Source organism: Benincasa hispida, chromosome 12, assembly GCF_009727055.1.
Source record: "Benincasa hispida cultivar B227 chromosome 12, ASM972705v1, whole genome shotgun sequence".
NCBI classification, from domain to species: domain Eukaryota; kingdom Viridiplantae; phylum Streptophyta; class Magnoliopsida; order Cucurbitales; family Cucurbitaceae; genus Benincasa; species Benincasa hispida.
The window spans coordinates 63,991,443-64,063,531 of record NC_052360.1 but is presented as its reverse complement, the minus strand read 5'-3'; the positions used below and the strand labels follow the sequence as shown (position 1 = coordinate 64,063,531).

Genomic DNA, 72,089 nt, shown 5'->3' with positions numbered 1-72,089 from the left:
TACAGACAACCAGGGATTTTATGTTTATTGGTTTGTGGTAAAGCAAATAAAACAATCAACTGAGAAAAATACAAGATATGAAGTAAATATCGTATATTATACAACACAAGCGTTCGTACAAACTGGTTACAAACTACAGGACATGAGACTTTAGGGCATCAACCCCAACATGTTCGACATGAAGCCATTAAGTATGTATACGTTTCTCACATGAAAGATTGAACCAACGTTAGAGAACATGTTCTCGATATGATGGTCCATTTTAATGTTGCTGAGGCTCATGGGGCGATGATAAATAAAACAACTCAAGTAAGTATGATATTGGAATCTCTCTTAGAGAGTTATCTGCCATTCAGAATCAATGCTATTATGAACAAAATTACTTATAATCTAACCACGTTGTTGAACGAGTTACAGACATATTACTCTATGATGAAACTAAAGGAGAAATAAATAAATTTTATTTCTAAACTTAAGAAGTTTTTTAAGGGGTCAACATCTTGAACAAAACCCACTGATAACAAGAAGTTTATTCCTTCTTCTTCGAAAGACAAATCCGTACAAATGAAGAAGAAAGAAAAAGGGAAAAAGATAACCACTACTAAGAAAAACAAAAACAAAAACAAAACTCCCAAAGGAAAATGTTTCCATTGCGGAGAAGATGGGCACTAGAAGTGTAATTGCCCAAAGTATTTCGCTGAAAAGAAAGCGGAAAAGGTGAAACAAGGTAAATCTGATTTACTAATGGTTGAAACATGTCTAGTGGAGAATACTCACCTTACCTGGATATTGGATTCAGGCGTCGCTAATCATGTTTGTACTTTTTTACAGGAAACTAATTCTTGGAGTGAACTTTTTGAACAAGAAATGACTTTCAAGGTAGGAACAGGTGAAGTCATTTCAGCTCATGCAGTGGGAGATGTCAAGCTATTTTTTGGAGAGTCTTTTATCTTACTTAAGAATGTATATTATGTACCTAAGATGAAAAGAAACTTGATCTCCATTTCCTGTCTGCTAGAAAATATGTAATAATATCTTTTGAATCTAATGAAGTGTTTGTTTATTCAAGAGGTGTTCATATTTGTTCTGCAACACTCAAAAATAACTTGTACATTTTAAAACCAACTAAAGCGAAGGCCATTCTAAATATAGAGATGTTTAAAACGGCTGAGACTTAAAATAAGGAATGAAAATTTTCTCCTAACGCCTATCCTTGGCACCTCAGAATTGGTCACATTAATCTCAACAAGATCGATAGATTAGTAAAAAACGGTCATCTAAATCAGTTAGAAGATAGTTCTTTACCTCCATGTGAATCATGTCTTGAGGGAAAATGACAAAAAGATCTTTTTCTGACAAAGGTCTTCGTGCCAAAGAGCCTTTTGAACTTATACATTCATACCTATATGGTTCGATGAATATAAAAGCACGAGGAGGCTATCAGTATTTCGTCAGTTTTATTGATGGTTACTCTAGATATAGCTACATTTACTTAATCAGTCATAAGTCTAAAACTCTTGAAAAGTTCAAAGAATTTAAGAATGAGACAAAAAAATTGTTAAGTAAAAGAATTAAAACATTTTGATCTGATCGAAGTGGTGAGTATATGAATTTACAATTCCATAACTATCTAGTAGATCATGGAATCCAATCCCAACTCACAGCACTTGGAACACCACAACAAAATGGTATTATAGAAAGGAGAAATCGAACATTGTTAGATATGGTCCAATCAATGATGTGTTATGCTCAGTTACCTCAATCCTTTTGGGGGTATACAGTACAGATTGCAGTATTTATTATAAACGTTGTTCTTTCAAAAAGTGTTTCAGAAATACCGTATGAATTATGGAAATGACGCAAAACTAATTTACGTCATTTTCGTATCTGGGGTTGTCCAGCATATGTGTTGGTACAAAATCCTAAGAAATTGGAAACACGTTCGAAATTATGCCTTTTTGTAGGATACCCCAAAGAAACAAAAGGAGGATTGTTTTATGATCCGCAAGAAGACAAAGTATTTGTATCGACAAACGTTACATTCTTGGAAGAAGATCATAGGATGCCTCGATGTAGTGGAAGGGTTATTCAACAACCTAAAAGCTATATGGGTTTAACTGAAACCCAAAAACATCATACAAGATGATGGTTTAGAGGATCCATGAACCTTTAAAAAGGCAATGGAAGATGTTGATAGGGAACAATAGATAAAAGCATGGACATTGAAATGGAGTCTATGTACTTCAACTCTATTTGGGAACTTGTAGATCAATCACATGGGGTTACACCTATAGGTTGCAAATGGATCTACAAGAGGAAATCAGACCAAACTAGCAAGGTGCAAACCTATAAAGCAAGACTCGTGGCAAAAGGTTTTACCCAAAGAGAAGGAGTTGATTATGAAGAAACCTTTTCTCCTGTTGCCATGATAAAGTCAATAAGAATACTTCTTTCCATTGCCACATATTATGACTATGAAATATGGCAAATGGATGTCAAGACAACTTTCCTAAACGACTATCTTGATGAAAGTATTTTTATGTCTCAACCAGAAGGTTCATGAAAAAGGACAAGAACAGAAAGTCTGTAGGCTTAAACGATCGTTTTATGGATTGAAACAAGCATCAAGATCCTAGAATATAAGATTTGATACTGCGATCAAATTTTATGGCTTTGAATAGAATGTTGACGAACCTTGTGTATACTATTGGAAGGTACCAATGCGCAGTAGAAGAAACCAGGATCCATAAGCACTCTAATTCATTAATTTTGGCAGAAAAGAAAACATGCTTCAACAGAAATAAATGGGTTTCATGACACACCTTTGAAGAACTTCCTCTAAGCTTTGAAACCAGCTGAAAATCTCCTCTCAATCTTGTTGTAGACCACCCCAAGATCTTCCCTATAATCCTCTTGGTGCTTTAGATTGAGTGGTGGGACTCAAAATAAGCTGGAATTAAGGGAATTTGGAGAATCTCACAGAGCAACCTAGCAAAAGAACAACTTCTTCTCTCGAATTTTTCTAAAAAATTTGTTCGATTGCATTACCTTCAAAACACTCCAATCTCTTCAATATATTGCAGACATTCATGCAAAGAGATTTGCTGCATGAGATGCAACTCATGCTTGGAGTTAATGAAGACTTAAAGTGGGTAGTTGGTGAGCTAGTACATGAAGCCAATGGAAAATCAATTTTCCAACTTTGTATTTTTCTTTTCTTTTTCAATTTTATCAAAATTGATTTCATAAATCAATTTTATTTTAATAGAACTAAAAATATTTCATAAATTAATTTCTTAATAAAATTAATAAATAATTATTTAAACAATTTAAATAATTCTAATTAACTTGATATCAAATATTAAATTAATTTTTACACAATTCTATCTTCAAATATTTAATCATATTTAAATATTATTTCTCCAAATTCATTTAATTCTAATTTGATCACTTCAAATTGACTTATCACGCTATTCTAGAGCTAATCCATTTACAAGCTAGTAGGGGAACCTCGCGGACCTACAAATCATGGGCTCCAACGATCCGAGATTAATCAACTAAACTCATTAGACTGATCTAACCCCCATTCGTTAACTAATGGTGATTCCACTAAAGCCTATAGCTAAACTCCCCTCACTGTAGATATATTATGTCCACTCGATATAACCATGATTAGTAAGTTAAACCTTCACAGGTTGCTCGTAATAACGGTTGGGTCGAATCTCTGTTTTACCCCCGAAATTACCTCTTGTTCCTTAAGTCCCACTGGTCCCCTAATAAATAATTGATTTGTGATCCAATTAACAAATCGAATCTCTTTCAAGCCAATGAGAGGGTAAGGCCTCTTGTTCAAGACCCAGAATTAGCACTTGAAGGGAACAACCTCTCTACTAACCCTAATCGGGTAGGAGTGAATTTCGTCTTGTACCCTATGATCCCAGCTATTCATCCGATCTTATCCTCAAAATGGTAAGCTTATTGAGCAGAGTCAATTGGTCTATTCTCACCGTTTGCAGATCAAAAGATAATCCTGAACAAACAGGAGTTCATAGTTAGCTCAGGATTAAGATCAAGTTACCTAGGTCATCGTTTTGAAATAGTCAGTCTTAAATAGTAAACAGTGTTATAAAGTAAGAGTGACTGGTTTCGTGGTCCGATCTTGTACAAAACTCATTTGCACAGGACACCCCCGCTCCTCATATTCCAACACGCAGGAATTAGGATCACTTCATATATAGCACTTTACAACTCTTTGTAATAACTATAGAGTAGGCCGACCCCAATAGTATTACCAGAATAAGGTACCCAACCTTATTCATATACTATAGATCATTTTGACTATTTACTTGAACCTGATCCACTTGTATGTCTCCACATAAAGTTCAAGTACTTATGTAATAGTCAAGGGACTTAGGTTTATTGGATTCCTAAAAAAACAATATATTCAATAACAACTTTATTGAATTTTCAGAATAAGTTCTACTATTTACAAACCACGAGTTTTAGGACATAAAACCCAACATATACAAGAATATAGTCAATAAGACTGTAGAATTCTTAGTTCTTTATTTTGATGATATCTTGCTCATTAGGAATGAGACAAGTTTCCTTGCTGACGTAAAGAGATGGTTAGCAACAAAATTCCAAATGAAATATTTGGGTGATGCTCAATACGTTCTAGGAATACAGATCTTTCGGAATCGAAAGAATAAAACTCTAGCACTATCTCAGGCATCTTATATTGACAAAATGTTGTCAAAATATAATATGCAAAATTCCAAAAAAAAGATGTTACATTTTAGATATGGAATTCATTTGTCAAAGGAACAGTGTCCTAAGACACCTCAAGATGTTGAGGAAATGACAAGAATTCCATACGCATGTACAGTTGGGAGTTTGATGTACGCAATGTTATGTACATGTCCTAACATATGCTTTGCAGTTGAAATCGTCAACAGGTTCCAATCCAATCCAGGACACAGTCATTGGATTGCTGTAAAAAACATCCTCAAGTATCTAAGGAGAACGAGGGACTATATGCTTGTGTATGGACCTAAGGATTTGATCCTTACAGGATACACTGATTCTTATTTCCAGACTGACATAGATTCCAGGAAATCTACTCCAGGATCAATTTTCACTCTCAATGGAGGAGTATAGTTTGGAAAAGCATTAAGAAAAGTTGTATCGCTGACTCCACAATAGAAGCAGAATACGTGGCTGCATGTGAAGTTGCTAAAGAAGAAGTATGGCTATGCAAATTCTTGGCTAATTTGGAAGTAGTTCCAGATATGCACCTACCTATCACACTATATTGTGACAACGGTGGAGTTTTTGCCAACTCGAAAGAACCAAGGAGTCACAAACGTGGAAAACATATTGAGAGAAAGTACCATCTCATCAGAGAGATCGTATGAGGAGATGTAATCGTCACAAAGATAGCCTCTGAAGACAACCTTGCTGATCCATTTACAAAGGTCCTCTCAGCTAAAGTGTTCAAGGGACACTTGGTTCGACTAGGACTCCAAGTAGTGTAATCTAGGGCAAGTGGAAGAATATCTATGGTATTAAAGATGCCCTAGTTTATTGTATTTTTCTTTTATGTTTCTCAACATTGTATTGTATATATTTGTTCTCACTGGAGTTTTAGTCCAAGTGGGAGATTGTTGGGAATGTCCTAGAACTTGTTGTTTGTGTTAAACATTTTATTCATTAATAAAATATTATTGAGTATTTTATTCAATAAAGTTGTTGATTTTGCATTCTATTATGAAAATCTAATAAACATATCCATGACTATAGTGTGAATACTTTAACTTTATGTGGTGACATAAACAGGATCAAGTTAATAGTATATAACCTAAATGGTCTAATAAGTATATAGATGAAATTGGGTATCTCATCCTGATAACACTATTGATGCGGCCCATTTTGTAGGTAATACAAATGATGTGATCCACAAATCCTTCATGTGGAAATATGTGAGTGGGGGCATCCTATGTAATGAGTTTGCATATAGACTGGACCACGAAAATAGTCACTTTTCTTTATAACGGTCGTTTACTGTTAAAACTAACTATTTCATTATTAAGTAACCTAGGATAACTGGATCTTAATAATGAGCTAGCTATGAACTCCTATTTGTTCAGGATTATCCTTTGATCTGCATGGGTGAGAGTAGTCCAACAACACTGCTCAATAAGCCTTCCATTTTGGGGATAAGACCAGATGAATAGCTAGGGACATAGCCCTACAAGATGGAATTCTCTCCTACCTAGGGTTAGCAGATAGGTTGTTTTCTTAAGTACTGATTACAGGTCTTGAACAATCAGGGCCTCACCTTTTCATGATAGAGAAAGAACTTGATTCATAAGTATTATGAATCAAAATTGTTCATTAGAAGGTCAGTAGGAACATTAGGAATGAGATGTATTCAAGGGTAAAACGGTGATCTTGACCCAACTGTGATTACGAACGACTTATGAAGGATCAACTTACTGATTATGGTTATATCAAGTGGACATAATATATCTTAGTGAGGGGAGTTCAACTATGGGCTTTAGTGGAGTGACCCATTAGTTGACGAATGGGGGTTAATTCGGTATAGTGAGTTTAGCCAATTAAACTTGGATTGTTGGAGCCCATGATCTGTAGGTCCGCGAGGTCCCCCTATTAGCTCGTAAATGGATTAGCAATAAATAAAGAATATTGGAGTGGAATTGAGACATGCATTCAAAGAGTTTTTATAGAAAAATTTGGGCTGAAGAAATTGTTCTTCAAGTGGGTTGTAGTAGTGAGCTTCTCTCCAAGTTTCTTTTCGTTCAAGTTGTTCTTAAGTCCTACAACTCATTCTAAAGCTCCAAGAGTATAGTGGGGAAGATTTTGAGGTGGTTCACAACAAATATCGGAGAAGATCACAGCTAAGAATCAAGTTCTAAAGGAGTTCTATAAAGGTATGACTTCAAACCCTCTTATGTTAGATGAGCATGTTGTAGTTACTGCCAAAATTAATGAATTAGTGTGCTTATTGATCCTTGTTACTTCCACTACATGTTGATATACTCTTACATATAGTTGTGTTCCCAACTCTCTAACTAGACAATCTTCAAAATGGCAAGCATATTAAGTCGGCGAAACTGACCATTCTCACTCATGCAAATCAAAGGACCACCTTCAAAGGCATAAGTTCAAAACTCATTTAGGATTCAGGTCAAGTCACATATGGTCATCTTGGTGAAATGTAAGTCTTTTCTAAAAACGGTGTTATATAGAGTGACTATTCATTTTGTGGTCCGATCTTATAAAAACTGATGAAAACAAAAATCTTGAATCAAATATTTGAGAGAAATTTTATTATTTGTGAATGAGAAGTGGAAACAAGCTTCCCTTAAATAGACTCAATGGATAAAGGTCTATCCACACCTAACTTCCTAACTAACTAAACCTATGCCCCTTAAATAGACCCAAGAGGGAAGGGTTGGATTACACCTAGACTAAAATTAATTCATGATATTAAAAGTCAATTTAACACATGGATATTTTTCCCAAAATGCCCCTCTATCAAACTTCCTCCCCCTCCCCCTACAAAGACTAACTCGTCTCGAGTTATGTTGCTAGTTGGAACTCGTCAAGAGCATAGTAGGGAGTTAGATCAGATACCTTGAAAGTAGAACTGATATTCATTGACGTTGGTAAATCAAGTTGGTATGCATTCTCTTCAATCCTGTCGACAATCTTAAAGGGACCAAGTTTTTTGTTGGAGAGCTCGTTGTGAACGCCTACTAGATGTGTAAATTTTTTTAGGAAAGCCATTACTAGATCTTCTAATTGGAAAGTTTGGAGTATCTTGTGCTCATCAGCTTTGACTTTGTAAGATGTATTTGCTTTTTCTAGGCGATCTATCACTTCTTGATGTAATTATTTGATTCGTTCCACCATGTGTTCTACTTCTGCACTAAGATCAACTAAAGATGGAAGATTAGTGAGATCAAAAGTGAGACGGGGAAGTTTGGTATAGACTACCTCAAATGGACACTTTCCTGTTGATTTGTTTTGCATATTATTGTAAGCAAATTCTGCTTGAGCAAGCTAGGTATCCCATAGTCGTGGTTTGTCACTTGAAAGGCATCGAAAGAGATTTCCAACTGTTCTATTAGTCAACTCAATTTGGCCATCGAAGGAGATTTCCCGGGAAAATTAAAGTCACGTTGGTCCGGACCATTCGTAATTAAATAGGTATTTCCGCATGGCACGGTTGAATTATCAAATGATGATGGAACCAACATATTCAAAGTTAATAGGCAGCGAGTAAAGGAGTATCATGGAGAAGGATGGCATCGCCAAGTTGACTCCATGGAACTCAAGAATTTTGAATAAAGAAGGAAGTAGGAGGTCCCTACATTATCAGACGATCGCAATCCATCAGGGACGCAAGTTTTGGGAATCATGGAATCTTCAATTCTTCTCTACCACTCAGAATTTTCACTATATCTTCACTATATCTTTTCAGTCCTTATCTATTCTTACTCTTATTATTATTTTAAAATAAAATGGAGATTGCGATAAAGAATTTTGTTTTGTTTAAAATTATTTGACCCTCTCTCTGTTTTTCTTGTAATGATCGAGGCATTGGATTGTGGAGATGATGCACGAAGAAGCAATTTATTTTATTCCATCACCGCAATCCAAAGAAGATAGATCACCGCAAAGATGGATGCGTCAATATACAATGCGGGCGACAATGCAGATTTAGGGGTGTATTCTTCCTTATCTCTATTTCAAATTTTGCACTATTGCATCGCATCTTAGTTTTAAAAGTTTTATCACCGCATCCTCTTTGATTACCACAATCATTTGACATGGATAAATTTAGTAAGTTACCACATTTTGTCTCTTTGCCAATTATGATTTCAATGATGAAAAATATGCTTCTATGTCTTACATATATACTAGAGTCAACTTAACTTTAAGATAGTCACCTCATGAAATATTTCTAGAAGTTAGGGGTTTCCTAGCTTTCTTTTAAACTCTCTTTACGAAGCTTTCTAAGAACATCGTATGACTTCTTTCAATCTTCTGGCAATGAGGATATTGCCGCATTTTAAATTTGGGGGTGAGGTATTTATTTTCAACCTTGCTATTTTGAAGAAAAAAAAAAGAAAGAGGAAGATTTTGAGAATAACAACTCTACTGTCAACGCAATGGGAAACCTATGTTGATAAGAGTTAAGTTGTGAAAGGCACTTACCCGTAGTTGGATGTCCGTATGACACACGTGGGGGCAAGCCAAAACGAAAGTAAGTCACCAGGATGAACGCATAAATAAATGACCGCAACTCCGCTGCCAAATAGGTATGAGTTTAGTCTGAGGAAGAGTGCATTGCTCGTAGTTGAATGTCCGCATGACACACATGGAGGCAAGCCAAAACGAAGGCAAGGCACTTGGATCAGCGCAAGGTTAGAAAAAAAATAATAACAATGTCAAGAAATATGCAAGGATAAAACCATTTGACACCCCGATGGAAAATTTTTTTCTCTTTGAAATAAATCATGCGATGTCTCAAAAGTTAGTAAAGTCTTTTTGAAGGTTAAGTTTGCAGTCCCTAGGTTCTTAGAAATATTTTAAGAGGAGACTTGAATAAGACTTAAGGAAACTTTTGTACATAGGATTTGAACGAAGTATCATTGAGAAAACTAGGAAAAGAACATTGCGGTCAACTTGCTAAAGAAAGTCTTTAGCTTATGCTTGAGAACAAGTATTGTTTAAATTTGGGGGTATGATAACGGACAGAAACACACGTGGGGGCAACCCAAATGTATTAGATTCTGTCTAAAAAGCATTAAGTTTATTATATTGCGGCCGCATGCGTTCATCGTATAGGAACAGTTGATTTTTGTATTTTTGTGTAGAAATTGCGTTGACGCAAGGCAGAAATTGGTCGAGCGCAGCATTATTGCAAGGTTTTGTGGTGATTGTGTTCGCAAACATTTGCCCAAGAAGGATTGCCGCAACTTGGTCAGTGCAACATGGTGGCCCATCTGGGTGAAAGGCATAATTAATCACGAAGGGACAGAAAGCTGATGACAATCGAATCCGAATTAAGTTGACAGTCGCTAACGAATAAGTACATTCAGCTTTTCGGTGAAAAATATTCGGCGCATTAGTCAGGAATTAAAGTCATCCCATCTATGCAATCATAAGAGAGAAGCCACCTTTCACCCTGGAAGTTCTATAAATACCAGAGGCATCCTATAGAAAAGAGGTTAAGGAGTTCACTAGTTTACGAATTTAACAGCTCGGCTTGTCTTTGTCCATAGTGTTTTCTTTTTGTTTTAAGGTGGAGCAAGAGAAGAGTAAAGACGCCAGAAATCGCTCAGGGTAACTCGAGAGAGAACCTTGAGGCGTAGAAGCAGAGAGCGGGCCGACTCTCGCGAGAGCAAGAATATCTTTTAAACACGAGTAGAAAAAAAAATAGTGTAAAAGCCTGGGCAGCAAGAGATTGCTACCAGGCTCTTTATTCTATACTTGCATTGTTATTTTGTACATCTTCATATTTATACAATGGAAGTTCTGATTCTACATCTGTTCACTCTCTTAGCACGCATGAGTAGCTAAACTAGTCGAATGGGTTGAGAAGAACTAAGCTAACATGACCTAGGAAGTTCATTGCTTGCGATTGTCCTGCTTTATGTTGTGCTAAATACCCTTTTAGAGCTACTCGAAAGAGAGTCTAAAGAAAGAACCTAATGACTCAAGAAAGCTAGGTTAGAATCTGGACTCGAGAGAGCAAGATTAGAACTTCATAAATAAGAGATAGGGACTTAGAGATAAGCTTTGTTTGTCAACCTGCATCGCATGCATCCTAGAGATGGGAATGATATTATGTGGTCGCCTTATTGTGTGTGTGTCATTTTGTCATCGCATAAATAAGAATAGAAGCTTATGCGTAGGTCCTATAGATTTATCGCATATATCGCATGCGTTCTAACCTTAGAAGCCGTGGCATTCGCACCGAGAGGTGGTTTACTGTTGTATGCATGTTGCATGATTGTATAGCATGAATGCATCATAGGAAATGTTAGCCGAAACTTTTCTCAACTTGTTCACCGCATATTCATCGCATTTCCCGTTTAATAAACTCTTTTCAAACTCTACCGCATTTATTTATTTTTCATCATCGCAAACAACAACCTCAACAACTATTGATTTATTTGGTTACCGCAAAGTTTTCTAAAAATTACCAACGCAACCTATTTTCACAAGTCCCTGAGTTCGACTCTGGACTTACCAGGAAACTCAATGGAGTTTACACTTGGATTCCGCTGAGGAAACTTGAGTGTTCAACGCAATTTCACCATCGCATTTCATCCACATTTCCACATCATAAAATAACGCATCAAGTTTTTGGCGCCGTTGCCGAGGACTTCGACAAAATAGTGTGCTAACGGCAATTTTTCTGATTTCTTTGCAGACTCTCAATCTCTGACGAATTACGACCTGGAGATTGAGAGGACATTCAGACGGAGATTAAGAGATCACCAACAACAACAGTCAGATAAAAGAGATGGCGGAGTAGCCTGGAAACGGAGCATCAAACGAAAACAACGTCATGGCGAATCCAATCCTTCTGGCTAACGATCCCAATAGACCCATTAGGGACTATGCATCACCAAACCTCTATGATTTCTCTCCAAGAACCATAAGGCCTACCCTCGATGGAAGCAGATTCGAAATGAAACCGGTGATGTTGCAGATGATCCAGACTGTAGGACAATTCGGAGGACGGCGTGGCGAGGACCCGTATGCCCACCTCCGAAGCTTTATTGAAATCTGCAATACTTTTGTGTTCCCAAACATCTCTGCCGAAGAAGTTCGACTAACTTTATTCCAATTTTCTCTTTGTGATCAGGTAAGGAAATGGGTGTATTCTCTCGAGCTGGGAGAGATCACTTCATGGGAACATGTCGTAGAGAAATTTATGAAGAAATATTTTCTGCCTACTGAGAACACTAGACGAAGGAAACTCATAACAAATTTTGAACAAGACATGGACGAATTTCTCAGTGATGCCTGGGCGAGGTTTAAGAGGTTGGTCGGGGACTGTCCACACAATGGTTTGCCAAACTGCCTTCAGATGGAAATCTCTTATCATGGTTTGAATCCCGACTCGCAGACCGCTACCAATGCGGCAGCCGCTAGTGGTCTCTTGATAAAGTGTATGACGAGGCTAAGAATATCTTGGATCGCATCTCTAAGAACCACGAAGATTGGAGGGAGAGTGATAAGAGACTGAGAATTAAGGATAACAACGCAAGTATTACTTCACTACAGAATCAGATGACCGCAATGATGAACTTAATTCAGGGAATTGTGATCAGCAGTCCAACACCACAAAATGGGCAAATCAACGCAATTAGTCAAAACACCGCAAGGTGTGCAACTTGCAGTGATGGGCACGCAATGGAAGAATGCCCACAGAATCCTCAGTCTATTTACTTTGTGAAAAACAATCCCTTTTCGAATACCTACAACCTCGAGTGGAGAAACCACCCCAATTTTACATGGAAGAATCAGCAGTAGAATTTCCAACCTATGGCACAGAAAAAAGGGCCACCAGGATTCTTCCCACGCAACAATAGTCAGACAAGCAATCAAGCAAGTAGCTCGCAACCATCGCAATCTTCCTCCATGGAAAGCCTATTGAAGCAATATATAGACAAAAACCAAATGGTGCTTCAAAATCAGGCTACGTCCATCCGCAATCTAAAATTACAGATGGGCCAGATTGCAAGTGAGCTAAAGAACAGACTGCAAGGGACTTTGCCGAGTTCAACAGAACTCCCACACAACCCAGGGGGATCAGGTAAAGAGCAATGTCAGGTTGTGACATTACAAAGTGGGAAAATTATGGAGAGAGAAAAGAAGGAGCTTAGTCGGACAGCTCCCATTGCGGCAGAACCAGAAGTTACAGTGACGCAAGAAGAAGAAGGAGAAAAAGAAGCAATAGAGTTAGAGGTTGCGTCGACTTCAAAGGCAACTGAAACGGGGACCGTGAGAGTGCAGTTACCATTTTCCCGCAGAGACTAAGAAAGAAAAAGAATGAAGAGGTATAGTACCAATGCTTTTTGTCTATGTTAAAACAATTACATATTAATATTCCATTCAGTGAAGCGATTGAGGAAATGCCTGCCTACGCAAAGTTTCGGAAGGACATGGTAACCAAGAAAGGGGGAGCTGGTAAGTTTGCCACGGTGGCTTTAACGCAAGGTTTGAAATCAATCATTCCACCGAAGATGAGCGATCCTGGGAGCTTTACTATACCTTGCTCCTTAGGAGGACTGTACATCAGGCAAGTCTTGTGTGACCTTGGAGCCAGTAACAATTTGATGCCTCTGCCGATCTTTAAACAGCTGAATGTAGGGCAACTTGTACCCACAATCGTGACTCTCCAATTGGCAGATCGATCTCTGGTGCACCCAGAGGGAAAGGTGAAGGACGTGTTGATCACCATTGACAAATTTATTCTACCAACCGACTTCATCATCTTGGATTACGAGGCCAACAAAAATGTGCCCATCATCTTGGGGCGACCATTTTTATCAACAGGTCGCGCCCAGATCGATGTGCATAAAAGGGAGATCACTTTGAGCATCAATGGACAAAAGCTTAAGTTCAACATAATTCGTGCCATGAAGTTTCCTGACAAAGAAGACCTTCATGACTCAGATGACGACAGAATTTGATTGAAGAAGAAAAGTTTGATGAAGAGAATGAAGAAGAGGATGCAAACGCATCCGTTGCTGCCTGTAATGCAATCATAACAAAAACAAGCAAGGAAAAAGAGATGATTGCAAACCAAGAAGAAGAGCCAACAGAAAAACAACATAACCATCCCTAGTAGAACAACCAACACTGGAATTAAAGACCCTACCGAATCATTTAAAGTACGCATTTTTTGGGGTAGAATGAGAAGCTACCATTTATTATTTCCTCTGTGCTTAACGAAGACCAAGAGAATGCGTTGATGAGCATTCTGAGGAAACATGTGCGAGCAATTGGCTAGACGCTCGCCGACATTCAAGGAATTAGCCCAGTGTACTGTATGTACCGCATTCGTCTTGAAGAGAACCATAAGGCAACGATCAAACATCAACGCAGACTCAAACCTGCAAAGAAAGAGGTCATTAAAAAGGAGATCATCAAATGGTTAGATGCGGGCATTTTTTATCCTATAACAGATAGCAGTGGGTCAGCCCCGTGCAGTGTGTGCCGAAAAAGGGTGGCATGACAGTAGTCCCAAACGAAAACAACGAACTAATTCCACAAAGGACCATCACTGGGTGGCGCATTTGCATGAACTACCGCAAGCAAAATACGGCCACAAAGAAGATCATTTCCCGCTACGTTCATTGATCAAATGCTAGACCGTCTAGTTGGAAATGACTTTTACTGCTTTCTGGATAGTTATGCCAAGTACAACCAGATTATGATAGCTTCAGAAGACCAAGACAATACCACATTCACCTGCCCATATGGAACCTTTGCTTATAAACGCATGCCATTCGGTCTCTGCAATGCGCCAAGCACGTTCCAAAGGTGCATGATGGCCATCTTTTCAGAATATCTTGAGGACTCTGTCGAAATCTTTATGGACGACTTCTCTGTTTATGGGAACACTTATGAAGTCACTCTAGCCAACTTGGAGAAGATACTGAAAAGATGCGAATAGACAAATCTGGTGCTTAACTAGGAAAAATGCCATTTCATGGTAAAGAAAGGCATAGTGTTGAGGCACAAGGTTTCCCAGAACGGGTTGAAAGTGGATAAAGCAAAAATCGAAGCAATTGAAAAACTTCTACCTCCAACAAGCGTGAAGGTTGTACAAAGTTTCTTGGGGCACGCTGGATTCTACAGACGCTTTGTCAAAGATTTTTCGAAAATAGCACGACCACCTTGATGCGTTAATTGAGGCTTAGAAAATTTTGATTTGACAACAACTGCCTCAATGAATCCAGAGTATTGAAGAATGCGCTGATTACCACACTTGTATTTATTGCACCGGACTAGACACTTCCTTTTTGAAATAATGTGCGATGCAAGTGGTATACGATGGGAGCAGCTTTGGCACAGAAGAGAAAAACAATCTTGCATCCCATTGCATATACGAGTAAAACATTAAATCCTGCTCAGATAAATTATACCACCACAGGAAAAGAGCTTCTGGCGGTAATTTTTGCATTGTGAAAATTTTGAGCATATCTGCAGGACAAGGTACTCATCCATACTGATCTTTCGGCAATAAAGTAATTAATGACAACGAAGACGCAAAGCCGAGGTTGATCAGATGAGTTCTCCTCCTTCAAGAATTTGACATAGAAAATAATTGACCGGAAGAGGACAGAGAACCAAATTGCGGATCATTTGTCTAGATTGAAAACCTTGAAGTTGACCGCAATGAATTAGAGGTAGTGGTGGTGTTCCCCGGATGATAGCTGTTCCATATTGAAGAATTACCTTGGTACGCTTACATAGGCATCATTGTTTGCGGACAATTTTCTGAAAGTTATACCTACCACCCAACAGAGAAAGCTCAAATTAATGCAAACATTATTATTGATGAGCCCAAATGTTGATAAAAAAGGGGGCAGACTAGATTCTTGCGACTATGCGTTCCAAATGCTACTCAACAACGCATATTATCGCAATGTCACGACTCACCATATGTTGGGCACTTGAAAGACAGCGCACCGTAGCCAAGGTTTTACAGAGTGGATTCTTTGCCTAACTGTTTAAGGATGCAGCTAACTATGCCATGAAGTGTGATCGGTGCCAACACACAGATAACATTTCATGGAAACATGCAATGCCGATGAACACCATCTTGGAGCTTGAATTGTTTGACGTATGGGGTATTGATTTCATGGGACTATTCCCTCCCTCGAATGGTAAACATTATATTTTATTAGCCGTTGATTATGTATCCAAGTGGGTAGAGGCAGTGGCGTGTGCCACAAGTGATGCGGTGGTAGTCTCTCAATTCCTAAAGAAGAATATTTTCACTCGTTTTGGCACTCACCGTGCCATGATAAGTGATGAGGGGGCACACTTTGTCAATCGTACTGTTAAGGAGCTGCTGTGCAAATACAACATTCTCCACAAAGTGGCCACCGAATATCATCCGCAGACAAATGGTCAGGCTGAGGTGTCCAATCAAGAAATTAAGCTGATACTTGAGAAGGTAGTAAGGCCTTCACGAAAAGATTGGGCAACAAAGCTTGACGATGCATTGTGGGCATACCAGACTGCATTTAAAACACCCATAAGTATGTCCCCATATGCGTTAGTATTCGGTAAGGCATGTTATTTGCCTCTGAAGCTGGAATATAAGGCATTATGGGCAATAAAGAAGCTGAATTTTGATTTGAAGATAGCAAGAGAAGCGCGTAAAATACAACTGGTCGAGCTAGAAGAATGGAGGATTAACACATATGAGAACGCAAAGATTTACAAGGAATGCACCAAGCGCTGACACGACAAGCACATATGCGGTAAAAACCTCCAAGTCGAGTAGAGGGTCTTACTATTCAACTCACGCCTACGGCTCTTCCCAGGAAAATTAAAGTCATGTTGGTCCGGACCATTCGTAATTACACGGGTATTTCCTCATGGCGCGATTGAATTATCAAATGATGACGGAACCAACATATTCAAAGTTAATGGGCAGCGAGTAAAGGCGTATCATGGAGAAGGCTGGCATCGCCAAGTCGACTCCGTGGAACTCAAGAACTTTGAATAAAAAAGGAAGTAGGAGGTCCCTACGTTATCAGACGATCGCAATCCATCAGGGATGCAAGTTTTGGGAATCATGGAATCTTCAATTCTTCTCTACCACACAGAATTTTCACTATATCTTCACTATATCTTTTCAGTCTTTATCTATTCTTACTCTTATTATTATTTTAAAAAAAATGGAGATTGCGATAAAGAATTTTGTTTCGTTTAAAATTATTTGACCCTCTCTCTGTTTTTTTTTCAACGATCGAGGAGCTGGATTGCTAGATGATGCACGAAGAAGTAATTTATTTTATTCCGTCACCGCAATCCAAAGAAGATAGATCGTCACAAAGATGGATGCGTCAATATACAATGCGGGCGACAGCGCAGATTTGGGGGTGTATTCTTCCTTATCTCTATTTCAAATTTTGCACTATCGCATCACATCTTAGTTTTAAAAGTTTTATCACCGCATCCTCTTTGATTACCGCAATCATTTGACATAGATAAATTTAGTAAGTTATCGCATTCTGTCTCTTTGCCAATTATGATTTTAATGATAAAAAATATGCTTCTATATCTTTCATATATTATTAGAGTCAACTTAACTTTAAGATAGTCACCTCATGAAATATTTCTAGAAGTTAGGGGTTTGCTAGCTTTCTTTCAAACTCTCTTTACGAAGCTTTCTAGAAATCCGCATGACTTATTTCAATCTTCTGGCAATGAGGACATTGCCGCATTTTAAATTTGGGGGTGAGGTATTTATTTTCGACCTTGCTATTTTGAAAAAAAAAAAAAAAAAAGGAAGATTTTGAGAATAACAACTCCACTGTCAACGCAATGGGAAACTAGGTTGATAAGAGTTAAGTTGTGAAAGGCACTTACCCGTAGTTGGATGTCCATATGACACATGTGGGGGCAAGCCAAAACGAAAGTAAGTTACCAGAATCAACGTATAAATAAATGACCGCAAACTTCGTTGTCAAGTAGGTATAAGTTTAGTCTGAGGAAAAGTGCATTGCTCATAGTTGGATGTCCACATGACACACGTGGGGGCAAGCCAAAACGAAGGCAAGGCACTTGGATCAGCGTAAGGTCAGAAAAAAAAACAATAACAATGTCAAGAAATATGCAAGGATAAAACCATTTAACACCCTGGTGGAAAAAAATTTTCTCTTTGAAATAAATCATGCGATGTCCCGGAAGTTAGTAAAGTATTTTTGAAGGTTAAGTTTGCGGTCCCTAGGTCTTGGAAATATTTTAAGAGGAGACTTGAATAAGACTTAAGGAAACTTTGGTACATAGGATTTGAACGAAGTATCCTTGAGAAATCTAGGAAAAGAACATTGTGGTCGACTTGCTAAAAGAAGTCTTTAGCTTATGCTTGAGGACAAGTATTGTTTAAATTTGGGGGTGTGATAATGGGTAGGAATGCACGTTATCATAGTGCTACGTTCTTAAACAATGCTGGCTTGCGTTGATAAAATGTGTTAGATTGCGTCCAAAAAGCATTAAGTTTATTATATTGTGGTTGCATGCATTCATCGCATAGAAACAGTTGATTTTTGTATTTTTGTGCAGAAATTGCGTTAATGCAAGGCAAAAATTGCGATAATAGGAAATCATTGGTCGAGTGCAGCATTACGGCAAGGCTTTGTGGTGATTGTGTTCACAAACATTTGTCCAAGAAGGATTGCCGCAACTTGGTCAGCACAACATGGTGGGCACATCTGGGTGAAAGGCATAATTAATCACGATGGGACAGAAAGCTAATGAAAGTCGAATCCGAATTAAGTTGACAGCTGCTAACGAACAAGTACATTCAGCTTTTCGGTGACAAATATTCGATGTATCAGTCAGGAATTAAAGCCATCTCATCTGTGCAATCATAAGAGAGAAGCCACTTTTCACCCGGGAAGTTCTATAAATACCAGAGGCATCCTTCAGAAAAGAGGTTAACGAGTTCACCAGTTTACAAATTTAACAGCTCAGCTCGTCTTTGTCCATAGTTTTTCCTTTTTATTTTAAGGCGAAGAAAGAGAAGAGTAAAGACGCCGAAAATTACTCAGGGCAACTCGAGAGAGAACTTTAAGGCATATAAGTAGAGAGCGGGCCGACTCTCGCGAGAGTGAGATTATCTTTTGAACACAAGTAGAAAAAAATAGTGTAAAAGCCTGTACAGCAAGAAATTGCTACCAGGCTCTTTATTCTATACCTGCATTGTTATTTTATACATCTTCATATTTATAGAATGGAAGTTCTGATTCTACATCTGTTCACTCTCTTAACACCTAGGAAGTTCATTAGTTGCGATTGTCCTGCTTTATGCTGTGCCAAATACCCCTTTAGAGCTACTTGAGAGAGAGTTTAAAGAAAGAACCTAATGACTTGAGAAATTTACGTTAGAATCTGGACTTGAGAGAGCAAGATTAGAACTGCATAAACAAGAGATAGGGACTTAGAGATAAGCTTTGTTTGTCAACCTGCATCGCATGCATCCTAGAGATGGGAATGATATTATGTGGTCGCCTTATTGTGTGTGTGTCATTTTGTCATCGCATAAATAAGAATAAAGGCTTATGTGTAGGTCCTATTGACTTATCGCATATATCGCATGCGTTCTAGCCTTAGAAGCCGTGGCATTCGCACCAAGAGGTGGTTTACTGTTGTATGCATGTTACATGATCGCATATCATGAACGCATCCTAGGAAGTGTTAGCCGAAACTTTTCTCAACCCGTTCACCGCATACTCATCGCATTTCCCGTTTAATCAACACTTTTCAAACTCTGCCGCATTTATTTATTTTTCATCACCGCAAACAATAAGTCATCAACTATTGATTTATTTGGTTACTGCAAAGTTTTCTAAAAATTACCAACGCAACCTTTTTTCACAAGTCCCTGAGTTCAACCTTGGACTTACCAGGAAACTCAGTGGAGTTTACACTTGGATTCCGCTAAGGAAACTTGAGTGCTCAACGCAATTTTCACCATTGCATTTCACCCACATTTCCACATCATAAAATAACGCATCAATTATTTTGAGCTTGTTTGAGTCTACTTCAATTCCTTTTCCACACAATGAACCCTAAAAAGGAGATGGTATTTGTCATAAATGCACACTTCTTAAAGTTTATATATAGGGAATTATGAGCTAAAATGGAAAATACTTCCTTGAGGTGTAAGAGGTGGTCCTTGGTCGATTTACTGTAAATCAAGATATCGTCGAAGTAGACCACCACATATTTGTTGATAGTGGGAGGAATAATTAGTTCATCAAATGCATAAACATGCTAGGAGCGTTTGATAGCCCAAATGGCATTACTAACCATTGGAAGAAACCTTCATTGGTCTTAAATGTTGTTTTCCATTCGTTTCCTTGCTGGATTCGGATTTCATGGTATTCACTAGAAAGGTTGATTTTTGAAAAAATCTGAGATCCTAGTAATTGGTTAAGTAAATTTGAAATTCGAGATATGGAAAAACGATATTTAATGGTTATTTTATTGATTGCATAGCTGTCAATACATAAATGCCATGAACCATCTTTCTTAGGGGCTAAAAGAGCTAGAATGACGCAAGGACTAAGGCTAGGCTGAATATGTTTTTTATATAACTGATCTTGAATTATCTCTTGAAGAACTTGTGGGAAAGGATCATTTTATAATACGGAAGATGAGGTAATGTTCAGCTAGGTATGAAGTCTATATTGTGTTGAATATCTCAAAGTGGTGGTAAGTCTTTTGTTGGGATGTGAGGGTAGGAAAGTTGTCTAGAAGTTGTTGCACCCTACTGTTTACAGGGATGGCACAATAGGTGAATTCTTTTCCTTGATAAGAAGAGCCATACAAAAGGCAGATACATATGACTTCACATTCAAATCTTTCTCCTTTCTTGGCATCATCCCATCCTTAGTTGTGAGTATTATTCATTCTTACATTTAAAATGTAATTAAAAAAGAAAATAAAAAAAAAGATAAGCAAATCGTGGATCGGGTCCACGAGTTTGCATCTGAACGGTCAACCAGCCAGTCGACATGGTGCTAACTGGATTAAACAGTACTCGTGTACTGCATGTGTAATGGCCTTTTTATTAGAAAGAATAGTAAATAAGTGTCCCTTTTTCTTAGTTTGAGGTGAGCTTGAAAAGGTTAAGATATTTCTATTGAATGATAGAAAGAGAATTTTCTTCCCCATCCAATCAAATTCCATTGTATTATCACTTCCTTCATGAATTGTTTGGTTGTCATATTGCCACGGTCTACCTAAGAGAATATGGCAAGCGTTTATGTCTAGGACATCACAAATTATTTGATCCTTATAATAGTTCCCAACAGGTAAAGGGACCATGCAAATTTGGTTTACTAGGAATTCTTCGTCCTTTTTTATCCAACTCACTTTATATTAGTTAGAATGATTATCAACTTTAAGTTTTAAAGCCCAAACCAACTTTTTAGACACTAGATTTTCATTACTGCCTCTATCCACGATGATTGTGCATACTTTGCCATTAATAGTGCACTTTGTTCGAAAAAGTGCATGTCTCTGAGCATGAGAATCTAAAGTAGGGGTAAGTAAAGTACGTTGTACCACATGTGGAAGTTCATCCCCTTCATCTAAGTTAATTGGAGATCATCCTCCTACTCTTCATCTTCTTGGTTGGATTCTTGGTTTTATTGAATTGTTAAATTCCTATGTTGAGGACAATCATTACAAAGATGACCTTGTTGACCACATCTAAATTATTTACCAAGGTTAGGTCTATTGTAAGGATTCAAATTTTTAGATGTATTAAAATTGGTACTCCCTTCATTGTCTTGCTTGGGTTTGGTTGCATCAAGATCCTTTGGTTTGGAGGTAGGAGGATTAACATCTGAAGAAGATTTGAAGTTGTCTTATGGTTGTCTTTTCCCTTGAGATGAAGCCTTCTCCCAAGTGTTTCTTCTAGATGACCACTGTTTTTGTTTTTGCATTTCATCTTCCTATATGGTGGATGCAATGGACACAACCTTAGACAAATAAGAAATGGGATGTAAATGGAGTTTCTCATTGATTTCAATTCAAAGACCATCAATGTATCGAGCAATTGCGGATTCTTGTTCTCACCCAAATTATTTCTTACACTAAGTCATTGAAACTCTTCCGTGTAGTTTTCCACATTGCGAATACCTTGCTTACAATGTTGAAATTGTTCATAAAGCAATCTTTCATGGTGAACGAGTAAGAATCTTTTCTTCATTAATCAAAGAATTTTGGGCCAGCTTCGAATCGGGGCCTTGCCGTACAGTTTTATATTAGATTGGATTTTATCCCACCAAGAAGATGCCATACTCTTCAATTTAAGGCTTACCAATTTCACCTTTTTATCATCCGAAGTTCCTATATAATAAAAACAAAAACAAGTTCTCAACGCTCTTTACCCATGATAGCTCTGAAAAGAAGCTATAATTCCTAGCTTACTCAAACTCGTTAGTAGATTTTTTATGTTAATTATCCTATTTTGTAGGTATTGAGCAACCAAGAGGTAGAATCGAGTGTTTGGAGCCAATCAAGGTTAATTTAAAGCTATTTGGAGTCAATTTGAGCATCCGGGCTAATGAGTGAAAATGACCAGCCTACCTTTATTAGCAGCGTCGCAACGTTAGAACAAGCCGAAGCCCAACGCTAGTGCAACGCTATAAGGCAGTAGGCTAAGAAGCAGGGCAGCGTTGCAATGCTACAGACATTCGACAAAAACACCAGCCATCGGACGCACGCCTTTACGCATGTCAGCATCAGGATCAACATTGCGCCTTTACCCTAATGCTCGAAAGCCAGCCGTGTATCGGCGTCGCAATGCTGTTTTTAGTGTTTCGATGCTACGAATATTTTTATAAACTTTCTTCGTTTTACGTCAAATTTTTATGCTAAAAATTATGAAGCCCAAGGAGAGGCCTGGTTTTCTTCCTTCCTCTTTGCATTTTCAGTATCAATAGGTTAGATTAGTTTTATTTTGGGTTGCAATTGACGGATTGGATGGTCTTTCTTGATTTGTTTATGAATTAAGAGGTAACTCTAATTTCTTTTAATAAGAGGTTCTATGTTAATTTTCTTGAAATTTCTTTGATTGAATTTAACGTTCTTAAATTCCATGCTTTCTTTGAATCTTGATCTAGTTTAGATTTGCATTTATGTGTTGGATTGACGAACTTATCATGTTTGCATATCTTTGCTAGTCAATTTCGAGCTCGAGCATTGCTCTAATGTTCGTCAATACTTGAAATCACCCTAGTAGCATAGGATTGAGTGTGAATGCTTAGGTTTATAGGTTGGACTTGGACCTTAGCAATGCATGTTCAACCTAGGTTCAAAGAACACTTTGATTAGTTAATTAGGCTATCTATTAATTAATCAACACAGTGGAATCCTTAATCTTCATGCATGTGATTTTTAACTCTATATGATCGTTGAGAACCCAGTATAATTAAAACACATATAGTTTAGTTAAGGTAGGTTTTCTAATCTTAATTAGTGCCTAGGACGGTTGATTGATTTGGTTTTAATTAGTTGTTGACCTTTGTAGAGACTAGTTAAATTGAATTGATTTAGTCGTTGTGCACGCATAGAATGGAACGTTTGCTTAATTATTGAGCTCCATGATAAAATTTGCATAGAGTTCTCCCTCTTACTCTAGAAATAAGATAGACTCCAATTCTATATTACATTTACCCTTTTGATTTTAATTTCTTGCATGTTTTAAATTTTATATAAACAAAATCCCCCGTTTTTACTGCTTTTCACAGTCAAATTTAGCTTAGGAGAGATTTAATTCTTGGCCACTCTATAGTTCGACCCTGTGTTTTCCATTTGTGCTCCCCAGTATATAAGTAGTAGTCCAGTGATTTTTATAAATATATTCGTTTGATTCGGGCTGGAGTCGAGTTGATGACATCAATCTTCAGGACCAAACAAAATGGCGTCATTGCCGGAGAGACAAGCCAATTAATCACTTTTATTTGAATTTGAAATGTAAACTTTAAAAACCCAAAAATATTTTTTTTCTTTCTTATATCTACTTGTTTTATCATGGCAAATGATATGTATATCTATTATGCGATTTGTGCGAAGCAAACGGCTTAGTAAAGAGAACAAGAGGTAAGAGAATATAATGAGCTTAAAAATCAAATTTCAAAACTAACCTCTCTTATTCAAGTTTTGGCTACTACACAATTGTAAAAGCTTGAGACATGCCAAATATGTTGCTTTCAAGGTCATCCATTTGAAGCATATCTTCGGCCTTCGTGTGGTCCTAAGTGCGATTACTATTCCCCTTGGGAGATTCCTAGTCCAAGCTTGACACGATGTGCTCTTCTTTTGCCAATTCAGGTATGTCATTAGAAGATTTGGTTAGGAAACTTTCTTATAGCTCTAGTGAGTTTGTGTAGGAACCCACCTTTAGTCAACAAGCATTCTACAATTTACAGTAGTATAGCTTCCATTCTAAATCCGAATCTAGAGTTGAGTTTCAAAGTCTAAGTGACTTCGTTGCTCAGATCACTGAATCAATTGGGAGACTTGAAGAGTCCTTGTTGCAATCTTCTGAAACTACCGAGCTGAGCATGGACGTGGCTGACATCGATTGTCAAGTTGAGCAACTGGTTCCTCAGAGTGACGATCAAGGTAAGACTTTGGATTTTATAATGTGTGAACTTGCTAATAATTCTTCTCAGTATGCACAGGATTCTATTGAGTCTCACTTGGAGACTCAAGCCCCCGTGCTTGTTGAGGCTGGTCCTTGTTCCTCAGCTTGTACATCTCGTGCTCGCTAAAGAACCGTCCATCCCATCGTTCATACCACTAAAGTTGAGTTCGTGGAGAAATTTTATCCTTTAAGTGATGATGACGATGTTCATTCTCTGCCATGTCTAGAACAACTTAGTAAGGTTAAGTATGAGCCCCTGCCTCACTTCGAGGAGTTTCAGGTAAAAGAGTTAGAGGCTTCCAAGCCTCAATTTGTTCTTTCGCCCGACATTTCTTACATTTTTTTTAATATTGCTCATCTTTACCTTGCGAGCCAGAGTTAGTTGAGTCAGTTGAGTCAGAATCTTTATTTTCAAGAGAGTCAACCCTTGAGTCTTTTATTTTATTTTTTTCTCTTTTATAAATCTAAAAATACAAAATCCGACATGTCTAGTTCTTTTCAAAAGATGGAAACCCCTATAGCCTTACCGAGTTATATCAACTCATCCAAGAAAGAAACCAGAGAAATATGAGAATTTCTTTGTGTCTTGATACAGTATAGGTCACATTGTGCAATCGACGTTAAAATCTGCTCTTCCTGGAGGCAACCAAGTGATAAATTTTAATTACTTTCTAGGAGTAAAATTTAAACTAACTTCTTTTTATGTATAGTTTTCTTTTGTTTGTTTTTTTTTTCCTTTGTTTTTCTTCTTTTTTTGTTCTCTCTAAAGCCTAATAAGAAAGAAAACCAAATTGAATTGAGCATTAACCCAACCATCACCCCATGCACGATAATGTTATCAAGGGAGGTTTTTCTGTTCTCTTTGTACCTTTTTATTTTAAGAGCTTCATTTAGAGATACATTGGGGACAATGTATCATTTTAAGTTGGGGGTGGGGTACTTGTTGGGTAGTTTAGTTTTAGTTTTTATATGATCTACAGTTCTTGAGCGTTGTCCTCAAACAATATTTCTTGATTGATGATATGAGCTTTGAATGTTTGCTTGCTCTGTTGCTTGGTTGTTATGATGAGTAGTTTATGACACACTCATATTGTGATTGAATTTGCATGAAATAATGTTAGGAAAGCATAATCATGAATTTTAGCCCAATTTTTTTATAAAAAGAATATTATCTCTCATGCATCTTTAAGTCATTGTTCTTGCAACATTAAAGTCTTGTGTGCTTAGAATTGCGTTATTTAGTTCATATTTCTGTTGTCACCACGAAATTCCTACCTTTGACTTAGGAGTAACCCTACTTATTTTAGAGAAAAACTAGTCAAAGTGGATAAAATAGGGTCTAGTTGCTTGAATTAAAAAAAAGAATAAAAACAAATTAGTTGCTTGAGAAAAAAAAAGGCAAATATATAAAAAAAAATTGAGGCAAAAGCTAGCTTGCCTACAAAAAAAAAAAATAGTGTGTGTGTGCATGGATAGAGATGAAAAGAACCACCTCCATCGTGTCTAGTTAGGACCTCGAGAGAAAAGAGTGGTTAGGTTCCTGACAGTTGAGTGTGAAAGCTAGTCCTCTAGGTAAAAGAAATGTCTTTTACGTTTTGTGTGCATGAGTTTAGGCACCCTTGTCTAGTATTGCCCTTTTTTGCAAGTTAGGTATGTTCAAGGTTGATAACCGAGCCAGATTAGGGGAAAACAAATTAAGAACTTTATAAAACCTAGAAGGTTATGCAAGCTTAACTAGCAAAACTCTAGGCTCACTCATGCATGAATAGATTTAGAATCATTCTTAAAAATATACTTCATTAATTAATTGTACTCGAATTTCATTATTGATTGCAAATTTCATCCTAGTTGACTGTTGAGACCAGAGTAAAAACTAATCATAATTTTAGAGATAGCATGATATTTTTTAATAAATTTTTGTTTGAATGTGTGTTTCTACCTTGCTCGAGACGAGCAAGAATTAAGTTGGGGGTGTTTGATAGTTCTCAAAAGGAGCTATAATTCCTAGCATAACTGAAGCTCGTTAGTAAAATTTCAATGTGAATTATCCTATTTTGTGGGTATTGAGCAACTAAGAGGTAGAACCGAGTGTTTGGAGTCAATAATGATTAATTTGAAGCAATTTGGAGTCAATTTAAGCATCCGGGCTTCAAATGAGTGAAAATGACCAACCTGCCTTTGTTATGAAGGATCTCATATCTAAGAGTTCCATGAGCGCATTTGGATCACTCCGATCTCACCGTGACCGAAATACATATTATACATTCAATATACAGTTATGCAACAAATACTAATTATCGGCATGCTAAGAACAAGATAAATAACAAGGGAAAAAGTTCCATACTAGTTAAAGACGGTCTTCAAAACTTTGGAACTCAACGTAGTGGAAACCTCCACGCGATCTACCAACACCCAGCAGCAGCGTCGACAACAGCAGCACGAACAACGCACGAACACGAACGTCGTGGGGACGACACCACCATTAAGGAGCCCCGGGTATTCTCAGAGTGAAACCCAAAGGATGGTCTTTGGTGAATTTGGTAGAGGAAGGAGGAAACACAAATCGTGTAGGCGATAAGCAAGTGGGAGGGAAAAAGACGCTATTGCATAACAGAATGCTTATCGTTTAGCAGGAGTTACATGATAGTGTAGATTTTACTGAACGATCGTTTAGGAAAAGGTATACGATCGTTTAGCAAAATACGACACTATACGATCGTTTAGAGAAGCTATCCGATTGTGTAGAAACAATGTGTGATTGTTTAGGCACGAGGCAACTATCGTATAGGCTTTTGAAAAAACTTAAGCGGTCGTTTTCTTTCACCAACGCGCGCTCTCACTTTCTTTTGGACGATTACGATGGGCTCTTAAAAAATGAAACAATTTCATCTTTATTTTATCGGTTACAATAACCGACTCATTCCCACTAACCCACGTCCAAACGTGAAAATTGGCTTAATTATCATATAATTAACCACTGATTCCTCTAATGAATAATACAACATAGTCCAACTATGTGTGAACACCTCTCGGGCCAAGAGAATGTGTGTGGCATCACATCGTTCAAGCCCCGGATCAAACCCTGGGGAGCTATCTATCTGCTTACCCTTGTCTCGAGGAAGGAGTGAGTTTCTATCTTGTGTAGCTGAGTTCCCAGCTCCTAAATAAGACGAATCCAAAATGGTAGGTTTGAATCGGCGACCTGGCCACTCGCACCCATACAAATCAAAGGACCGCCCTCAATGGTAGGAGTTCCTAACTCACTCGGGATTGAGGTCATGTTACCTATGGTCATCCTAATGAAGTGAAGTCTCTGTCACGAATGGTGTTACATAATGAGATGTTAACACTTCGTGGTCAGGTCTAATACAACTCTTTGTATAGGACGCCCCCGCTCGCATGTCCCAACACGAATGACCAGGATCAGACCATCTGTGATAAGTCACAACACTTATGACCATTCCACAAAGTGGGTCCGCATCTCGAGCGTTACCGAGGATAAGGTTTCCCTCCTATATCCACATACTACATACCATTTTGGTTATCACTCAAGACATGATCCACTTGTATGTCACCCAATACATGCTTGAGTCACATACAGACAACCAGGGATTTTATGTTTATTGTTTTGTGTGTAAAGCAAATAAAACAAGTAACTGAGCAAAATACAAGATGTGAAGTAATATATCATATATTAACAACACAAGTGTTCGTACAAACTGTTTACTAACTACAGGACACAAGACTTTGGGCATCAACCCCAAACAATCTCCACTTGTCCTAAAGCAAAGTGGGGATGTGCAAAACTTAGTACAAAAACAATAATTAGGACATAAAAGCCGAGTACAAGAAAATTTCCCACTTGCCCTAGTCCAACCACGGGAATCCTGTAGACCCATGCTCCGTAGGTGACCCTCAAATACTGTACGCCATGAGAGCCTTCGTAAACGAGTCAGCAACATTAAAATGGCCTGGTTAGATTGATCCGTCCATCTCTCTAACCTCTTGAGGCGTCTGAGGACACATGTCCTTAGACAAAATGACTCTATGCCTAAATGGCAGTAGGCCCCTCCTGGAGTCCTGCATCGAGTACTTGAGCAATATCTTGTAAACGTACAATGCCTGAAATAGTGCTAGCACTTTGTTCTTACGATCCCGAAAGATCTCTATACCTAGAATAAACTAAGCCTCTCCCAAATCTTTCATTTGGAATTGGGGCTAGCCAGTTCTTAATCTAGATCTGCTTACTTCGCTTAATGCGTTCAACTACTTACCCTCCCAGGTAGTTGGTCGCTGCTGGTTCTACTTATAGACAAGCATTGTGTCCACTTATAGACAAGCGTTGCTACAGCTTCACACTAGGCAAATAGGATTTTCTCACAACACTCGCGCAACGCACACCTTTCGGTGGTTTGCTACATGCTTCATATGTCTATGTCGCATGATTAAGTATGCGATACTCTAGCAGTCTTACTTAATGGTGCAATGAAAGTAAAGGATGCTAAGTAAATGAAGATGGAGATGGAATTGAAGGAAAATATAGAAATGCATTGATCACAAAATGTATTAATCTCTTAAGCCACAATGTAATACAATACAAAGATAGAAGAGATATGGAGGGCCAGATGGAATCAATGTCTTGCTTCCCTCATATCAGTGTCAAGGCTGTCGGTGGTGCCATGGATGGACGGTGGATTCTCTCTCGAGATCTAACTCCGGTGGAGCTCCGGTCGTCACTCGGAATGGTTAAAGGGATGAAGAACTCTCAAGAATATCTCCTTACGCTTTTTCTGGATCACAAGGATCTGCCCTAAGGCAGAAAACCTTCGATGCCTTCAGGCAGGGAACCTTGGATGATTTGAAGTTAAGCTCTAAGGCTTCTATTTATAGAGCTTAATCGTCGACAGCATTAATGGTCCTCTCTGAAATTCTGCAGCTAACAGCGTGATGGACCTGCTTTGAATCTCTACTGCTAACAGCATGATAGGTGAAATGTCAACATCACCTTTTGATACTCCCGAGGTATGCGTTCATGCTTGGGTTCCGGAGTATCATCGCATTCCACCACCCTTGCGGTCATCCCTCTATTATGGTTATACTCTGTAGTCGCAACCTCTATGCGATGGACGCATGCAATTAATAACTGCAACATCCATACGTCGAACGTATGCATTCGCCTCTATGATGGAGAGATTCCTCACATGCGATCGATTCCTGCGTTTGCTATAAAAATAAACAATTGGACGCATAATAATTCATAATAGTAGGTTAGCCGAGATTCTTAATGTCGATCAACGCAAGCTCGTTTTCTCATGAATTCTTAGTACAATTGCCGCATATTCTACTTAACAGCCCTCATAATTCTAAATAAAGGGCTTATAATGACGTACATTTCTGCCCGTCATCAATATTCTCTTCGTTTTACGTCAAATTTTTATGTTGAAACTTATGGAGGCCTAGGAGAGGCATGGGTTTCTTCCTTCCTCTTTGTATTTTCAGTATCAATAGGTTAGATTTATGTTTTTATTTTGGGTTGTAATTAACGGATTGGATGGTCTTTCTTGATTTTTCTATGAATTAACAGGTAATTCTTCTATAGAGGTAGAACCAAGCGTTTGGAGCCAATCGAGGTTAATTTAAAGCAATTTGGAGTCAATTTGAGCATCCGGGCTTCAAATGAGTGAAAATAACAAACCTGGCCTTGTTAGCAGCGTCACAATGCTAGAACAAGCCTAAGCCCAATGCTAGTGCAAGAGCTAGAAGGCAGTAGGCTAAGAAACAGGGAAGCATTGCAGCGCTACGGACATTGACGAAGATACCAGCCATCGCATGCGTCCGCCATTATGCATGTCAGCATCAGGGTCAGCATTGCTCCTCTACCTCAATGCTCGAGGAGCCATGTATCGGCGTCGCAATGTTGTCCTCAACTTTGCGACCCTACGAATATTTCTCTAAATACTCTCTTCGTTTTACGTCAAATTTTTATGTTGAAACTTATGGAGGCCTAGGAGAGGCATGGTTTTCTTCCTTCCTCTTTCTATTTTCAGTATCAATAGGTTAGATTTATATTTTATTTTGGGTTGTAATTGACGAATTGGATGGTCTTTCTTGATTTGTCTATGAATTAAGAGGTAATTCTTCTAATTTCTTTAAGTAAGAGGTTCTATGTTAATTTTCTTGAGATTTCTTTGATTGGATTTAACGTTCTTAAATTCCATGCTTTCTTTTAATATTGATCTAATTTAGATTTTCATTTATGTGTTGGATTGATGAACCTATCATGTTTGCATATCTTTGCTAGTCATCGAGCTCGAGCATTTCTCTAATGTTCGTCAATGCTTGAAATCACCCTGGTAGCATATGATTGAGTGTGAATGCTTAGGTTTATAGGTTGGACTTGGACCTTAGTAATGCATGTTCAACCTAGATTCAAAGAACACTTTGATTAGCTAATTAGGCTATCTATTAATTAATCAACAAAATGGAATCCTCGATCTTCATGCATGTGATTTTTAATTCTATATGATCGCTGAGAACCCTACAGAATTAAGAATATATAGCTTAGTTAAGGTAGGTTTTCTAATCTTAATTAATTCCTAGGACGGTTGATTGATTTGGTTTTAATTAGTTGTTGGCCTTTGTAGAGACTAGTTAAATCGAATTGATTTAGTTGTTGTGCATGTATAGAACAAAATGTTTGCTTAATTATTGAGCTTCATGATAAAAAAAAATTACATAGAATTCTCCCTCTTACTCTAGAAATTAGACAGACTCCAATCCTAGATTATATTTACCCCTTGCATTTTAATTTCTTGCATGTTTTCAATTTTACAAAAACCAAAACCCTCGCTTTTACTGATTTTCACAGTGAAATTTAGCTTAAGAGAGATTTAATTCTTGGCCTCTCTGTGGTTCAACTCCGTGCTTCCCGCTTGTGCTACCCAGTAGTATAAGTAGTAGTTTGGTGTTTTTTATAAATATATTATTTTGATTAGGGTTGGAGTTGAGTTGACAGCATCGATCTTCGGGACCGAACAACATGATCAAGAAAGTGATATATATTCATTCTACCATTGTAAGGGGGTAGATCAATCTTCATGTTGTAGTCGGCTTCTTGCCTCGAATATTGATTTCCACACTATTGTGGGTAATTATGAGGATCTTGATATTGTTATTGGTAGAAATTTCTATTGTGATAGCCTTCTTAAGGTGGTTCTTGATGTTCTTTGAAGTAAACTTGATATGAAGGTTGAGGGAGTTGGTGTCTGTGTTGCTGAGTAGCTAATGGAGGGAGGGTTTCCTCATCCTCAGATGAATGAGTTTCATAACCCATAATAGGGTGTAGAGGTCCTTGTTGTATAAGCTGGTGGTTAGGGAAAAAATTGGTTTAAATCTTGAATTTGAGTCGAATTACCTATTGGTGTCCCAAGTAAAGCCTTTCTTGGATGAATTCTTGTTAAATCTTGATTCTTTAGAGAGCTAATTTGTAGCCCTTGTCGTTTTTTTGTTTGTTGGTCAGGAGCTCCTCTGTTTTCTTGATTTTCTTGACTGACTTGATCAACCTCTTTTCCTTTGCCTTTGTTTTGGTTATTCAAAACTTTACCAATTTCAGCCTCGAGGAGCTTAATGGAATGCTGCATACCCAAGATAGTGGTGTTGATATTGTTGATGGAATTTTCTACCGCTGACAGCCAATGATCAATAGTTTGGGGTGAAGAAGATGCTTCTGCATCGGTGAGGCTAAAGTCATTGTTTTTGGGGTTTTTGGTGCCCATCAGGTCTCTTTCATGAGGTGCTCAGATACTAGTTGATGAAAACAAGAATCTTGAAGCAAATCTTGGAGAGAAATTTTATTAGTTGTGAATGAGAGATGGAAATAGGCTTCCCTTAAATAAACCCAAGGGATAAGGGTTTTTTCACACCGAACTACCTAATTAACGAACTAAACCTAAACCCCCTTAAATAGTCCCAAGGGGGAAGGGTTGGATCACACCTAGACTAAAATTAACTTATTTAAAGTCAATTTAACATATGGATATTTTTCCCAAAATGCCCCTTTTTCAAAAACTATTCGTATAAAAAACCACTACTTACATGTCTACACATGAATGATCAGGATCAGATCATTTATAGGACTTTACAACAATTGTAACAACTACAAAGCAAGTCATATTCATAATGTCATCAGGATAATATACTCAGCCTTATCCATCTACTACAAACCATTTAGGTTATCACTTAAACATGATCCACCTGTATGTCTCTACATACATGTTTAAGTTATAGAAGATAACCCTGGATTTTAGTTTATTGCTTTTTGTGGGTTAATACTACTAAATGTTAAAAAAATACCTCTTTATTTTATTTGATATATAAAGTGTTTATACAATACAATTACAAACTATGAGACCCACGAATTTAGGGCATCAACCCCAACATACATTTCTCTCTCAATTCTCTACAAAATGGCGGAGCCAATATTCTGGTGCAGCATCATAATCAGACATTCTTGGCTATACAAATTTATAATTCGTTCATTGCCACCCTTGAGTCATCAATAGACCCTAGTTGGTATGTTGATAGTGGGGCCTTAAACCATGTTACCTTAGATCCAAATAGTATGAATCACTCGTTTGAGTACGAAGGTAACGAAAAAGTAACCATTGGTAATGGTAGTGCCTTGTCTATTTCCCATATTGGATCATACTCTTTACCTACTTATGATGATGGAATGTTAAATTTGAAAAATGTATTGTGCATTCCATAAATAGCTAAAAACCTTATTATTGTTCCATAAATTGGCTTAGGTAGGATAATAAGGTTTTTCTTGAATTTCATGATGGATATTGTCTTGTAAAAGATACCTATACGGGCAAGGTGGTGCTGTAGGGGGAGCTTAAAAATGAACTTTGTCGAACTGGGACAACAGGAGCCATTGGTAGTGCTTCAGGTTCAGTAGCCTCTTGCTTGAAGTCATTGGTAGTGCTTCAGGCCCAAATCTTGTTCATAAAGGGAACAAATGCCTTAGCCCATTTGGTAAAATATATATTTCATACCACGTTAAATTTAATGAATTTTCATTTCCTTATGCCATAGATTTTAGGCTCTTGAGAGACTCAAAAGGCCCATCAGGCCCTTCTGTCGTGTGGTGCTTCCCGAACCCACCATGGGAAGATCAGTCCAGTAATAAATTTACCAACCTTCAATCACCACCCATAAATATAACTCATCAAAAGAATGCCAGACCAATATCGTTGCCCCCCACTCTCTTGGTCTAGAAATAAATGACCCACTGTCCACTACCGCACCACCCAATATCTCTACTGACCTCTTACTTGCTGACTTAAGCCCAAATGCCTCGACTTCCTCATCCTTAAATCGAGCTCACCCTAATTCACGAACTACCTTTGATCATCTGCCTTCCTCTTTTCCATTCTCCCCTGCCTCCCTCTATTGGGTTGTATGTCCTAAAACTCGCCGTTTGTAAAATTAAATATTTTCTATTATTAATAAAGATGTTATTCAACATTTATTCAATAAAGTTGTCATTGAATTTGTAAATTGCACTTATAAAGACTAAATCTAATAAACTAAGATCCATGACTATTATATGAATACTTGAACTTTATGTGGAGACATAAAGATAGATCAAGTTCGAGTAAATAACCAAAATGGTTTGTACTATACAAATAAGGTTGGGTGCCTTATTTTGGTAATACTATCGGATGCAGTCCACTCTGATCACTCACTAGACTTCCTAGCTCATGTTTTCTAAATGTTTTGTTCCTCCCCCTCCCCTCCCCAGGTAGCCAAAGGAAAATAGTTTTGAGGTGTCACTTGGGGTCAAGATCTGCCACACCACAAGGTTGATTTATCTTAGCTATTTGAGGTTTATTTTATTATTATTTTTTAAAAGCTTGGTTGTAGGTAGTGAGTTGGGAGCTTGTAAATACAAAATGTATAAATATTAAAACTTGGTTGTAATAAAGTAAACTATTTGTAACTAAGCAATCTTCTAGATTATATAAGTGGTGGGCAAAATAGGTTAGAGTAGATAGTAGGTATCACAAAAGGTAGTATTTACTGTCTTCACGTCTCTTTTTGGGTGAAAGAGGTAAACCCGGAAGGGGTGTGATAATTAATATATTTTTCTTCCAAATTTTTGTTTACTATGTGTGTATGCACTAAAATGTTTGCAAACATACTTGTTCGAGCCCATCCAAACAACTCATTTTAAGTATTTAATTGTATCTTGCCAAATGTACGCATGACTATGCGTTGACGTATAACATATTTGGGAGTATTCTAAAATGGTTGAAATAACTTTTCTTATTTTTAAAAGCACTTGAAAAATGCTTTTGATAATTAGAAATTAATTTTGTGTATGAAAATTTCGTTTGCATTAAGGGTGTTCGTGGGTTGGGTTGAAGCACTTTTTAAATCCAACTCAATTGTTCGGGTTGTAAATTTCTTCAACCCAAATAACTTTTATAAAAAAAAAAAACCCAACCTTACCCAACCTAAAATATTTGGGTTGGTTGGTTCTGGTTACTCGGGTGATTTATTAAAATTTTTGTTCTAAAAAATAAGTAAAATATTAATACATAGAAATTTGATTTAATTATTTTATATATTGAATTAAGATTAACAACTCGATTTCAATTTATATAATGCAAATTTTCTTTCCAAAGTTCTAAAAAACTTTTTTTACGAGTTGTTAGAGAATAAGTTATCTAAAAAGTAATGAACTTAAATAAAAGAAAAAAATATATGTACATATAATTGAATCCTAAGTGTGTATATATCGGGTTGGTTTGGGTTACTTTCGGTGAACCATTGAATCAACCCCACCCAAAAAAAAAAATTATTTATTTGAACCCAACCTAACCCAAATGAGTTGATAACCCAACCCAAACCGCACAGATTGAGTTGGGTTGATCGGTTTCTTTGGGTCATTGAGTTTTCTAAATACCCCTCGTTTGCATGTGTAGAATTAAACATTGAATCAATTTTGAATTATGAAATGTTTGTTTCAAAATAATTTTAAGCACGACATTCACCATTTCAAAATCACTCCCAAACATGTATTTATATCTATAACAATCAACCCCTTTTTCCCCTATGAGTTATGATAGTTAACTTAATGAATAGCAAAGTTCGGTAAACGAATGTGTATTAACAAAGCACAGTTCTAGCTCACTCGTCGTTGATAACTTGTAGAAATGCAAGTTACTCTGTCTCTTTTATCTAAAACAATTAGGAAAAAGTGTCGAAGATAATAAGGTCATGCGATCACACACACACGAAGTTTAATTGCTTACATCATGCGATCACACACACACAAAGTCTAATTACTTACAAATAGTTATAAATTATGCTTTATTTGGTGTAGAAAGTCTGTTTATCCGATCACGTGGAAAGTCTTAATGCCAAAATGGAGATCGCATAGTTAACCAATTCAGTGGATTCTTGCAATGGAAAGTGATGCGACACGGCTGATGAAAGTCAAATAAAAAAAAACAAGTTGGTAGTTGACAAGAAAGCTTCACGGCAGAACCAATGAACTTTTGAAGCACAGCAGGCGACACATCTGGGTATGACATTTAATGCGCTTTATCAACACAATCATTAGTGAGAGAAAAGAAGTTGCCCCTGGACGCCTATATATACTCCACAAGAATGCCATGCAAAATGGGGGATATAGAAAAACAAAAGAGAAGGAGAGAACTAAGAAATTGGAGGAAACTCCGTAAAAAACCTTACTTCTCTTTCAACCCATTTGTGAACCTTAAGTGAGAACTTAGGTTTTCTTTGGAAGCAGAAGAGGAGCATCGTCTTCAACACAATCTAAGTGAAGTAATCATTGAAAAGTCGAAGGAAGCAAGAGATTGCATACCACGACTTGACCTTCTTTCTCTATTTTTTATTATCTTAGTTGTATATATATTGTGTAACATTGAGAAACATCTTTTACCAATATGAATGCATATTTAGCTCATCATTTATCCATCTTTGTTATTATCATCATGAGTAACTAAATCACTTATGGGTTGAGAAGCATTTAGCTAACATGAACTAAGTAAAAACATAAAGTTATGTGTTCAACTTATTTTATGCATGCTTATTGAATACTTGAACAAATCAAAAGATTATACAAAGTAGATTAAACCTAAGTTTGGAAGAACTAAGGGTTTAGATTTCATTAACAAAAAAAGAAGCTCATTTAGAAATAAAGGCATATCTCTTGCAATAAACACTCATCACATGCATCTTAGAGATATGATATTGTGGGCTTTGTGCATTGAAATATGTAGATTATAATTTTGAGTGATCTGCTTGAACGCATGATTTATGCATTTACTTATGAATATTAGGGAATATTCTTCTCAACCTTACTTCTATCCATTTGAATTATACACTCATCAGACTGTCTCACATAGATTGTATTGTCCATCACGTTTGTCACTTAACCAACCTTAGTGTTAGAATAACATAAACCAACTCATCACTCATTTAGTAATTTAGGCACGTCAAGATCGAAACAAAAATTTTCAACGCATACTTACAAAGTAATCCCTAAGTTCGACCCTAGACTTACTAGGACTCTAGCTGAACTTTGACTTGGGTTCGACTAGATAAAATAGTGCATTATAAATCAACATTTAGCATTCATTCCATCGCATAGTAAAAACACATCAGTTGTCAATCGTTGTCAAACATAAAAACAAACAAACAAACAATAATATTAGTTTCAACTATCTCATTAAACATTTTGAATTTGTGGTTGTTTTTTTTTCTACACCATGTTTCATTATTAATTGTGTAGGTCTATTTTTTAAATTGATCGATGTGCTATACCAATACGTTATCATGAGCCATTGGCAAAACTAGATTTTTTTATCTAGAAAACTTCACCTGAGTTTTTTCAAGAGTAATTTGCGAGCGAACAATTAAAAAAAATATACAAATGAATGTGAACTATATATTTAATACATATTCGATGAATTTTCATATCTTGTAGTTAATTTTTCTTTACAAAATGATAGATTAACAAACGGATTTTAAAATATTTTTAAATATGCTTGACATTCAAACTAATTGAGTTATATAATCCATTAGCAAAATTAATTCCCATGATATTTTCTATATATTTTGATGGACTTTTAGTGCTAGATTTTCCAACAGGCCCAAATTAATCGTAAGAAGCTGAAAGAAAAATGGGAAAAAAAAAAACCCACTCTAGCTCACAAGCTCATAATGAAACCAATTAGGTGGGAGAAATGGTTGCAAGAAGACCACGTAGAGGCTGAAATTACTGCACACATGGAGGGGAGGATAACACTCAAAGACCAGAAACTAGTATGAATAGCATCTGAAAGTAAAACACATACACACATACTCTCTAACTTTCCCTTTCTTCCTTGTTAGCTAAATTCTCTCGATTCTTTCTCAGAAAACAACTTACAGTTATACTCTTGTTTGCATGAAGGAGAAATTGAATAAGAAATAAGAAAAAAAAAAAATAAGAAGATGATGTAGAGCGAAATAAGAGGAACACTGGGATTACGTGGTTTGGATGCCTACATCCACAAAAAGACACATCTTGAAGAGAATAACAGATGAGTACAACTCTAATATTTTCTAATGTGTATCTTATATCCTAATTGATTATGAGGGCTCACTATTTTATATATGTTGAAAAGGAGATCAGATTACATGTAAATATGAAACAAAAGAAAAAACAAATTCTGTTACAAAGATATAGCCATTGGATTTATAAATTCTCCCCTTTAAATCCAACCTTGTATTTTCTTCAAGTGTCTTTCGGATTTTTAACCTTTCTCAAGAAGATCGTATCCTATCAGTTCAGAGTACTTATGGAGCTTCATCGTCGTTACTGGCTTTGTGAGCATGTCCACTAGATTATCAGAGGTATGAACCTTCAAATTTTGTATTTCTCCATTCTCAAATTTATCTCTAATGAAATGGTATTTAACATCAATATGCTTGGTTCTACTGTGATATTGTAGATTTTTAGATAGGTGAATGGTGCTCTGATTATCACAGTAGATTTTAACTATTATTTAATTCAATCCGAGGTCATTCATCTATCCTTTAAACCACAAGCCTTCTTTAATTACCCATGTTAATGAAATATATTTAGCCTTTGTTGTTGATAAGGCCACAATTGATTGTAGAGTGACCTTCCAGCTGATTAGGTTTTCCCCTAGTAAGAATATATATCCTGATAATGACCTTCTTTTATCATTATCCCCTGCAAAGTCCAATCAACATAGCCAACAAGGTTAAACACTGATTCATCTGACTTTTAATAGGTTATGTTAGCATTCTTTGACCATATTAGGTATCGTAGTATCCATTTAGTGGCTTCCCAGTGCATTTTTCTAGGGATGGACATATATTTGTTCACTAGGCTAGCTGAGCAGGATAGATTAGGTCTAGTAGAGACCATTAAGTACATCAAACTGCCCACAACTTAACTATAGGGAATTTTCTCCATCTGCTGCTTGTGTTCTTGGTCACTGTCATTTGGTGAATTTACAGATGAAATGTTTAGCTATAGGAATATTAACTGGTCCAACTTCATTTAGGTTGAATCTCTTAATTACCTTTTCACAGTAGGATGTTTGATTAATGCTTAGGGTAGAAGAGCCTCAGTCTCTCACAATGTCTATCCCTAAGATCCTCATTGATTCACCTAAGTCCTTCATGCCAAATTCTTTACTTAAGAGACTTTTGACTTGAGTTAGACAAGCCTTATAACTCTTTACCAGGAGCGTGACATTCACATATAATAGTAAGTAGACATTTCCCTTATAGAAGGTAGTGTTTATATATGCACACATGTCATGAGAGCTACTATGAAACCCTACGCTAGTAACATAGTCATTAAATCTTCCATACCAGCACCTAGGAGACTGCTTGAGGCCATAGATTGACTTGTGTAGGAGACGATACAAGTCCTTTTCCCCCTTCACTACATAACCTTGAGGTTGTTGCATATAATTGTTTCTTCTAGATATCCATGTAAGAAAGCAGTTTTTACATCTAGTTGATGCAATTCAAGGTCATGTTGAGTCACCAAAGATAATAGAAGTCTGATTGTAGTATGTTTTACAATAGGGGAGAAGATCCTAGTATAGTCAATACCCTGTCTCTGAGTAAAGCCCTTAGCAACTAATCTTGCCTTATATCTAGGCTTCTAATCTTTAGTGATACCTTATTTCAATTTGAAGACCCATTTGAAAGCAATTGGTTTGCATCCTTTAGGAAGAGTAGTTAGGGACCAAGTGTCATTGACCTTTAGGGAGTCAATTTCCTCATTCATAGCCTCGATCCACTGCCTGGCATAATAACCACTCAATGCCTCTTCAAAAGTGGTTGGTTCTTGATCATTAGAAGCCACAGTGGCATTCAACACTAGATTCATATAGTTCGTGTCTGCATATCTGGCTAGAAGGACTATATTTCTTCTTTGTTTGTCCTTTACAAGAGAATATTGACTCAAATTAGGTGGACAACCAACATTTTCAACATGAACACTTGATGTACCCTCTATCTCTTTTGTGCTAGTATCAGGGTCTCTTTCTGTAGGGGTTTGTCTAACATTTTCCACCTTAAAATTAGTGGTACTAGTTGAAGCTTATTCTCTAGGACTCTCCCCTTTTTGCATGAACATCTCTTTTTCTCTAAAGGTGACATCTCTACTGATTATAAATTTTTTCTCAGTGGGATGCCATAACTTGAACCCTTTCACACCTTCAATAAAACCAACAAACATACATTTAGCAGCTCTGACCTTGAGTTCCCCCTGATTCTGATGAACATACCCAACACAACCAAACACCTTATGGTCATTTAAATTGGGAGAGTATTTGGACCACTTTTCTTCAGGTGTTAGAAATTTTAGGGAGGTGTGAGGACTTCTATTTAGGATATGCACTAAATAGGCAGCAACTTCAACCCAAAACTTTTCATTTTGAACCCTTTCTCCATGATGGTTCTATTTAACCTCTCATACTATTTAGGTGTGTGTCTTACTATCCTATGCCTTGTAATCCCATGTTCTTTACAAAAATTTTTAAATTCTTCTCCATAGAACTCCAAGCCATTATCAGTTATAAGGTATTTGATTTCCTTTGCCTTTTGTTTTTCTATCATCAATTTCCATTCTTTAAATTTTCCAAAAACCCGATCCTTAGTTTTTAAGAAATACAACTAACTTTTTCTTGAAAAAACATCTATGAAGGATAGTAAATACCTTGAGCCACTTAGGCTTGGAGTTGAGGTTGGTCTTATAAGTTTGAGTGAATGTAATCTAAAATGCCCTTTGTTGTGTGTTGAGCTTTGATAAATGAATGTCGTTTAGCTTTTTCCAACACACAGTGCTCATAGAATGACATTTTGTTACTGGTCTTCTCAGGCAGGATGCCTTGTTTGGACAGGGCATCAAGGCCTTTTGAGCTAATAAGAGACAGTTTCTTATGCCATAGGTACGTCTCTGTTAAATATGAGGTGATAACAGCATTTGCTTCACTTATCATTTCAAATTCTCTGACGATGAACAAATCATTCACTTTTTCTCCCACTAAGACCAACTTAAAGTACTTTAGGACTTCCAGATAGCCACCTTTATCCTTTATTCATAACCAAGAGAATCAAGGATACCAAGGAAAATGAGATTTCTTTTAAGATTTGGGACATGCCTAACATTTCTTAGAAGTATCACCGTTTCATCCTTTAGTTTCAATGAAACGAATCCAATTCCAATAATCTGGCATGCCTCATTATTTCCCATGTACACTGACTCCCCACTGATTTCTCTGTAAGAATTGAACCAAGGCTTGAAGAGTGTCATGTGGTAGATGCATCCAGAGTCAAGCACCTAGTCGTGTTTGCCTAAAGGACTTACTAGTTTGCTTGGTTTTGAGTGGAGGCAAGTGCATCAAAATATATGAAAGAGCCTTCAATAATAGATGCTTTAGGTTGTTTACCTTTTGCATCTTTCTCTTTTTCTTGGTTCTTTCTCTTCAAAATGAAACAATCTTGGATTACATGACCATTTTTCTTGCAATACTTGCACTTCAATTTCTGTTTAGCTTTATTTTCTTCATTTGGTTGCTATTTTCCAATTTTTCATTGGTTTGATTGAGGTTTTCCTTCAAAAAATGAAAATTCTCCACTATGATGATCTCTCTTTGATGATTGAAGTTTCATCTCTCTGGTTTTAAGGGCTGAAATAATTGTGTATATGTTGATTTTATCTCCACCATACTTCAATGCATTCTTTACATCTCTATGTGCTTCTGGTAGAGAATTTAGAAGCACAAATGTTTCATTTTCTTCACCGGATTTTTCTCCAAGACTCTAGAATTCAGAAACAAGTTTCTTGTATTCATCTACATTATCTGATAGGGGCTTTGAAAAATCCATCTTGAAGGTAAAAAATTTCTCCCTTAGATACATTTTGTTTGTTAGGTCTCTTTTTGTATATAGATCTTGAAGTTTAATTCAGATCTTATAAGTTGTCTCTTCTCCAATTATTTGTCTCAAAACACTGTCACTTAGATTCAGAATCAGTGTTCTATATGCTATTGATTCCATGTCCTCTTTTTCTTGAGCTATTACTATTTCAGGGAGTATTGATGGATTAATAAGGGCCTTGAGAGCCTTTTGCTATACAAGAATTTCTCTGATTTTGGGCTTCCAAAAGGCAAAACCACCATTTCCATCAAACTTCTATATCTCTACTCTTACTACTGACATATCAGGTAAGTTTTAAGATCTTGATCCTCCAAAAAAATGAATCTTGATCTTTAATTCTTGCTTTGATACCACTTTTGATGGGCTTTTAATGCTGGATTTTCCAACAAGCCCAAATTAATTGCAAGAAGTTGAAAGAAAAATGGAGGAAAAGCTCACTCTAGGTCATAAGTTCATAATGAAACCAGTTAGGTGGGAGAAGTGGTTGCAAGAAGACCATGTAGAGGCTGAAATTACCGCACACGTGGAGAGGATGATAACACTCAAAGACCAGAAACTGGTCTGAATAGCATCTGAAAGTAAAACATACACACTCTTTCTAACTTTCCCTTTCTTTCTTGTTAGCTAAACTCCCTCGATTCTTTCTCAGAAAACAAACCCTTACTTACAATGATATTCTTGTTTGCATGAAGGAGAAATTGAGCAATAAATAAGAAGAAATAAAAATAAGATGTAGAGAGAAAGAAGAGAACTACTGAGATTAAGTGGTTCGGCCTTAAGAATGTACACATCCATGGGAAGACACAATCTTGAAGAGAATAACAGATGAGTACAACTCTAGTCTTTTCTAATGTGTATCTTATATCCTAATTGATTTTGAGGGTTCACCTTTTTATATCTTGAAAGGGGTATCAAATTACATGTAAATATGAAACAAAAGAAAAAAACATATTCTGTTACAAGAATATAGCCATTGGATTTACATTAACATATTTTCCCACTCACATATTTTGTTATTAGTTTTTTAGTTTAATCTCTTAGTTGGAATTAATCTTTAAATTAAATTGACTATTAGTATTTGTAGTATTGTGAACCGAACACTAATTCAAAGGTTGATATTCTCACATTTTATCGCTATATAAAAAGGATGTAGGGGTTAAAGTAATATATATGATATATTAAAGCTCGGTACATATTCTCATTCCAAAAGTAAAAGTAAATAATCTATCAACTCTATCATAGCCCAAAGTGGAATTAAACTACTGAAGGAGGGTGTTGCAACGTAATTGATAATTTAACATTATTAGATACATAAGAGATAAACTACACAGACATTTCAAAGCTATGATTATCAGGAGACGTATATATTTTTGTATCTATATCCAACTATAATGGGAGTACAATATTGCAACGAGTGATAACTTCATTCCATAAATATTATTTATTTTTTAAGTAAGGCATTGATGATTGTGAAAATTTTGAAGGAGAAAAAGGAATAAAAAGAAAAAACAATATAAGGAATTTTCTTTCCAACCAACCCACCATCTTTTGGAGGTCCCATACAGCATTAGATTCTTTTTCTAAGTGACACGTTACTTCGGAGGCTAAAATATCAGCGGGGTGTACTCAAAAGTCCATATCAGCATCTCACATCGAAACATAACCCATAAGCACGCGAGACAAGCACGTGACCGCCCTTTTTGCTCGATTGCACCAAAACCCTTCACAAAATGATGCTCTTTCAAACTTCTTGTCTTTTTAACCTTTGCTTTCCTTTTAATGTTGAAACTTTTTTTTTTTTCAAAATAAATAAGACGATCCATAAAAGGTTTAGAATTTCAAAGATATCAACAAAATGTGGATGACTAAATATTTATGAATAGATTATAGAAATTAAATATATTAAAGTGGGAATAAATATTGAACTATCAACTTTTATGTGTGAGATTCAATTCCCACACTACATATATCGCTCAATAAGTAAGCATAGTTTGTACATAAAAAAAAATGAAACAAATAAATAAATATTTTCTAATTATATGTGAAGATTTGAAAATATTGACGAAATTTCAATACCAAATCAAGAAAAGGAAAAAAAAAAAAAAAGAAGGAAAAAATAACATATAAAAACTGGGCTTTAATGCCACTCAGTTCTGTCTCTCTCTCTGCCGGGCGGCTGCTTCCATAGAATTTCCAAAACCTTTTCGTTTCTCTCTCAGAAACCCTAATTCTCCTCCGAACGCCTTGCACTACTGAAAACTCTGTACTTTTCCATTTTTTGGAGTGAAGATAGATTTTCGGCTTCAGGTTTTACATTAATGGAAGGCTCTTTAGGGCAAAAGCACAAACCTCAGGAGTTCACTCTTGTTTCGATTTCTGAGCTTGCTTCTTCGTCTTCCTCCTCGTCATCTTCGTCCGCGCCGGTGGTTGCACGGTTCGGTGGAGGTTCCGGCGCGGCAGAGCTTCGGTTACGGCAGGAGGCTGATTCCGATGACCTTGCTTTCGATCTTCGGACTTCTCAGGTTCTTTTTCATTTTTAATGAGTTTGCGTATCGTGATTGTTGTTTTGTGTGTGGAAGAATTTAGAAGGAATAAAGAAGAGAAAAAAAGAGAACTACTTTTTGTTTTCTTTCTTTTGTTTTTTTTGGTTCTGCATTTTTTAAAAAAATTAGATATGGTGAGTGCATTGTAAGAATGCTCGTTTTGGTTTACAGGTGAGCTTAATGGCATACATTTTCCGTTCTTAAGAACATTGAGTGTTAAAAAGATGTATATAGAAGTTTAAGTATACCATAACCTGAACATCTAGCTTTTAAGCTCAGTGATGATTTACTATCAAAGCACGGGGTAGTGTGTTGAACTCTTGCACTGTCCTATGTTCCATATTGATCAATTGTTTACGTGTTGGTATTCACGAGTTAAATTAACATTCTACCTGACCCATGCGAATTTAAGAATATCTACAGAAGATTAGGTATGCTAGAATTCGTCAGCGTCAACGGTGAGCAATTTAGAGAATATAATATGATTGATTTCATATTTGTTTTCATATCTTCAGATATTTCGGTTAGGCCCTGTTCAGTCAGTTTGCATTTCCGAAGACGATGCCAATGAAGAGGTAAGAACGGTAGTCTCACGCTAATAACTTCGACATTGTGAAGAAATGTTTGCATGCTCTTCAATTAAAAAAAAGGAAAGAAATTTATATTTTAATCAACCCTGCCATTTCTTTTATGTGTTGCTTCCCTTACAAATCTGTCCCCACAATGGTAATTCAGTATCTGTAATTCTGTACAATTTAACTTGTTAAAGAACGAAGCCCTGTTCTTGTTCGTGTCATTCAATAATTTCACTTTTAAAACAGAAATCTCATTCCAGAGGAGTTACCATTCAATTTAGAAATGAGGAAGAGGGCAATGCGTTTCATTTTGCTTTTGATAAGAGGAAGAAGGATGATCTCGTCCAAGGTAGAAATCAGGAGTTCACCCCAATTGTTGCAACTATTGATGTACAAATTTGTTGATGTTTTCACTTTGAACACTTTACTGAAGTTAACCTTTTTCTATATTCAGGGACCACTCATTTACCAAATGGTGAAATTCCCTTCTTAAAAAGCAAGTTTGATGATAAAATAGAATCATCATCTGCTAAGATGTACTTCCACTACTATGGACAACTTTTACATCAACAAAATATGTTGCAGGATTATGTGAGGACAGGTTATATAAGTTAGCTGTTGTTTATCTTGTAATTTTATTTTATGGACCACTTTCAGAAATTTTCAAATCAAACGTATTATTATCTTTCTACTGATAGCTAAAACACTGGCGTAGCGTACGTGTTACCTGCCCATATGGTAATGCTTCAATTTGTTAACTGAACTGAATTACATGGTAAGTTAACTTCGGTGGTTTTGTGTTTTTTCAGGAACATATTATGCAGCAGTAATGGAAAATCGTGCTGACTTCACAGGCCGAGTGGTGGTTGATGTTGGTGCTGGTAGTGGTATTTTGTCATTATTTGCTGCTCAGGTACTCTAGGCTATGGTTGATGGTCTTGTTTTGTTGTTTTCTTTTCTTTCTTTCTTTCTTTTTCTTTTTTTTTTCTTTCTTTTTCTTTTTTTTTTTGTTTTTGTTTTTGTTTTTGTTTTGTCTTGTTTTGTTTTTTTTTTTTTAATTTTTAAAATATAATATAGGAACAACTCTCTTTTGTTTATTCGCTTCAACAGTTCTGTAATTGAATTCAGATCTCATGTCTTATATCTTCAACAGGCTGGCGCAAAGCATGTTTATGCTGTGGAAGCATCTGAAATGGCTGAGTATGCTCGCGTATTAATTGCAGGGAACCCTGCCTTGAGTCAACGAATTACAGTGAGTTTTTTTAATTGTGTAAAATCTATTGCAAGTATCATTATCTGTCAATATTTATGTCATAGTCATATTCTTCAATTCAAAACTCAGGTAATTAAAGGCAAAGTTGAGGATGTAGAATTACCTGAGAAAGCAGACATTTTAATCTCAGAGCCAATGGGTGAGAGCTGTAGTCAAATTGTCATATATTATCAAATTATCTTGGGAGATTGTGCAATTTTGAATGATCCTAACACTTTTAGCTATTTACTCGTTCATATGTAAACACCCCTGAATAAGCAGATTAAATAATTAAAAGGTATAACCTCCAAATGAAAATGTTTGAAAGTTATGATTTCCTGTTTCCCTCCTTGATCTTGGAAACAAGTTGATCTTAGCCCCATTTCTCAATTTTCTTATTTGCTGTTAGGCACCTTATTGGTCAACGAAAGAATGCTGGAATCGTATGTGATTGCGAGGGATTGTTTTTTGCACCAAAATGGAAAGATGTTCCCAACAATAGGAAGGTAAATTGATAGTAGAAAATTTTCATCAGGCACCTTTCTTACTCTCACGTGGTTGGGGTAAAAATATTATCTCATAGTCATCCTTATCTTCATGAAAGAAAACAACAGTTTTGACTTCTTAATTGTATGCCATTTTATTATCATGGTTTATTTCACTGCGTCTTCATCTTCTCATTTCTTGTTCTTTTAAGTGCTTATGAATCAGTTATAAATATTATTTCGGGTTCTTATGAGTTAAGATGTTCTTCATGTAGGATTCACATGGCACCGTTCAGTGATGAATATCTATTTGTTGAAGTAGCTAACAAGGTGAGACTTTTAATGAAGTTCCTTAAAGGTTAAGTTACCATTTCTGTCTCTGAGGTGCAAATTTGTTTTCACATTGGACCTTGGAGTTCTAAAAGTTTTAGTTATTCTCAAATTTTTCATTTTTTTCCAAAATATGTCCTAGTCCTATCTTCGTTTAGGAAAATGAGAGGAAACATAGCCCTATTTTATTTCTAGCTTTCATGTTTAATAAAGGATATTTTTTATGTACTAAGAAAGGACGCAACATAGACGTTTATGAAATTGCATTTGAGTAAGAATTTACTCTCTTCCATTGGTATTTGAGTTGTCTCCCATAATCATATCAATCAAGCAAAATGTATCACATCATTTTATCTTTCATTGTAGAGGTCATTTTAGGATCAATTACTCAAGTTTTCAAAACGGAAGCATTTTCTAGTCTTCTCCTTTTGATTTTATTGCCTTTTCTCCTGATTACATTCCAACAATTTCCAAACATAATTAGCAGAATGAAAACACTCATGATGTATAGCTTTCACAAGCTTTGGCTTCAAATAATGACGCGCAATGTTTTGTGATTGAGGAAGCACATGGTTTAATAAACACTTCAGTGCAAATAATCCCGATAACTAAAGTGTATCCTCTTGGTCTTTCCTTGTCTCTTTTTGATCCAAAATAGTAATGAACAAAAATAAGCTTAATATGTTCTTTCTGTAGGCACTCTTTTGGCAGCAACAAAACTATTATGGTGTTGATTTGACAGCCTTGCATGGATCGGCATTTCAAGGCTATTTTTCTCAGGTGTGCATCCCTTTCAAAAACCTGAAAATAAAATTGTGGGCCATTTTTAATTTAGATCAAAATTTGATGATTAACTTAAAAGTTTAATCTGGATTTGCCCCATTACTCGAGGATTTCTGAATGACAGCAAAGGAAAACACATTTGTAAATTATGGCTTAATGCACATGCACCCCCGTTCACTATGATGTACCACAGTATTTGTAGTTATAACATGCGGCATTATCTCATTTCTCATTTCTGTTTCTGTTATTTAAACTTTGTATCCATAATATTCTGTTTTATGTTACAAACAGCCAGTGGTGGATGCTTTTGATCCAAGATTATTGGTCGCCGCTTCAATGTCTCATGTTTTAGACTTCACAAATATCAAGGTACTCCAGAACTGTTGTTTTTTTTATTAACGGAAACATTTCTGATAGGCCTTTCATTAACATATAATATTCTCTTTTTATCAATTAAAAGATTGGGTTGGGAAGATAACTTTTTTCACGTGTTTCCATTTAAGGGAATGCGTGGATTGGTTCTTGGCCAAAATTGATTGAGAGTCAACATGTCACTTTAAGGAAAAATTTAAACCTGCACAAAAACCAATGGACTGAAAATTGAAAACCAAATTTACCTAAACAAATGCAAAATTGAAATGAACTACCAAAACCAACCAACCACTTTATTTTTTATACTTTTAAAAGCGGAACTGACAGTCGGAGACTCGGAGTTCCATCTTCTTCTTGTTGTTCTGGCCTTTCTCTTCCCCCCCCTGGAAATATATGGTTTGAAATGTATTCTGACAGAACCACTCTTATTATCAGGAAGAGGAATTGTATGACATAGATATTCCTCTGAAGTTCGTTGCTTCTGTGGGTGCCAGAATCCATGGATTGGCCTGCTGGTTTGATGTATTATTTAATGGCAGGTAAATATCGGGTTATGAGATAAAATTTTGGCAACTGGCTACTACATCATTGATTGCTTATAAACTGCTTCGACTTGCAGCACCGTGCAAAGGTGGCTTACCACTGCCCCAGGTGCACCGACAACCCATTGGTACCAGTTACGTTGTGTCCTTTCCCAGCCAATTTATGTCATGGCAGGACAGGAAATAACCGGCAGACTTCACATGGTTGCTCACAGTGCTCAGAGTTACACGATTTATTTGACTCTATCAGGTTGATTTCTTTATCTTTCTCATATTTTTGGTTCCTTTGTTTTGTGTTTTGAGCTTGCTAACTAAGATTGCTGTGTAGCCAAAATGTGGGGCCCTGGTGCCGAGCAAGGAGGAATACTTCAGTCGTCGTCGTGCAAACTCGACCTAAAAGAGCCCTACTATAGAATGTCCCAACCACAAGCCTACCCCATGGTTCAAGATCAGCAACAACAGCAGCTAATTCCACCGCAGGTATTTCATTACACGTTTTCCACTATCTCCTCGACTTTCTCGTGTTTATTATATAGATTGAAATTGGTTCTGAAACTTCTAGAAATGTCTGCGTAACTGCAAGATCACGTTTGGAAAAGAAGTTCCCTTTTCTGCACATTCTTATATCAACTCGACAACACCAAAACTCAAAATTTTATTACCCCTACCTTTAAGATATTTTTGGAAATGAGAATCACTCCTCATTTCTATTATGTTTAAAATGAATGGCTTTTTTACCAGCCCATCCTGAACCAGACTGTTGATTTTGAAAGAATGGATTTTCCTCAAAAGGTGTGAGCAAGCTCGATTCGATTTGTAAATTTGTCTACCCCATTATAATCTTTTAATACAATGTATTTCTAGTATTTTTTTTCTTCCTGTAAACGTCTGTCGTGTCTACCTTGGCATTCCAAGATTTTGTGGGTGTCAAGAATTTCGTTGTTGCCAATTTGAGCAACAATTTGATTGGTCAATATATATATATCTTAGTCAAGTTCAAATTCTCTTACCTTGTATCTTTAACTAAAGAAATTGTTTATTGTTGCTAAAATGAACCAACTTTTTCAAACAGGATGCAGCCATTCAACCTCAGGATTTAGACGACGCCGATCTGATGCTACAGGCATCACCTAACTCAGGGGCTCCGCTCAATTCATTGATAGACAACATTTAAAGTGTTTGAGATGTGTTCGAATTAGTTTGGCTTTGCATTGGTGACAAGAACTGGGCAGAAGGTCTTCTCCTTGTTCATCTCTAACCTCCTCCCAGCCAGTGAGGTCATTGATTATGCTTCCACAGTGAGATTCTGTACAATTTTTACCTATGATTCAATTACGTTAAACAAATAATCATATCTTGTTTGCTGCAAAATTTTCCTCTTTCGATATTTATTTGGAGGCTTTTCGATGATGAGCCTGATGGATGATGTAGTTGGAATTTTTTTTTCTAGGAATCTTTTACTAGAATATTGTTTCAGGGAAAGTTTAGGCTGATTTTCTGAAGAAAAATGTGCCTCAATTTGCAATTCCATAATTTGGCTCAGCAGGTAACAATTATAGTTCTCGTAATTTACATAATTTTATCCTTCTATAATTAATTTTTTGAATTCTGTTGCACCCATGGGTGTGCCAGTCATTCTAAAACATTACAATAAAGGCTGAGAGCTCAAGTTAACCAAGATATTGATCTTGAATTCTTGATGGACAACGAAAATTTTTGGAAAAATGATTAAAATATTGTTTTAATCAATAAATATAAGTTTTATGCTTAATACTCTATTATCTTTTTGGTTAAAACTTTAGGATATAGAAATTTCGTTCTGTTCTCTCTTCTTTCTAGTCCACAACTATATGGACCAGTGTTGGATTGACTAAATCTCTTGATTTTTTTTTTTTTTGAGTTCCTAAGTTCGTATTATTAACAGCATTGGATAAAAATTTTCAGTGAAGGACAAGCGTAAGCATATATTAATGGAATAAATGCCATATTTTGGACCCTACAAGTTTTGAATTTGATGTAAGTTTCAGAATGTAAGAATTCTACTTCAAGGTTTTACGATTGTTTGGTTCTTAGGTTTTAAGATTTGTATTTTGACTTTTGATTTTTCATCAACTACTCACTTTTTTAACTTTTTAGTTTGCACAAAATTGAAAGTGAGTATAAAAGTGGAAAATTGAGTTTAAAGAGTAAATTTTGAAATTTAGAGACCAAATTAAAATAAAATTTAAATTACAATGATAAAATTGTAGGTCTTGTTTGGTGATTACTTTGTTTTTTGTTTTCAAAAAAGAAAGTCTATCTCTTTTCTATCTATTTTTTACAATGATTAGCACAATAGTTGAATTTTTAGTTAAATTTAAAAAACAAAGTAAATATTTAAATATTATTTTTTTTAGTTGTCAAAATTTGGCTTTATTTTTTGCTAATAAGCTTAATTTTTAAAAACAAAAAATGAAATGACTATCAAATGAGGTCATGAAATTTTGAATTCAAAACTAAATCGAATAACTTAAAACTAAAAGAAGCAATAATTTGAGATTTAGGGATCAAATGAAAATGGGACAAAAAAAAAAAAAAAAAAGTACTTTTTCTACATTAATTTATTTGTTTGGTCAGATGGACTCTCAACCAATTAAAATATGATGGAGAGGTTCAAATCAATACCATATTAAATGAGCTAATAAATGGAGAATTTTTCACTACCCATTTTAGTCTCAATTTTAAATGAAACATTTTACCCTTAACATTGATTAGTTTTCTCCTACACCTTAGTTGTCATCGAATTGTCATCTTCAGTCACGTTACAAATTTAGATGCAAAATGCATAGAAAGCTTCAAACGGGTGATCTGAAATCAATGTAGTTTTTATGGAATCGACTTTGCGACCGACCAACACCTCTGCAAACAAGACTACCAACGTAGGAAACAACACCCCAAAACAACCACCCACATGCTGAAAATGCCTATGCAAACCGAGACTACCCATGTCGGAACACACCTCGAGAAAGCCATCTTCTGCAACTAGGTAACTATCGAGCTCTGATGGCACAACTGAAGCCCCACTCCAATCGATTTTATCTACGACGACAATTTCTCTCTCAGTCTATTTTTTTCTCTTTCTTGGGATTGTGCAACTGCACTTTTCCTCAAGAGTAAAGCCTCCACAATGAGCTCCAGGAAGTGGAAGATGGGTTTATTTGATAAAAGAGACGTCCAACGTCAGTTGTTAAAACGAATTCTTCCCGTTTTCCCTCTATTTTTCTTCAACGTTTCATTTTTCACTATTTGGTTGTTATTTTTCAATTTTCTCTCTCTTGGTTGTTATGCTTAACCAATGTCATTATGCTAAGTGACTCCATATACTTTAATAAATAGCAATTACACGATAGGAGTACACCATCGTTGAGAGCCTATCATTTAGCAAATTTATTTTCCTCTCTTCCGTCTCTTCGTCTTCTTCGTTTCTGTCTTTCCGTTTTCTACATGGTATCAAAACTTTAAGCATCCTATTCCTTTCTTCATGGCGTCAAGCTCGGGAACATCTGAAGAAGACTCTATTCTACCAGTGACATCAAACTCAGGTATTCATTCGACAGTTTCACCTCCAACCAACATCTCTATATCTTCCCCATTGTTCACTCCACCTGCTACTCAACGCATTCCTCCCCTTGCTCGAAACCCGTTTTACCCTCCTCAATATGGCCCTCCACCACCGCCCCTTCACCCTCAGTATGCCAGATTTCCCACCCATCATTCTTTTCCAACTCAGGTACCGCTTAATCCATTCTCCACACTTCCTCCCCACAATCTCCAGTAGTAAACTTCCCTCACATGTCCCAATCCCTCACTGGCAAACTAAATGATTCCAACTATCTTCTCTAAAAAAATCAGCTTCTCAACTTGATCATGGGTTACGACCTTGAAAGTTTCATTGACGGCACCTATCCCTAGCCACCTAAATACCTTGATCCTCAATAGACACATCTCAATCCTCATTTCTCTTATTGGCAGAAGTGAAATCGTACTATCATGAGCTGGTTTTACTCCTCTTTCAATGAAGATAAAATGGGTGAGATTGTCGGTTACGAATCAGCATAAGAGATTTGGTAAGCACTTCGAACGGTTTATGAGTCGTCTTCAACAACTCGGATTATGGGACTGTGATCTCAGCTTCAGAAAATAAGAAAGGATGGCACCAGTGTATCTCAGTACCTCGCTAAGATCAAAGACATTGCAGATAAATTTGCTGCCATTGGAGAACCTCTGTCTTACCGTGATCATTTTGCATATATTCTTAAAGATCTTAGAAATGAGTACAACCCTTTTGTGACTTCCATTCAGAACAGAACTGACTGCCCCTCCATCGCTGATGTCCGAAGCCTGCTTATCGCATATGACTCTCGGTTGGAAACACAGTTTGCCTTGGATCAACTTGAACAAATCCAAGCCAATGTTGCCCATCTCTCTCTACAACCTCGACGCCCTCACTGGCAACAAAATACTTGATCATCCTTCAAACCTCCTCCATCTCTTCTAGGTATTCTTCTTAATCCTCCTTTCTCTGCTATGAATGTTACTGACCATACCTTTCCTAGATCCCCTGCCCGAGCTCAACGACCACCGCCCATCAACCATCAAACTCCTCCAATAGGCCTCAGTATCAAATCTGCAGTAAACTTGACTATACAGCCCTATCCTGCTACAATATTGATGACCCCAAATACAAGACCATTCACCCTCCCCAAGCTCACTTTGCTTAAACTGCTCCAGCCCCCAATCAACCTTTATCCTATGTCACTGCTTCCCCTGCTCCAAAATCCAATCATCCAGATGAAGACTGGTATATGGACTCTGGAGCTACTCATCACATGACCCCTAACCTATCCAACATCCAACAACCTACTCCATATTATGATGGTGAACAAGTTGTCATATGAAATGGTAAGTCTCTTCCCATCTCTCATCTTGGCTCTTCATATTTTCTGTCTCCTATATCTAGTACTCCAGTTCATCTTCACTCTGTCCTTCACACACCTTCCATCTCTCGAAATCTCATTAGCATAGATCGCTTATGTTATGATAATCACACTTATGTTAAGTTTTTCCATGACTCGTTTGTTGTGAAGGATCTTCAAACCAAGAGTCCACTCCTCCGGGGCACACTTGAACGTGGCCGATACAAGCTTTCTATCACTCCAGCTACTCCAAGAACATCCACTCCCTCTTCTCATCCCACTACCTTCATCTCAACACTTACAGACTTTTCCTTATGGCATCGTCGCTTGGGACACCCCTCCACTCCAATAGTTCAGTTCGTTCTGTCCAAATGCAAACTGAAGTACAAAAATAATACAAATGTATCAGTTTGCAAGCATTGTCAAATAGCCAAGAGCCATCGTTTACCTTTCCATACTTCAACTTCTCGTCCATCCTCTCCTTTTGATATTGTGTATGTCGATGTATGGGGTCCTTCCCCTATAAATTCAATAAATGGAGACAAATATTTCTTATTGTTTATTGATGCTTTCTCGCGATTCACTTGAATATACACCATAAAAGTGAAATCAGATGTTCTCCCCTGTTTCATCAAGTTTCAAAAAATGGTATCAAATAAGTTTTCCACCACTATAAAATCAATCCAAACTGATGGAGGAGAGTTCAAAGCTCTCTCACCTATTCTAGACAAACTTGACATACTCCACCGTTTATCTTGTCCTTATATCCCTCAACAAAACGGTACTGTTGAGCGAAAGAACAGACATGTAGTTAAGGTCGGATTAGCCATGCTTGCCCATTCCTCTGTTCCACATACCTTCTGCCCCTTTGCTTTCCACACAGCCACATATCTCATCAATCGGCTACCCACACCTCTTCTTGCCAACAAATCTCCCTATGAAACCTTATACAATAAGCTTCATAATTACCAACTTCTTAAAGTATTTGGATGCACCTGTTTTTCCTTTCTTCGACCGTTTAATGATCATAAACTTCAATACCGGTCTCATGAATACATCTTCTTAGGCTATACCTCTTTGCACAAAGGATATCTCTATCTTCATCCTACAATAGGTCGCATATATGTTTCTAGGCATGTAGTATTCAATGAAGCTGCCTTTCCTTTCCTAGATAACTCTCAAACAACAACTCCATCACAGTCTCCTCCCTCCTCTGTCATTTCCATTCCTATTCCCATCAGTCCTCTCTGCCCCTCCTCACCAAATCAATCTATTGCTAATTCTCAAAGAAATATTGTTCATCACCATGATTTCCTCTATCTACCCTCTTCCATTCCATCTCCCTCCTCCCAACCTACACCAACCAGCCAACCTACTGTCCATACTCTTCAGTCACCTGATCTTCAACCAGTTCACCAAGTTCCATCATTCTCCCTCATTCACCAACAGTCACCTCTGCCCTCCCAACTCACTCTGATTCACCACACCTAACCATTCCCAACACTTCAGACCCACCACAACCCTTCCCTCTCACAACCAATAACCATCCTATGATTACACGATCCAAAATGGGCATTTTTAAACTAAAGGCTTGGTTATCCGTTGTCACTGACTTGGACAAAACAGAACCACGATCGTATAAGGAAGCACTTCTTCATCCAAGATGGAAACAAGCTATGCTTGAGGAATATGAGGCACTCATACGAAATAATACATGGTCCCTGACACCTATGCCCTAGGATCGCAAGGTAATTGGCAGTAAGTGGGTATTCAAGCTTAAACAAACTCCATCAGATGAGATTGCTTGATTCAAGGCCCGCTTGGTCGCTCAAGACTTCAGCCAAGATTATGACATTGATTACTTTGAAACATTTAGTCCAGTGGTCAAGCCTACTACCATCCGGCTTGTGCTATCCATTGCTGTTCTCAACAATTGGCCATTCAACAGTGACGTGCACAATGCTTTCCTTAATGGTGACTTATCTGAGGAAGTGTATATCAAGCAACCACCTGGTTTTATAAGTCACACAACATCCCGATCATGTCCTGTTTCGCATAAGGCCTTTGTATGGTTCAAACCAGAAGCCCTCGGGCATGGGTTTCAAAGCTCAGCACTTGTCTGATGTAGTGGGGCTTCTCAAATGCGAAATTTAATACGTCCATGTTCATTTTCCGCAACTCCCACATCTTAATCTTCTTTCTCATATAGTTGATGACATCATTGTAACTGGAAATAGTTCTGCAACCATACAACACTTTATTAGTTGTTTAAACACCCACTTTGCACTTAAAGATCTTGGTGATCTATCTTTTTTCCTTGGTATTCAGATAGCTCGCGTCATCAGACCATTTACACTTATCTCAGTCAAAGTACATTTATAGCCTACTTGATCGTGCACAACTCACTGACTGCAAGCCCATTAACTCTCCCTATGGTCGTTGGTACTACATTGTCCCTCACTGATGGACAATATTGGACACCTCCTAAATACAGAAAGCTTAGTGGAGCCCTCCAATATGTACCCTACGACCAGCCAACACAGCTTCAGTGTCAACAAACTCTGTCAGTTTATGCACGCCCCAACCTCTTCACCTCTTCAAGCAGAAAAACGCCTTCTTAACTACCTTAAAGGCACGAAAAATCATGGTATTCTTCTGACCAAATACTCTGCTTTGGCCTTAGCTTGCTACACCGATGCCGATTGGGCCAGCTACCCGGATGACAGACGAAGCACAAGCGGGTTCTGTATCTTCCTAGGTTTCAGCTTCATCTCATGGAGCTCCTCCAAACAAAAGGTAGTCTCTCGATCCAGTGCCGAATCAGAATATCGTGGCCTGTCCAATGCTACCGCCGAGATCCTCTAGATCCAATCTGTTCTGACTGAAATTGGCATTAACCGCATCTCCACTCCTTTGCTACTATGTGACAACCTCAGCGCTACATACATGGCCGCCAATCATGTGCTTCACAACCAAACAAAACATCTTGAGATTGATCTTCATTTTCTTAGAGAAAAGGTTGCATCCAAACAGCTTTCAGTCAGATTTCTTCCCTCCGAAGACCAACTTGCAGACATCATGACAAAAACTTTACCAAGTCCTCGTTTTCTTAATCTCAAGACCAAGCTTACAGTCGCGACAGCTCCTCGTTCGCTTGCAGGAGGATGATAAAAGAGACGTCCAACGCCGGTTGTTAAAACGAATTCTTCCCGTTTTCCCTCTGTTTTTCTTCAGCGTTTCATTTTCCACTATTTGGTTGTTATTTTTTTAATTTTCTCTCTCCTGGTTGTTATGCTTAACCAATGTTATTATGCCAAATGGCTCTATATACTTTAATAAATAGCAATTACACGATAGGAGTATACCATCGTTGAGAGCCTATTGTTTATCAAATTTATTTTCCTCTCTTCTGTTTCTTCGTCTTCTTCGTCTTTATCTTTCCGTTTTCTACATTATTTGCAAAAACATCATTATGCATGATTACTTTAATACCCTTAATCGACTAGGCCATATGAGATTTTTGCATAAGAGAGTGGTAGGGTTGAAGTAGTATGTCGTTGGCTGAGGTAATTTCATTTGCATTGAGATTTATAAACTGATTATAATTGAATTTCAAGATTTGATTTCTAAGATTTAACAACCACACGTTTTTCTGGTTGTTCAGGATTGATGAGTAGCTCGTCAAATTACTTCTAGGAGTCACCATTGCAAGAAGGGGTAAAAGTTAGGGCTGACCAAACAAATAACAAAATTTAAATTTTCATTTGGAAAAATAGTAAAAAGTTTTAAAAATTGTGATAGAGCTGACCAAACAAATAACAAAATTTAAACTTTCATTTGGAAAAATAGTAAAAAGTTTTAAAAATTGTGAAAATGACAAAACAAATTATAATATTAGAAAATAATAATTAACGATTGTCAAAATTTCCCCCAAGCCAACCCACATTCCATAAAGTTCAGAATTCTAAAGGTCAAGGGTTTCAAAACCATTTTAAAACAACAAATATACTCTACTTAAATAGCTATCACATAATAAATAATGCATTATGACAAGTGTATAATCTACACTTACAACAACTTATTAGCACACTAAACAAGACATTTATTTAACAAAAAACCCAACCAAATCAATTGCCAACAAAATCAAATTAGGGATTTCAAAAGACTTGCGACGTCCTAAAACAACTTCAAGGGAAGAAAGAAATCGTTTCTGGTGCCTTAAAAATAGGTTCATCGCAGGAAAATAAAGACGTGCTTCCGTTGCCCTAAAATCATTAAGCCTCAAACACCATCAATGTGAGTACATAAAGACCTTCTCCACAGGTATTGACTCTTGACCCTTGGCAAATATTTCTTTTGTTCCATTTCACATATTTATATGTGTACATCTCTTTATGAATCCAATTCATGTAAATTTAATATTTGAATCTTATTTAAATATATCTCTCTTACATAATTTGGATTATAGATCATATCTATAATTAACCATTATATATTAATCTCATTAATATAAAAATCCCTCTTTTAATTTGAACAATTTAAATCATTCCTCATTACTATCCTTTAGTGAGTTAACAATGAGACCTTATGAACCTACAGATTAGAAGCTCCAATAATATGAGATTAATTGATTAAACTTCTTTTGTCCAGTTAATCAATATTCATTAACTACCGATCACTCCACTAAAGACCGATAGCTGCACTCTTCGCACTGTAGATATATTTCTGTGTTCGTGGATATAACCAATCAACATAGCGATGACCCTTCACAAATGCTCATAACTACAGCTGGGTCAAAATACCGTTTTACCCCTACAGTTACATCTAACTTCTTAAGTACCACTGATTCCACTAATGAACAGACAATTTATAGTCTAACTATAAACTAGCACCTCTCGAGCTAATGAGAGGTTGAGGCCTCATTGTTCAAGACCCGAAACCAGCTATTAAGAGAGCAATTTATCTACTTTCTCAAGGAATGGGAAGGAGTGAGTTTCATCTTGTGTAGTTGTGTTTCCAGCTCCCTAATCAGAAAAATCCTCAAAATGATAGGCTTATTGAGCTGACTATCATGACCATTCTCACCCATACAGATCAAAGGACTGCTATCATAAGTAGAAGTTCACAGCTCACTCAGGATTAAGGTCAAGTCTCCTATGGTTATCCTAGTGAAATATTAGTTTCTTCAAGTAACAGTGTTATAAAGAGAAATTAATTATTTCGTGGTCCAATCTATGTATAAACTTCTTTATACAGGATATCTTCACTTAACATGTCTTTACATGAATAATATGGTTCATATTGTTTGTAACACTTACATCTCATGTAACAATTACAAAATGGGTCGTATCTGCAGTGTTACCAGGATAAGACACCTAACCTTTATCCATTTACTATAGATCTTTTAGGTTATTACTTGAACATGAACCACCTTTATGTCAACCACATACTGTTCAATTGACATCATATAATCTTGGATCTTAGTTTATTGGATTGAATTAGTGTTGTATAGATGTCAAATAAAATACCTATGTTTTTATCAGATAAATAATTTGTGTTAACAAAACTACAAACCATGAGATACACTAGATTTGGGACATCAATCCCAACAACTTAAATATTTACTGTTAGCTGTAAATATTAAGTAATAACTAGGTCAGAAAAGGGAATATGCAAAATAACAAGCCGAAAGGGAGAAACAATTGATATTATGGATATACGTGAGGTATTGTTACTTAAATAATTTGTAATTGTATTTATTGGTTGCATATTATTAAGCTTGTGCTTATGAAAATGTGTTAGGATTGTTCGTATCTGATTGGGTGGTGCAAGGAGAAATGAACTACTGAAAATAAACTTGCAAACAAAGACTTCTGTAATTGATAAAATCAAGAAAAATTTAAATGAAGAGTTACAAGAGAGATCTAGAGAAACTAATTTTGGACATTTCCTTGATTTTCTATTATAAACCAATCTTCCTAGCTGTTATTACATCTAATACAAAGAAAATGTAAACTAAAGTCATTAGTTAAATTTCTTCATAGGTGGTCAAGTACTGAAATTTTTTTAAGAGAGTTTGCATTGATAATTGGTTTAAATTGTGCTGAATTGCCAAGCATTAATAAAAGTGAGATAAAAGAAGGAGGTAATATAAGAAAGACGTACTTCGAGGGTATGAAAGTTGTGACTAGGTAGTTTATTAACATAACTTTTAATATTATCAAGGCAGGATGTGAAAATGATAGGATAAAAATAGAAAAGTTGTATTTTTTGGAATGTTTTCTTCTCCTAAGACAAGATTCGGTGAATGTGAATGTAGACCACATATTGATTGTCGATGACAATGACCTCTTTGATAACTACCCATGGGAAGGGTTGCTTTTGATTTACTTGTTGATGTTATGTATAGAAAAATATACAATAAAGGAAAATCAAGAATATGAATGGGATGATTAATATTCCTAATCTTAGCATGGGCATACGAGGTCATACCCACCTTGAGCTCCTCACAAAATTTATTTTGCAGGAAGATTTCTAACAGTGTTCAAAGGATAGTAAGTTGGATTATGGACAAACAACCGAAATGGAAGGATTTCAAGCAAAAAGTATTTGATTCAAAAGAGGTATAAGCATCTATACAAACAAAATAGACGTAGGTCTTAAATTCTAAACTATAAACTAACATCTTATCTTCTTGTTTACTTGACAACTTAAAATTTGTCCATTACTTGCAACTCCAAAGGAAATGAATATGTCATATTTTGCCCCATTCATTAGGGAGGAAAAAGGGTTTTGCAAGAGGTCGAAGAAAAATTAAGCATATATAGACCGAGAGAGAGTGTGGTTGAAATATCCTTAAATAGAGGACTGACTTCTGCATCTAGTAAAGATGAAATGAAACAAAGGCTCGAAGGAATAGAGAAAATACAACAATTGATAAACACAAGAATGGACCAAAAGTTTGATGCTTTGAAGATTAGTCTGCAAAGGTTGACAAAGAAGATAGATGACTTGGTGGAATTGTCAAACACAATAATTGAATACATGAAGACTACACAGGCTGGTCAATCACATGCATCAGCGAGCAATCTGTTTATGGCATGCAAACTAACTACACTGTATTTGTTGTATAATCACGTGAGTTGCCATAAATCTTATTATTTGTCTGTTTTTCCATTTTCCAAAATCAAACCTTAACATTTGTCATACGCTCCAATCTCCTAAAAGTTATTTCTTAGGAGACATTTGGTAATGCACATCGAGTTGGGTTGGGTGGCTTTTTAAGCCCACTCAGCGTTTCTGTCAATGATGAAGAAAAAACAGTGGGTTAAATAACCCGCCGTTTTACTCCCAACTTAATATCCCTAAAAAGGTGCATTTTAAATAACTCTTCTCTTAGCTCTCCTCTATCGTTCCTCTCTCTCACTCATCCGTCATTTCACATTACTCTCATTCTTATATCTTCCATCTTCTCTCTTCTTCATTCGTCTGGTTCATCCTCTTCATCTCCTCCGTTTTTCTTTCTCCAATTTTCTCTTCTTGCTCGATCGTATGGGTCTTTTCTTGTTGAATCACTCTTTTCTCTTCTTTGTGTATTTTTCTGCGGTTGTTTTCATGATTTTTTTTTCTGAAGATCTACTATGTATGTGGTTGTTTATTGATCTGACTAAGTTTCTTCTTCCTCTTTTGTTTTAAAATTTTTTTTGAGTTTTTTTGTCCGATCTTCTTTTTTTTGGAGTTTTTTTTTTTGGGTTTTTGATATGTCTTCTCCGTATGTTTTATTGTTCATTGCATGTTGAATCTATAAGGTTTATTTGTACCATGGATTTTTGGGCTTCGATTTTCTTATTAGGTTTTTTTCCTTAGTTTTTTGGAGTTTCCATTTTCAGATTTTTAGAGTTCTTTTGTCCAATAGATTTTTGGGCTTTGATGTCCCAGGTAGATTTTCATTGGCTTCTTGGGTTTCGATTTTATGAGAATATGTTACACTTCTAGATATTTTTGTAGAATTTGTTGGTTTTGATTTTCTTATTGCTTTTATGTTTTTGTTTTCCTTTTTACTATGTCTTCATAGCCTTCATTCGGTCAGTTCAACCCACTGTTTTTCTTCCTTTTTTGTAGATCTCCTCTCATCGCTTCAATAACAAATTCGTCCCTTTGTTGTTTTTTTTTTTTTTTTGCTCTTTCTCAAATTTGATGTGCAGTTAAATTCCTGGTAGGAGCTACTGACTATGTTATTGGATATTGGTTAGGGAAGGGAGTTCGATCGTCCCTACAACAAGTTTGTCTTCTATCATTTCTTTCCAGAGGTCACGATGATTAGTTTATTTTTTCAATATGTCTCTTGTGTTCCAAACTTCATATTTAAATATTCCGAGTCTGGTTTAGACTTCATCTTTCCATTTTCTCTTCAGTTAATTCATCCTCTGTTATTGTTTCTATTTTGTACATTGATTTGTATTAATAAAAAATATACATCTAAATCATCTTTTTTTTTTCTTTTTTTTTTTTTTTAGTTCGCTGGTGATCTGTTTTAGCTTTTATTTAGATTGTCTTTTGTTAATTGATCCATTTTTTTTCTTCACAATATATTAAAGTTGATGTTGAATTGTTTATTGGAGTTGAAATTTCATGTTTTTGTTCTAAGGTCTCTAGAACTTTTTTTTTTTTTTTTTTTTTTTTTTTTTGGCAATGTTGTGTGATATATTATATATCAGTTAATCAAATATTAATTGAATAATATTTAATAAAATTCTCAACTATACATTTAATGCCAACTTGACCCTACCTACTTTAGTTAATACTGATTTTACTCTTTGTGCATTATGTTTAATGAACTCATTATTCAAAATTATTGAGGTTAGGTGCATTTAAGTGCACCTAAATCCCCATCCAACCATCCAACCATCCCCCATCATCTCTTCTATTTATATATGTCTTCCTCCCCACATTATCTTGAGAAATCTCCACTGTCTCCTCCAATTTAGATTGTTGATGAGTCATTTTTCCCATCTTCCCTTCCATTTTTTTCCTCACTTCTAACTTCAATAATTTGGATGTTCTGCCTTTTGTAATATGTTTGTTTCCCCCCTCATACTTCAGTGTTTTATATTCATACATGGGTGGTCATGAATCGAACGATTGTGCTAAAAGAGGTACACTTTCTATTCCATTCTTTTATAATAAAGTAGATCTTTCATTAATGTGGCTTGTTACTTTTGTTATATTACATCTTTGTATACCTCCCATCTATTCTTGGTGTTTTGGACTCTAGTCACTTCGAACTTAATCAAAACGTAAGTTGTATTATGTTCAATACTTATTTCATTTGCAATACATTCTTCCTAATCTAAATATACATTGTTTTGTTTCTTATAGGACCCAAACTAATTACACATTTCCAAATTCCATTCCCAATTAGTTTGAGGTTTGTTAGTTTTACATTCATAGTAATTTTTTTCATAATCCAATATCTGTTTATAAATTTTGGTGAAGTATTTGCAATGAATTGCGACTGTGTTGGTGAATGCTATTTGTTGGACATTTATTGAAGACATTATTATTTGCTTGTAGGTAGTTCTTACACATTATACTATCCGGTGTGAGTGTAATACATGTTTAATAAGAAACTACAATTTTTTTTCTTACTACATCATAGGAATGAAATCAATTTATATTTTTCTAGGATGTTTTTTTTTATACTTTGAAATATTCAAAACCCACCAATAGAAATATATGATGGATCCATAAAAAAACTTGTACTTTAATTTTCAAAAGTCATTGAAGTAAAAAAGTTTTTCAACACTTTCATTTGAAATGCGAAATAAACTTTTTGTTGTATTTAATGGTAAAAATGCAATAAATTTTGGGCAAAATGTAATTTTAACCTTATTGAAAAGACTCAATTTTAAAAAAGGTTTAATCCATATTCCAAATATTGGCCACAAAAGATCATATATAGTCGGTATATGCTGAAAGGATACAGGAGTATCCAAAGCGAAAACGATCATATCCTAATTCTAATTTTACAGAACATACAGAAAACAAAGAGGACGGAAACAAGATATATGTAATATAATAAGCATGTTGTTGTATAGAGAGTAAATAGGAAATACAGATCTAAAGATCACATACCTTTAAAGATTAGCCTCTTGAAAATTCCTTTCTGAATCTCGAACACAACGAACACTTCAAAATCTCAACAACAAAATTCAAATCAATGAAATATAACCACGGAAAAATCTCGTTATTCTTGGGGTAGAGAATCTTTAGAATTTATGAGCTTCCAGATTAATTTTGAAAATAAATGGAAGATTGATTTGAGAGAGTAGAGAATACGCTAAGAACGACAACACCTTATGTCCTAATATGTGTTTTTTTTTTTTCATCTTTTGCACTTCCACTTCCATGTATTAAATATGAGAAAATAATTGTAGGGGGGGGGAGGGGGGTTCAATAAAAATCGACAACTTCGAGGGAATTGTTGTCGAATGAGCATTCGTATTGTTGAAGGGGTGATTGACAATTATTAGAGGCACATCCTTCTCCCCAGTACTACGTGTTGCCTGATACACAACTGTTGGATTTTATGTCCTAAAACTCATAGTTTGTAAATTAATAAACATATTTTGTTTTGTTTTTCTATAAAGTTGTTATTGAAATTGTAATCTTGAATACAATAAACTAAGGTCCTGAGGCTATTCAATGTAGTTTAAACTTTATGTAGTGACATAAATGTGGATAAGTTCAAATATATAGCCAAAATGGTCTATAGTATATGAATAAGGTTGGGCGCTTTATTCTGGGGACACTATGGATGCGACCCACTTTGTAGTTAGTACAAACAATGTGATCCTGAATCGTTCATATAGAGATATGTGAGTGGGGGCATCCTATGCAATGAGTTTGCATAAGACTGAACCATGAAATAGTCACTTTTTACGTTCTAAATGCCGTTTTATGTATAAAACTGACTATTTCGTTAATTGATGACCTAGGTAACTTAATCTTAATTCTGAGCTAACTATGAACTCCTGTTCACTCGGAATTATTCTTAGATCTGTATAGGTGAGGGCAGCTCATTATTGCTGGCCCAATAAGCCTCCCATTTCAAGGGTAAGATCAAGTGGATAGCTGGGAACATAGGGTGCAAGACGGAATTCGCTCCTACCCGTTATAGGGATAGTAGATAGGTTGTTTCCTTTAGTACTGAATCTAGATCTTGAACAAGGGGCCCCACCCTCTCCTTGGCCCGAGAGGGGTTCGGTTTATAAGTTGGACCTTAAACCAATTATTCATTAGAGGATTAGTGGAACTTAAGGAACAAGATGTAGTCTTTGGTGTACAACGATTTTTATGACCCAACCGAGATTACGAACAACGATTAGCTTACTAATCATTGTTATATCAAATGGACACAAATATATCTATAGGAGTGCAACTACGGGACTAGGGTTGGCAAAAAAATCCGACGGGGCGGGGATTCCCCGCTTTGACCGAGTATGGGGTCAAACCGGGGAAATTATTCGGAGCCCCGTCCGAGGACAGGGACAGTATCCCCACCCCGACCTCGACCCCGACTCCGAATAATCCCCGATTTCGAATTTATATATATATATAGAAATTTTGTAAACTTATATATAAAAAGGCTCAAAAAGTAAAAGCCCAAAACTCAAAAACCCAAACCCAAAAATCCCTAAATCCCTAAACTTATTACTGAAAATTGAAATGAAAAAAATAAAAATCCCTAAAATCCCTAAAATCCCATCCCTCCCCTCCCCTCTCTGTCTCTTCTATTCTTCTACAGTCGTTACACCTCACAATCACTGCCTCGCCTCTCTGTCTCTTCTGCTTCAAAAATCAAAACCGCGCCGCATCCACTGCTTCAAAAACTGCGCGAAACCGTCCGTCCGTCTGGCGCGAAACAGACCACAGCGAACCTTCCATCCACTGCCTCTAGTTGAGAAGTCCGTCCGGCAGCGTTTCAGGTGAAGATCTAACTTCTGTGTTTGGCCATTTGATAATGAATCGCTGTTTTTTATACCTATTTTATTGTTCTAACTTCTGTGTTGTTTTTCTTTTGAAAAAAACAGATTTGTGCTATTTCGAGATCTATCCGTTCAACTTATGTTCCCAGGTATTCATCTAGTCTTATCCCTAAAATGGTAAGCTTATTAAGCAGGGGCAATTGGTCTACTCTCACCATTTGCAGATTAAAGGATAATCCTGAACAAACAGGAGTTCATAGTTAGCTTAGGATTAAGGTTAAGTTACCTAGGTCATCGCTTCGAAATAGTCAGTCTTAAATAGTAAACAACGTTATAAAGTAAGAGTGACAGGTTTCGTGGTCTGATCTTGCACAAAACTCATTTGCACAGGACACCTCCACTCCTCATGTCTCAACATGCACGAATTATGATCACTTCGTATGTAGCACTTTACAACTCTTTGTAACAGTAGGCTGAATCCAATAGTGTTACCAGAATAAGGTACTCAACCTTATTCATATACTATAAATCATTTTGACTATTTACTTGAACCTGATCCACTTGTATATCTCCACATAAAGTTCAAGTACTCATATAATAGTCAAGGAACTTAGGTTTATTGGATTTCTAAAAAATAATATATTCAACAACTTTATCGAATTCTTAGAATAAGTTCTGATGTTGAAAAACCACGAGTTTTAGGACATAAAACCCAACAAACTCCCATTTGGACTAAAACTCCAGTGGTAACTTATATATCCGATATATAAGATTGAGTTTTTGAGTTTTATAGAGAAATACAATAAACTAGGGCTACCCATGGTTTTTGACATTTGGTATCTCATACCTGATATTTCTCCCACTTGCCCTAGGTTATTAACCTCTGGTATTTCTAGTCTTACTAGATGATTCTTAAACACTTTAGCCGAGAGAATCATTGTTAACATATTAGTATACAAATAGGTTTCTTATGGGGAATTCATCTATTTTTCAATAATGGCTAGGAAGCATATTTTCCTCCCACTACATTGAGGTACTCTCAAATCTTTGATTAAGATGGTCTGACCTACCTTAACAACTCTTGTTAACAGTTAGAGCTAGAAATCTTAATGTCATTATACTTCGATCTTAGTCATTTAAATATCTGAATATTTGCTGATGGCTATCAACAATTTGATTCTTAACAGAAGTTGCTATGAGATAGAACAAACATATATTTTTTTTTTTAGAAAAACATTTCATTCATAACAAAAAAAATATGTACAAAAGGTTCATTACAAGTTTTAACAAAGTGATAATGTACCCATAATCATTATTTTTTGCAATGATATTTAAGTGATTTAGAACAAATGCTACCGTGGGGCAGTAAAGAATTCCTTCACAAAAGTAAGACAGTTCTTGACCAAATACTATCTCCAGAATAACTCATATTCTGATAGTCATTTAGTTATCATTTTCGGTCAAGATCATTACTAACACTTAGTAAGTCTTGTAAGTGTAGACCCGTCATTTTCAGATCTTACAGAACGGTATGAGTATGCCTCCGAAGTAGAAGACAATACCCAAGACAGAACTATAAGACCCTATTCATTTTACTGAAATCTGGGTTGTTCCAAATCCTATGTTACAACCCTCCATAGGGATCGTCGCAGTTAACGACTAGCTAGTGTCGCATAAAAAACGACAGCAAGCGCAACATAAGAATCTCACGGTTCAAACTAATGGAGGAGATTGTAGGACAATGTTGACACATTTCCTTCACCCACTTACTATGAACAACTTCCCCCATTCACCTTATTATTGACCCATGCAAACACTTTTCGTATGGAGCAGTCGAGGTAAAATCGACAAGGAGTTGAGCATGGATCTCATGGTGTGAACTCTTGAGGACGTGAGAACTAATAACTTTTATTCTCCCACTAAAGTGTTCTAAATGTTTGGGTATTTTACTTAGGCAAGATGGCTAATTTCATACAACCTAAGTCTAAGTAGTTTATCCAAATATAACTCTTATAATTGGATTTAACCTACAATGTCTAGGTGATAAACCATTTTATTACCTCACATCGCTCAAGAATGCTCATAAAACTGGTTACCAATGCTCAATTATTCGGCTATAATCCCCAGGTAGGAGGTATTCCGTAGACCGTCAACTTAAATACCCCCAGCCTTCTACAGAATCATGTACCGGTTGAGTTTGTAACCATAGTTTTACAAGTTTAACGACCTATTTTAACTATTAAAATAAGTGGTTAACCTAAGTGAGCATACAACTATTCTTTGTTATGGATTTTAAACGTTTAACTCAATTTTATAATGGCTTACAAAATTTAGACATAATATCCATGACAAACAACGAAGGTATCTAATATAACTATTATATTAAACATAACCCTAACATGCATACTATATATCATAACAATTATAACATACTGTCAATGCATGTATCATGCTTCCTACAGTGGGGTTTTAAAATCTACATGGCATATTGTATGCATATACATGAATTTATTTGATTATCGCATACATCTCATGCATAAACAATCAAATACTAATTGTTATGGTTTTCGTTTTGGCATAAACAAGCAAACAGATAGCTAATTATTACAAATAGCTTCATAACCGTCTTTGAACCGCTCGAACCACTCCAAACCGAACCCAAAACAACTTGAACCGAGCTGGACGAGTCTGAACCGGACCAACAAAGCCTGAACCGAACCAACCACAACCATTTGAAGCTGAACCGGATTGAACCTTGAGTAAACCGGTCAAACTGGTTGCTCTCGGTCCAACCTCAATATGCTGCTAAGGCCGATCGTGTAGTGCTTGGAGGTAATCGTCTAGTGTCGTCGCCTTGGGTTGAGAGAAAATACACGATCGCATAGTGTTTGCTGAAAGCTAGACGATTGTTTAGCTCTATCGCATAGGACTAGGCGATCGTTTAATTCCATTGCAATGTAATCATTTAGTCCATCGCATAATACTAAGCAATCGCTAACACCATCACCCATCGCATTCAAGTCATCATTTATATCCGCCGCAGCTAAACGATCGCATAGCTCCATCGTATAGAACATCATCGCATCGTATAACATTTATCTACACGATCGCTTAGCTCCACGACCAAACGATCCCTTCGCGCTAGCGCGTAACACTTCATCGCATTGCTTAGCGTGCATCGTTGCTAAACGATCGTTTAGCGCCATTGTTTAGCAAAATCAACGAATCGTCTAATTCCCACGACTAAAACTAAACGATCGCGTAATGCTATCGTATAGAAAATGAACACATCGCTTAGCTTCTGTAGGTACACGATCGTTTAGCGTTCAACATCACAACGACCAACGCATATTACTAAACGATTGTATAACTTTTCTTCTCATCGTGTAATGTCTGGAGCTAAACGATCGTTTAGCAACTGGACCTCAGCAACAAATTTAAGCAGAAGCTGAAAACTCTAGAACAACAGCTCGACCTCATTCGCTTGTTTCTTCAATTATATATTAATTTCAACTCTAATGACTCCAAATAAATTATAGACTCTTACTAACACATAAATGCTCATCAAACAAGAGCCAATTTCAAATTTAATTGAGAAATTAAAGAGAATTAAAATGCCAAAACAGAGAAAATCATAGCAGTACAACAGTTTCATATATCTCATAAAAAACACCCACCTTGCCAAAATTAGACCGAATTGAAAGCTTAAACCTGGCTTTGATACCAATTGTTAGAGTTAAACAACATGCAACGAAAGTATCAAGGATCCATAAGCATTCTAATTCACTAATTTTGGCAAAAACTAAAGAATGTTGTTTATAAAAATGGGTTTCCAGAACATACCTTTGATGAACTTTTCAAGAAAATGTCTGTTCAGCTGTTGTCTTCACTTGATATCAACGCGAACCACCTGCCTTCTCTACTATGCTCTTGGAGTATTAGGTAGAGTTATGGGACTCAAGAATAGATTGAAGATGTGGAGAAACAAGAAAAGCTCACAGCAGCAGCAAGTTGAAGAAGACAGTCTATTCTTCACCGAAATTTCTCTCAAAATTCTGTACTCTTCTTTTTATCTTACTCTTCTCCAATAACTCCAATCTTCTTTATATATCAAGATGAACATGCAAAGAGATGGAGTGCATGGCTTGCAGCTCATGCTTGGATAATCAAAGTAGAGAAGAAAATGCTTTGTGTGTGAGCATAAAGATGATTATAATGGAGTAAACTCTTTTTCCACTTTGTGCAATCCATGCAAAACGAATTTCCATTTTCTTTTTAAAATACAAAATGACTTTTAAATCATTTTAATTTAAAATTTGATTTTCTTAAATTAATTTTTGCATAATAATCATCTTTATATATTTAAATAATATTTAAATATTTATTCTCTTGTCCCGTTTAATTTGAACGTTTCAAATTAATTTCTCAAGCTACTCTAAAGCTTACCCATTTACGAGCTAGTAGGGGGACCTCGTGGACCTACAGATCATGGGCTCCAACGATCCGAGATTAATTGACTAAACTCATTAGACCGATTTAACCCCCATTTGTTAACTAATTGGTGATTCCACTAAAACCCATAGTTGAACTCCCCTCACTGTAGATATATTATGTCTACTCGATATAACCATGATTAGTAAGTTAACCCTTCACAGGTTGCTCGTAATAACGGCTGGGTCGAATCTCTGTTTTACCCCCGTAATTACCTCTTGTTCCTTAAGTTCCATTGATCCCCTAATGAACAATTTATTTGTGATCCAATCAATAAATTGAATCTCTCTCAGGCCAATGAGAGGGTAAGGCCTCTTGTTCAAGACCCGGAGTCAGCACTTGAAGAGAACAACCTCTCTACTAACCCTAATCGGGTAGGAGTGAATTCCCTCTTGCACCCTATGCTTCCAGCTATTCATTCGGTCATATCCCCAAAATGGTAAGCTTATTGAGCAGAGGTAATTGGTCTACTCTCACCATTTGCAGATCAAAGGATAATCCCGAACAAATAGGAGTTCATAGTTAGCTCAGGATTAAGGTTAAGTTAGGTAGGTCATCGTTTCGAAATAGTCAGTCTTAAACAATAAACAACGTTATAAAGTAAGAGTGACAGAATTCGTGGTTCGATCTTGCACAAAACTCATTTGCACAGGACACCCCCACACCTCATGTCTCAACATGCACGAATTAGGATCACTTTGTGTGTAGCACTTTACAACTCTTTGTAACAACTACAGAGTAGGTCGCTGATGCGTTATTTTAGGCGATGAAATAATAAAAGGAATTGCGGTGATGGAAATGCATTGTGCAACAAGTTTTCTCAGCAGAATCCAAGTATAAATCCTACCGAGTTTCCTGGCAAGTCAAAGGTCGAACTCAAGGAATAAGGAAAACAATATGCAGTGATAATTTTTAAGATCACTTTGCAGTAACAAATAAATTAATGGTTTGATTGGTTTGTTGGTTGAAGTATAAAAAGTATGCAGTGGATTTGCGAAAAAATTGATTATGCGACAGATACACTGAGTATGCGGAAGAACGGGTAGAGAAGGTCTTTAGCTAGCGTTTCCCGAGGATGTGTTCAAACTATACGATCATGCTACACTCATGCGACAACAAATCATTTTCCAATGCAAATGCGGTAACTCCTAATTCTAGGACGCATGCGATGAATGCGATAATATCCATAGAGCTTATTCCTAAGTCTCTACTTCTTGCCTATGCGATGATGCAAGATGCACACAGAGACAAGGTGACCGCATACAATCATAACCTATCTCTAGGATGCATGTGATGCATTAATAGCAAACAGTGCTTATTCCTAAGCTCCTATCTCTTGATTATGCGTCTTATTTGACACTTCCGAGCCTAGATTCTAATCTGACTTTTCCAAACCTAGATTTTATCCTTAGACTACCCTCCCGAGTATCTATAATGGACGAATGACGCATACATAATACAAGATAATCGCATGAAGATCCCCAGTTATGCTAGCTAAGTGCTTCTCAACCCATTCGACAGATTTAGCTACTCATGCGTAATAAATAGAGAGTGAACAAATATAAAGAAGTAAATTCCATTTCTATAGGTAAGTTCGAAGTACAAAATGATAATGGAAGGTAAGGATAGAGAGCCTGGTAGTAATCCCTTGCTTTCCAAGGCTTTTACACTGTTAACTCTATTATGTTCAAAAGATGTTCCTGCTTCCGCAAGAGTTGGCTCTCTCTCTCTGATCTCGACGCATCCAACACTCTTTCAAGTTCACTGGAACAATCTCTCGGTACAATCTCACTTCCCTCGCTTTTGCCTTCT

The 72,089-nt window shown here is 36.4% G+C and overlaps 1 protein-coding gene and 1 non-coding gene across 2 annotated transcripts; one reads left to right on the top strand and one right to left on the bottom strand.

Annotated features, from left to right (window-relative positions):
- Positions 1-12,010: 12,010 nt before the first annotated feature.
- On the bottom strand, positions 12,011-12,117 carry LOC120068599. Its single transcript, XR_005479237.1, has one exon. It is a non-coding gene; the product is annotated as a small nucleolar RNA R71 (small nucleolar RNA).
- A 31,926-nt stretch (positions 12,118-44,043) lies between these two features.
- LOC120067285 (probable histone-arginine methyltransferase 1.4) lies at positions 44,044-50,372 on the top strand. The gene is made up of 15 exons (XM_039018822.1): positions 44,044-44,484; positions 45,021-45,080; positions 45,327-45,429; positions 45,535-45,681; positions 45,890-45,993; positions 46,234-46,332; positions 46,423-46,492; positions 46,742-46,838; positions 47,093-47,147; positions 47,844-47,927; positions 48,222-48,299; positions 48,738-48,841; positions 48,922-49,094; positions 49,173-49,324; positions 49,917-50,372. The coding sequence occupies exons 1-15, from the start codon at positions 44,281-44,283 to the stop codon at positions 50,016-50,018; spliced, it is 1,632 nt and encodes a 543-aa protein (XP_038874750.1). The 5' UTR covers positions 44,044-44,280; the 3' UTR covers positions 50,019-50,372.
- The last annotated feature ends 21,717 nt before the right edge of the window (positions 50,373-72,089 follow it).

Excerpts from the sequence above, each read along its gene's own strand:
- LOC120067285 (XM_039018822.1), top strand. The coding sequence starts at position 44,281 with ATGGAAGGCTCTTTAGGGCAAAAGCACAAACCTCAGGAGTTCACTCTT. Across the intron at positions 44,485-45,020 it reads TCGATCTTCGGACTTCTCAG|ATATTTCGGTTAGGCCCTGT; the intron begins GTTCTTTTTCAT and ends TCATATCTTCAG. Across the intron at positions 46,493-46,741 it reads TTTAATCTCAGAGCCAATGG|GCACCTTATTGGTCAACGAA; the intron begins GTGAGAGCTGTA and ends ATTTGCTGTTAG.